The sequence below is a fragment of the Pyrus communis genome, chromosome 3 (genome assembly GCF_041283825.1).
Source record: "Pyrus communis isolate YQ-2024b chromosome 3, ASM4128382v1, whole genome shotgun sequence".
In the NCBI taxonomy this organism is placed as follows: Eukaryota; Viridiplantae; Streptophyta; class Magnoliopsida; order Rosales; family Rosaceae; genus Pyrus; species Pyrus communis.
In genome coordinates, this window is record NC_142567.1 from 16572542 (window position 1) to 16644630 (window position 72089).

Consider the following 72089-nt stretch of genomic DNA (forward strand, 5'->3'; position numbering starts at 1 on the left):
TGGAGCTATTTGGAGTAGTTTTGGGCATGGAATGGATAGCTTGTATATGGAGCAAGGTGGATGGACGAATTTGAAGTCAAAAGAGGCTAGGAACATACTACAAATCTGGAAAAACAAGTTCAAGACAAAGAAGATAAGGAAAGAGCAAGAAACATGGAACATTATCCAAACAACCTTATCTTATCCAAACCTTATCCTAAGCTAATCTTGTTCTACCTTATTTCTAGCTGCAAGGGGACCTAAATACCTGATTTCTAGAAGTCTTATATGCTCCTAAAAAGGTGCCGCACCTTTCCCCTTTATCCCTTCTAGAAGTCCCAATTTCTACCACAAAACACATTGTTTCTAGAATCCCTAGAAAGGTGGCACCTCTCCCTCTTCTAAATCTCTAGAACCTATAATTCTTTTCCTTAGAGAATTAGGCAATCCTTTTCCCTTCAGATTTTGGTGCACCCTAGTCCTTTTCCAACCTAATTTCTACCAAACCCTAATCTGATTTCCCTAGGACTTGTGTCGTGCATCATACATATATATACATGTTTATGCCGCAGAAAACCACCCTCTACCATCATTCACCACAATTCACACCACCCTCTACCATCAGATCACCACACCTCAAGAGCCTAAATTCAGAAAATCCCTATTGTGCCGCAGCAAGGAAGGAATGAGGAGCCACCTGGAGCTGTGCTTGCCATTCAAGACGTTGGATTGTTGGAGCGTTTCTAGGTGTATTCTATTCTTTGTTTTCAATGTTTAAATTTAATTATCTTCGTTTTGTGAACATGAGGAACTAAATTCGTTTTGGCTAGAAGAGACTTTGAAACCATGATTATATTTGCAATATGAATTGATTACCTCCAGTTGTGATTTCATAAATCATGAATGCAATTTACTTAATTGTTTGATTGATAACTTATTCTTATATGTTGATTAAGGATGCATACTTAGTTTGCATGCATGAATTTGATGCTAGAATATAAGGGAGTTTCACCTAATCGTTATGAACTTATATTCATAAGTAGTGGAGGTTACTAGTCATAATCGTGTTAAGTAGATTCCTGGCAGGAGTATCATGATGTTCATAGTTACGAATGTTTTGTCAATGCTTATGATTTTCACAAAGCTTAATGATCTTTGATTGTATCTCTATTATGCTGTTCATATAGGGAACTATTGAAGAATAATTTGGCTGCCGATGCGTATTTCATCCAATTCAATGACTTAAGGAAAATTTGAGGGTTAATTAGTGTTGTTCACGGTTAATTTGGGGTGTTGAGGTTCATGGTTTATTGGAAAAGCAACTGCAAAATCGATTTGTATGCAAGTGTGTCATGTGCGGAGAAGGACCCTCTAGCTAGCTTATCACCCATCCATTCACCCCAATTTCATGCAACTTTGTTTAGAGTCTTTAAAATCTATTTGTTTTTACTTCAATTTTGTCAAAACCAATCCCCCCCCCCTTTAATATTTCGTGTTTACTTAGTTAGAACCTGTTTTAATTTGTTTCTTTTAGTGTTTTGAGTCAACGTTAAGTTAGAATTCGTCCAAATTACTCCTTAAGTTCTGTTTTGAATCAATTTAACTTAGTTTGTGTGTTTTGAGTCTATTTAGCTTGTTTTGAGTTGTTAGAATCTAGTTTTCTGTTTTTGAGTCTAGTTTAGTGTTTTAGAGTTTAAATTGTGTAGATTAGCATCCCTTCTAATCCCCAGCCTAGAACGATCCCTACTTACACATACTACAATTATAGGGTTTTAATTTGAGTGTTAGAATATTTCACATCATTTAGTAGCAGAGCTTTCGTGTTGACAAGGACTTTTTGGCTAAACATTGTTATGGGAATACTCACTTATTCTCTGACATTACGTGTGAAATGGGTTCATTCCCGCTCATTAACACACTCTTACATTTAAGCACTTTTAGGTTTAGATTTACTCATATTTTGCACTTCACTACACTTTTATGGCTTCGTCACCTTCCGAGTGTTGGCCAACACAGCTTGATTCGAAGTCCAGGTGGACATTCTGTGTCGGGTTGTGTCATCCACCCCCAACGACACACCGGAACACCCAGCGACCAGCACCGTCGCCGTCATGCCCACAAAACCCTAATTTTAAGGTTAGACTTTATGATTTTTAATTTATATATATATATATATAATGTATTGTGCAATATATACGTGTGCGTTTGTGGATAATGGAACCGGATCCAATAAAACTGAGCCTGCTGAGCAGGAGATCCGGGCCGTTGAAATTTGATACAACGGTTACAAATAGAGGTGGCCCTATAGAGTTATAATAATTGTAGCCGTTGGATCAAATTTCAACGGTTCAGATCACCTGCTCAGCAGGCTCAGTATATATGGATCCGAAGGGGGTCCTGATTCAGTGGATAATGAATATATATGTGTGCATGTCATCGTGTCAGCGTGTATCACTATACATGTGTGCATGTGTGAATATAATTATATAAAATTTGATAAATTGTAATGCATGATCAATTATATGTTGTGGCTGATGAAGTATATATATAATTGTAATGCTTGGTCAATTTGATTGATTGTTTAGGCAAACGATATTGAAGTTGAAGAATGACTTCTACTAAAACAGATTTTGCTTGGCAATAGACAAAAAATATTGACCCGATTACCAAACATTATGATTGTGTATTTTGTAATCATAACTGCATGGGCTTAATTTCTTAATTCAAACATCACTTGGGTGGTGTAAGTTAAGGAATCATGTTTAGTTGTAAAAAGGTCTCGTCAATGTGAAGGCACAATGGGTTGCTAATGTCCAAGAAACTAAAAAGAATAGGAAAGCTAGACATGAGTGGTCTCGTGGTGTTGAAGACGAAAGTGAGAGTGGACATGGAAGTGGACCCAAGGCTATATGGAATTACCACACAAGAGTTTGATAGTGGGAGTACAAGTGTTGCACCTCGACAACAATACGGTTCTTCTCGACCACCTTGCAAAGTCGACTTTTGAAGTAATTTTTTAACATATCAATTCCATTTGGTCAGGTTCTTTGCATGTTTGATAGCATATTTTATGAGTAATGTGATGTGATTAAATGAGAGAATGTGTATATCTACTTTTTTGCAGGGATCGATGATGGTTTGTTTTATTGAAAATTTGACTTTAGCTCCTAGAATTTAATTTTACCTTTAAAAAAAAAAAAAAAATTTTAACAAACGATATTATTTACATTATAAAGGAGGGAACCCAACCAGTTTTATAAAAAAAAACAATAACTAAGATCCACATAAGCGAACTCAACATTTTACATTTTTTGGATGCCGAAAATACCCCTATTGCATGTTTGACTTATAAAATTAATTACATGAAAATTACAAGGGGAGAATTAATAAATTTGAGAAATTAAAAAACAACAAAAAAAAAACGACATTAATGTACGAAATTATGGAGACGAATGCACATAAGAGGCTAAATTAATGCACATATAAATATAGCTGAATCAATGATGCATTTTAAACTAATTACATATTAATATGAAATATGAGAATTAATATCCTGAAAAGCTATACGAAGTAGAATTGTTTTATATATGGGTTGGAGTCATGAGTTGATGCTACGGAGCTTGCTCTTTGACGCGGAGAAGACGGAGTGGAATAAGTGATCCATAGCATTTTCTTTGAAGAGGAAGTAGCTTTAATTTTGAGTATTCCGATTAAGTTTATTTCACCCACGTCATGCTTTGATTTGGATTGCAAAAAAGAATGAAGTGCTCACAACCATGAGTGCCTATCATGCAACGATGTATGTAGGGATACACCTAGTGGCTCTAACTTGAGTGCTAGCGTTAACTTCCTGTGGAAAGCTTTGTGGCGAGCCCAAGTGCCTGGAAAAATCAAGATTGGCATATGGTGTTGTTGAATGGAGTGAATTTGGAATGTAAGAGTGCAGCGGTTTTAGGGCATTACTTCACCGCCGCTAACTGAGGGTATGGCTACTCGTGGAGCAGCTGAGTTTGTATAGAAATGGAAGGGGATGCTTTAATGGTGGTTGCGAGTATCCAAAAGGACGCTAGTGCTAATTTTAGTCAGTTTGGACGTATCATTGATGATACCCGGGCGTTTATGGATGATTATTTCTCAGGGGAGGTCGGTTTCTGCAAACGGGAGGCTAACAAATTGGCTAACCGCCTCGCAAGATTTAGCCTTTCTTCCGTTCCTACTGCTACCTGGTTTGAAGAACCTCCAGATATCATTTGAGATATTCTTGTAGAAGATAAAAATTAAATTATGATTATGTTGGCGCGAGACGCTTTTTTTTTTCCATAGACCGAGTTGAAATCCTCGGCAAGGTTTTTATCGAGGCCATGTTATGCACTTTTCTTTCAGCTTTGTTTGTTTTCTTTTGCTATCAATCAATATCGTACTTCAATTTAAAAATAAAAAATAAATGATTATAATAAATCTTGAATATTGATGCATATTTTTCTCAATTTAAATAATAAAGATAAATAATCAGGTATATACACGTTACTGAATGCCTTGTCTATGTTTTAAATTTGCATAAAATCAGGATCAGTGGATGGAAAAGTCTCAGTGACAGGGAGGAGAAGAAAGAAATCAGTTGGGTTTCGGGGTGGCTTATCTGTGTGTTCTGAGGTTGTGTCCAGCAAGTCAAGGTTTCTTCTTCGTCTCAGGCTGGGCGAGTGGGGCAGCGCTGTTCCTTTGTGATGGTGAAAAGCGGAGTGGATGAACTGGTGGTTCAACTGAACCAAACACTGGATTTATCAACCATGGAGCAGGGAGTTAAATTGGTTGGGAAAGTCCTTACGCCAAAACCATTGAACAAGTGGGGAGTGAGGAATATTCTCAGAGCGGCTTGGAAAGAATTGGGTGAGGTGGAAATAAAATGGGTAAGGGAGAATGTCTTTATTATTTCGGTCAAAGATGAAAATGTAGCCTCAAAAATCCTTGAGCAGGTTCCCTGGGCAGTGATGAAAAAGGTGTTCTCTGTCGTGAAATGGCCTCCGGAGCTCGCTTTGGAGGAGCTGGAGCTGGATGCTGTTCCATTTTGGGTTCAAATAAGGGGAATTCCGCTGGGCTTAGCCTCTATCGAGAACGTGCAGCGTGTAACCAAAGAGGCTGGGAAATTTATAGCCATGGAGGATCCCGGACACGCTCGTGGATTTGTGAGAATCAGAATTTTAGTTGATACGGAGAAGCCATTATTTAAGGGATGCTGGATTCGAAGGGATTCAAATAAGGAAACCTGGGTGGAATTCCGGTATGAACGGCTTCAAGATTTTTGCTACAGGTGTGGACGGATTGGGCATATCAATACAGAATGTTCCGTTGAGATGTCTGGAGATGGGGAGGTGGCGTATGGAGAGTGGATGAAGGCACCGCCGGCAAGGGAGGTGGCGATATTGATAGGAGCATATTTATGCGACTTAAATGGCTTGTTCTCGTACATTTACGTTATGTTTCTTTAGTTATTTTAGTACTTTAAGCTATTTTCGTGTGTTTGTAGGTCCAAAGGGCTAAAGGAGCAAAAAGATGCATTTTGGAGACTTTTGGAGCACTTTTGGGCTAAGGACGGATAGCTTATGCTTGAAGCCAAAGTGTTGGACGAAATTGAAGACCTAATTGGAGCCTAAGTGTTGGAACCTTGTTCTCTTTAGTTTTAGGACATTTAAACCTTTCCTAATCCCAATCATGCCATGCATAACACACATCCATTCTAACACATTGTCATTGCACATGCATTTCCTTCATTAGTTAACCCACATGCACTTATCACTTATCATCACCACATATCATATCACTTAATCACTTATCACTTATCATCACCACTTAACCACTTATCATATCATAACCACATATCATATCACTTATCACTTATCACTTAACATATCATCCACCTACTTCACCTACAACATCCACCTACTTCACCTACAACATCCACTTCACCTACAACATCCACCTACTTCACCTACAACATCCACCTACTTCACCTACAACATCCACTTCACCTACAACATCCACCTACTTCACCTACAACATCCACTTCACCTACAACATCCACCTACTTCACCTACAAATGACATAGCCATATGTTCCCTCCACTACTCCTATAAATACCCTTGCATTCATTCATTCATGGACATCTCATTTCATACACAACACATTACAAACACATTCTCCCTTCCCTAGCCGTGAGCTTCCCATCTCTCCCCTTATAATCCAAACACCATTTTTCCATTCCCCTTCCACTTCTCCACCACTCCTCTTCCATTCCACACTTCCATCCCCCAAACCAATTATCCCTAGACCTTATGCTACAATAAAGAGGAAGAGAAGAGAGCCTAAACGTTCATACAATTCAAGTTTGAGTTGTTGGAATGTTTAGGCGTTTCTTTGATTTCAATGTTTAATTTCAATTCTCTTTGTTTTGTATGAGGAACTAAACCCCCCTTTAGCTAGGGGTGATTCGAAATATATGTTTATGCTTGCATTTTGATTTGATTACTTCTAATTACGTTTCATAAGTTGTGAATTCAATTTGTTTAACTGTTTTATTGATAACCTATTTATGTATGTTTATTGAGAGTGCACACTTAATTTTCATGCATGAATTTGACGCTAGAATATAAGTGAATTTCACCTAATCGTTATGAACTTATATTCACAAGTAGTGGAGGTTGCTTATAAACAATCGCGTTAAACGAATTCTTGGCATAAGTTTCATGCAATCATAGTAACGAATGCCTCGTCAACACTTATAGTTTTCAAAGAACTTAATGATTCTTGCTTGTATCTCTATTATGCAATTCATGTAGGGAACTTGTGAGGAATGCTTTGGGTTGTCGTATGCAATCATCCAATTCATTAACTTAAGGAAAACTTGACGGTTAATTTAAGCGGACCTAATTAACTTGGAGTGTTGAGAATTAATGATTTATTGAAATGCAATTGGAAATCGTTTTATTATGCAAGTATAACATGTATGGAGATGAACCCCTTAGCTAGCATTCATCCATTCAATTCCATCACATTCATAATTACATTCTGTCTAGTTTATTAACTTGTTTCGTTATTTCAATTTTCGTAAAACCTAAACCCCCCTTTACTTTCTTGTTCTTTAATGCTTAGAATCTGTTTAGTTTATGTTTTAAAGTATTTTTGAATTCTTTGAGTCTAGTTTAGTGTTTTATATTGTGTTTTTATGTTTTTGAGTCAAATCCAAGTGATTAACAATCCCTCCTAATCCCCGGTCCAGAACGATCCCTACTTGCACCTATACTACAATTGATAAAAAGAGGGTTTAATTTGTGTGCGTATAAATCTCGCACCAAATTTTGGCGCCGTTGCCGGGGATTAGAAAATTTGCTAATCCCTTGGATTGTTTGTTTCTGTATTGTCTTTTAGATTTAGTGTTTTTTTATTTGTGTTTTGTTTGTTAAGAACAACATGGCACTTGATAACGCTTCTCTTTTGTCACAGCTCATGGAAAGGTCCCAAATGCAAAGAGTTGATATATTTAATCTTCAATCAAGGAATAACGTGTTTTCCAATACTTACAATTCGGATTGGAGTGATCATTCAAACTCTATGTGGTGGGAACCTCAAAATGCTCAACAAGGAGGATATTGGCAGCCACCACAACCTCATATTCAATATGCCCAACCAAATTTAAGTTGGTCAATAGATTATAATCAAAAGCTTAACGAATTAATTTGTTTGGTGCAGGGCTCACAAAATCAAGACAATGAGGCTCGACAAGAAGACAAAAGGTTGGATCACTTGGAAAAGCAAATTGGGCAGATAGCGGAGTTCGTAGGACAATTTTGCGACCAAGGCAAACTCCCTAGTTCAACCATTGTAAATCCGAAGGGAGGATTTGAAGCACCTTTGCCGGAAGCACTTATTGCTCCTACGCCATCTAATTCAAGTAAGGTTGTTCCAATTAGTTCTAACCCCATTCCACCTAATATCCCTATTCCTTGCAGGTTCATGAATTCCAAGGAAGAAGAAAGTGAAAAAGACATCTTGGAAGACCTTCCAAAGGTGCAAAGTAGGGAATTTCATGAATTCATCAAAGGGGATATACTTGAGACAACAATGCCCAAAGAAGTTGAATTTGATGACATTGGACAAGTCATAACCATCACATGCAATCTGGCCAAGTCCAATATCCCTGAAACATTCAAAGGAGTGGTGTTTGTCATTGAGTTCTTGTCAGACAAAACAAGTAAGTCATTTTTTTCAAATTCCATTACATTTTATACTAACTTGTTGTTTTTTATGAATCAGGCACCTACATTAGAATTCAAACCAATGCCGGTTCACTTCAAGTATCACCTTCCATTCAAGGACCAATTCCATGCCGTTTGATTTTATTTATGTTAAAAAAAAAAAAAAAAAAAAAGATACTAAACATGGAGAAAGATGGAGCCTTCACAGAGGATGTTTACGTGAAGCCCCACTACGAGGCGTCGAAGCAGAAGGAATAGAAGCGGAAGGCATAGGAGCAGAAGGCATAGAAGCAGGAGGCATAGAAGCGGAAGGCATCGGAGCTGGAGGCATCGAAGATAGAGCATTCGAGGCCTCAATACTTGGCCAAACGCTGGATGATCCAGGAAAAAGGTGCCTCTGGAGGAAAGACGAAAACCTTTGACGGTCACTTTGAATCCGACCTTCAGACTCTTGCAGTTCATCAAGCTTCCTCTTCATGCCCGTCGAATAGTTCTTGGCAAGCACGTGCAAACTTCTATTCTCATGCTTAAGCAGTTTGATCTCCTGCTTAAGACTTTCCACCTCTGCCATCAATGATTCCACCTGACGGGAGCGGGCAAGCAGGCGTTGGCCCATGTTGGACACAGAACTCGCACACTGAACACTAAGTGCGAGGGACTCTTGAACGGCCAACTCATCGGACCGTCCTGACAGCAGCCTACTATCTTTTGGAGTGAGGAGGTTCCTAGCTACTATTGTAGCTGTTGTGGCGTCCTGCATCACGGAGTCTTCACCTGTGAGAGGACCGTTAGAAGATAAGAAAGAAGGGCGCCATACGTTACCTTGACGCGGCGCGCCCGTATCACTGCTAAGGCTCAATTCCAAGCTAAGGTTCGATGGGTTTGCCATTTTTCAAAAGTGTTCAAAGAGAGGGGCGGATGGAGTTAATTCTCAAAAGGCCGGAGTCGATTTTCAAGAATGGGAATTCTTCAGAGTGTGTTTGTTGTGGTGATCGATAGCTCTATAAAAGCCAAGGCGACGCGTCCACCGATTCAAGAAGCCGGAATTTCCGGCGTAATTTAGGCGACGCGTTCTCGGCTTTTCAGAAGACGCGTTCAACTTTGTCAAAAGATTTCTGACAAAGCTGAAAACACGTGGAGGCCATCATCGCAACTACACATCTTTAGTCGACAAGCGCAAAGTTCGGCGACGCTTTCTCTGCTTTTCAGAAGACGTGTGCAGCTTTGTCAAAAGGAGCCGCATCTGCACTACCACGTGTCGTTCAGAAAGCGAAGGGGCGTCGTTCAGAAATCGAAGGGGCGCCTGCTCAGAAATCGAAGAGGCGTATTCAAAGATCGAAGAGGCGCCACTATTTCAAAAAGCCGGATTTGCGGGATCAAAACGTTTGTCGACAAGGGTAAAAAGTACCACCACTTGATATTATCTCTATATATGTCGACCTTCGTCTTTTATGGCAGGGCAAACCTGAAGAAAATGCCCAACTCTCCCTCACCTCTGAGGGCGCACTCCCAGCAAAGCCTTTCGAAATACTCAATTCTTTCTTCTTCCCCAAAGATGATACCAGATGCCTGGAGTACATATGACCCAGGAGAAAACGGCGGATTGAAGCATGTGCTGATTCATTCACCGCTTCTTCAAAGCAAAGGTATCTCATATCATCAAGGTCAAAAGCAAAAATATCTCATATCATGCTCTTTCCCTGTCTTTTTCTTTGTTCTTGTTCTTACTTGCATGGCAAAGTAAAAGAAGCAATCAGCCGGCACTTGGAGTCAGTCTACCGATCTGGAGCCAACTGCCTGGAATCTATTCCTGATTGCTTACCTAGCGTTGCTCTCGAGTAGTCATCTTCAACGGTTGATACACTTCCAGAGAAGGGACCACTCCTGCAAAGATTGAACAAAGAAACAGATAGCAGGAGGAAGCTCAGACCTTCGGGGGAGACACTAAAGGGAATCCTGCTGCCCAGTTCAAGAGTAACACAAAGGAAAATCAATGATGGGCGGAAACCAGTTCAAGAGTAAGCCTGTGGAATCACCAAGATCATGCCTCAATACAATCACCAAGGAGAAGAGGGAATTTACACTCCATAACCAGATTTGCGTCCCTAAACTCTTCTCTTTGTTAATTACATTCTGCCATGTTTAGTATGTTTAGTTGCTTTTTGTGTGTTTACTTATGTTTTGTGTGAACCATATGCTTAAAACATTGAGGACAATGTTTGATTTAAGTATGGGGGGGTAACTAAGTATATTTAATGCAAATTCGTGGGATTTTATCACCCATAACTTCAAATGTTGTTCCTTGCTGTTTTAAGGTGTTTTTAAGTTGTTTTAGAGTGTTTTAGTGTGTTTTGTTTTATAATTCGAAAATCCCATAAAAATTTGAAAAATTGTTTTGAAAAACCCAAAAAGAGTTGTTTTAAGAGTCGTTTTTGTGTGTTTGTGTCTTAGGGTACCTTCCAACACAATGATAAGGATTTGGTTTATAATTGCATGACGGTTAGAAAGAGTTATAAACATAGAGAAAAGTTTGATTTACTCTTGGTATATGCTTGGTTATGGTTATAATGTATGACTTCACATGCAATCATAAAAGAAAAAAATTCGTTTTTGTAACATGCTTGAAGGAAGGAACTCAAACAAACGCTACAACCCTGAGAGACTTGAGCCTATAACGTTCTTTGGAGAGTATAATCTGTGATTTCTTGTTTTCTAAAGTCGTTGCATAATCTCATTATTCTTTGCTTGGTTACTACTTAGAAGGCGTTTCATCATATAGTTCCAAATGCTAGAACTCATGCCCATTTCATTCAAAGCATGTTATTGATTTGCATAACACATATTCAAGAAGAAGTTGTGTAGTGACCACCACCATAGCCAAATAGCCTTACTTCCCATACTTCGTATATGTTGTAAGTTTTAACCCCGTTGAGCCTCGTTTTGCCTTTATTCCTTGTTTACCCACATCACCCCTTACCTAGCTTAGAGTAGGACTTTCCTATACCCTTGTTCTTAAAGTTTAGTGAGCATGACTGAAATGAATTCCTTTTGAGTTACATTATGCAAGAAAATGAGTGTGGGGGAGTAAAAGTTTGTTCTTACGTTTATATGTATGTTTTGAGATTCAAAAGAAAAAGAAGAAAAGAAAAAAAAAAAAAAAAAAAAAAAAAAAAAAAAAAGGAGTGAAAATAAGTAAGAATGAACTCACGAGCGTTGATGGTTGAAGAAAGGGTCCAAAAAGTTGAATATGGCCCTAAGTTTTGTGTGATTTTCCCTTGGGTGTTCAAAGTTGACTTCTGCGTTCTTAAGGGAATTCTAAGTGCCTAATTCAATACTTTGCTCACTATTGCTTTAAGAATGTTTGTTTATCCTTCACCTTTCATTGTTAGCCAATACCCTAGCCCCGTTACTACCCTTTGACTTCTATATTGAGTGTTATGTATTTCAATTGTGGAGTTTGAACTTGGTATGAGCTTATGGTGTCACTGGTTCTCGCGTCTAAGTAGTAGCATTCCATTCATGAGATCATATCTAAACATGCTTATTAACTCCAGAAAATGCTTTCCTTATTATAACATATGTGAGTGTTCGTCTACATGTTTACATCAATCTTCTCACATATACCTAGTGTAGGGTGTGTAGTCAGAAAATCTGTGTGAAAAACGAGAGTACATCTAGTAAGAAATTGAGGGAATTCTCTAAAGGCATGTTACTACATTTGAAATGTGTTTTAATTGCTTAATTGTGAACTAGTATGTGGTGACTATGATTAAGAATGTACTTAAGTGTAAAGATGGCTCAAATCTGTGAGAATAATGATTTTTAACTTGTCATGTGCATTGGAAGTCCCTGATACGATTGTTGGAAGGTGTAGGTTGTGTTTTGTTCTTTTTGTTTTGTTTTTCTGTTTTGCTCGAGGACTAGCAAAAGCTAAGTGTGGGGGTATTTGATAGGAGCATATTTATGCGACTTAAATGGCTTGTTCTCGTACATTTACGTTATGTTTCTTTAGTTATTTTAGTACTTTAAGCTATTTTCGTGTGTTTGTAGGTCCAAAGGGCTAAAGGAGCAAAAAGATGCATTTTGGAGACTTTTGGAGCACTTTTGGGCTAAGGACGGATAGCTTATGCTTGAAGCCAAAGTGTTGGACGAAATTGAAGACCTAATTGGAGCCTAAGTGTTGGAACCTTGTTCTCTTTAGTTTTAGGACATTTAAACCTTTCCTAATCCCAATCATGCCATGCATAACACACATCCATTCTAACACATTGTCATTGCACATGCATTTCCTTCATTAGTTAACCCACATGCACTTATCACTTATCATCACCACATATCATATCACTTAATCACTTATCACTTATCATCACCACTTAACCACTTATCATATCATAACCACATATCATATCACTTATCACTTATCACTTAACATATCATCCACCTACTTCACCTACAACATCCACCTACTTCACCTACAACATCCACTTCACCTACAACATCCACCTACTTCACCTACAACATCCACCTACTTCACCTACAACATCCACTTCACCTACAACATCCACCTACTTCACCTACAACATCCACCTACTTCACCTACAACATCCACCTACTTCACCTACAACATCCACTTCACCTACAACATCCACCTACTTCACCTACAAATGACATAGCCATATGTTCCCTCCACTACTCCTATAAATACCCTTGCATTCATTCATTCATGGACATCTCATTTCATACACAACACATTACAAACACATTCTCCCTTCCCTAGCCGTGAGCTTCCCATCTCTCCCCTTATAATCCAAACACCATTTTTCCATTCCCCTTCCACTTCTCCACCACTCCTCTTCCATTCCACACTTCCATCCCCCAAACCAATTATCCCTAGACCTTATGCTACAATAAAGAGGAAGAGAAGAGAGCCTAAACGTTCATACAATTCAAGTTTGAGTTGTTGGAATGTTTAGGCGTTTCTTTGATTTCAATGTTTAATTTCAATTCTCTTTGTTTTGTATGAGGAACTAAACCCCCCTTTAGCTAGGGGTGATTCGAAATATATGTTTATGCTTGCATTTTGATTTGATTACTTCTAATTACGTTTCATAAGTTGTGAATTCAATTTGTTTAACTGTTTTATTGATAACCTATTTATGTATGTTTATTGAGAGTGCACACTTAATTTTCATGCATGAATTTGACGCTAGAATATAAGTGAATTTCACCTAATCGTTATGAACTTATATTCACAAGTAGTGGAGGTTGCTTATAAACAATCGCGTTAAACGAATTCTTGGCATAAGTTTCATGCAATCATAGTAACGAATGCCTCGTCAACACTTATAGTTTTCAAAGAACTTAATGATTCTTGCTTGTATCTCTATTATGCAATTCATGTAGGGAACTTGTGAGGAATGCTTTGGGTTGTCGTATGCAATCATCCAATTCATTAACTTAAGGAAAACTTGACGGTTAATTTAAGCGGACCTAATTAACTTGGAGTGTTGAGAATTAATGATTTATTGAAATGCAATTGGAAATCGTTTTATTATGCAAGTATAACATGTATGGAGATGAACCCCTTAGCTAGCATTCATCCATTCAATTCCATCACATTCATAATTACATTCTGTCTAGTTTATTAACTTGTTTCGTTATTTCAATTTTCGTAAAACCTAAACCCCCCCTTTACTTTCTTGTTCTTTAATGCTTAGAATCTGTTTAGTTTATGTTTTAAAGTATTTTTGAATTCTTTGAGTCTAGTTTAGTGTTTTATATTGTGTTTTTATGTTTTTGAGTCAAATCCAAGTGATTAACAATCCCTCCTAATCCCCGGTCCAGAACGATCCCTACTTGCACCTATACTACAATTGATAAAAAGAGGGTTTAATTTGTGTGCGTATAAATCTCGCACCAGATATCGAAGAGAGTGGAGTATGTGGGCAGGGGGGAACGCCGGCAGGCCGGGGCGGTGCGCGGACCGGGCATCACGGCTGCACAGAATCAAGGTAGTTTACGGATTTCGAAGGCTCAAGGCATGGAGCCCAATCAAACCATGGAGCCAGGGGGAGCATCAAAGAGTCGTGGCACAGGTCAAAAAAAATGGCGTAGAAGAATGCGGGGGGAGGCAGAGGATACGTCTTCCTGCTCTGAAATGGAAAGCATTAAAAGAGTGGGTGAAGGAAGGTCGGGCGAGGGCCAGGAGGGCAATAACTTTCTGTCCGCCCAGGATGATGAACCATTATGGGGTAGTAAAAGAAGTGGGGAGGCACAGGATATGATGCTAACTCAAGCTCCACATAAGAAATTCAAGGGCCCGGATACGGAAGAGAATTACCAAGGAAGGGTGGCAGAGACAGGGAGGAGGTTAAATTGCAAGGAATGAGACCTATCGGTGGAACGAGTAGTCCATACGACGGGTGAAGATAAGGAAGAAATAAGTGAGGATATTGGAGGACATGAAGTAATGGAAGGGGAGTCGGATATTGTTAAAGGAAGGATGGTGACAAGGAAGGCGGGCAAGTTGGCTCGGGGCGGTGGCGGCTGGCCTTCAACAGCCGCAGGCCAGCCATGAGTTATATATTCTGGAACTGTCGTGGGCTAGGGTCGGCAACGACAGTCAGGGCTCTCCATGGGCTTATTTGCAAAAAGAGACCCTCTATGATCTTTTTATCAGAGACTAAGATGAAAGATCATAGAATTCTAGGTGTGAGGAGGCGATTGGGTTACTTACATGGTTTTGATGTTTCGCCAATTGGAATGGCTGGAGGATTGAGTTTATGGTGGGAGGACAATCTGGAGGTCAATATTATCTTTTCATCCAAGCATATTATTGATGCTGTGATGAGAATTAAAGGGCAAACGCAATGGAGTCGGATTACGGGTGTGTACGGAACGTCGTATAGAGTTGAGAAAAATCTGTTTTGGGAATGGATGGTTAACCAATTTATTCCCACAGATATACCTTGGATTTGTGGCGGGGATTTCAACGAATTCCTGTGGGATTATGAGAAGTCTGGAGGAGTTGAGGTCTTGTACAACAGACCAAGATTCTTAGAAGAGTTTTTGTCTTCCTCTCAGTTGATGGACTTGGGTTTCAATGGACCAACATTCACGTGGAGAGGGCTGAGAAAAGGGGATTGGGTGGAGGAGCGATTAGACAGGGTCTTGGCGAATGAAAAGAGGCAGCAACTCTGGCCGAACTCCCATGTTATGCATGAAACGGTTTTAGCCTCGGATCACTGCCCAATTGTTCTTAGTTCTATATCTGATGAGCAGAAAGGAAGGAAGATGTTCAGGTTTGAGGCGTTTTGGGTCTCGGAGGAAGAGTGCAAGAATTTGGTGGAAATGTGATGGGACCAGCGGCATCATGGTAGCCCTGTGAATAGGTGGGTGAGATCTTTAAACGAATGTCGTTATCGTTTGAGCAGGTGGAATTGTACCAAATTTAAGGGGAGGGGTAGCAGGATCCATGATCTTCTTTCCCAGTTAGATTCACTCCAGCGAGACTGGGGTCCAAACTATGATGAGATAAGGGAGATATCTCGGCAGATTGATGAGTTAAGACTCCAAGAGGAGAGTTATTGGTGCCAGCGATCGAGGGTAAAATGGTTGAGGGAGGGGGATGCGAACACTCAGTTTTTTCACTCTTCAACCCTTCAGAGGCGTAGGAGAAATAAGATTGTGAAGCTTAGGGCTGAAAATGGAAACTGGGTGGAAAATCCGTCTCAGGTGCGCCATTTAGTGGATAATCATTTCTCTTCAGTTTTTAGCTCGGCAGGGGATCGTAACTGGGGGTCGCTGCTAGATTGCATTAATCCCTCGGTCTCGACAGAAATGAATGAGGCGCTAACTGCACCGGTTACGGAGGAGGAGATAAAGGAGGCTGCTGGGAATATGGGAGGTCTTAAGGCTCCCGGCCCCGATGGTTTCCAGGGGATCTTCTATCAGACATACTGGGAGATTGTGAAGGAAGATGTTTCGGCTTTGGTCAGAGAGTTGCTTCAGGACGTCGCGGGTTCGAGATTGATAAATCAGACTAATATAGTACTGATTCCCAAAGTCCCTAATCCGGAATTTGTGTCGCAGTTCAGGCCTATCAGCCTGTGTAACTACTCGTACAAAATACTGTCAAAGATTCTTGCTAACCGGTTGAAGGTATTATTGCCTAAAATCATATCTCCATCTCAAAATGCTTTTGTGGTGGGTAGACAAATTCAGGATTGCATTGGCATTGCCCATGAGATGTTTCATTATCTGAAGGGAAGGAAAGTCAGGAACAGATTTGAAATGGGGATTAAACTGGATATGCAGAAGGTGTATGATAGGGTTGAATGGGACTTTTTGGATGCGGTAATGGAAAGAATGGGGTTCAGCAGTAGTTGGAGATCGCTAATTAATGGATGTATTTCGTCTGTGAGTTTCGCTGTTCTTCTAAATGGGCAGGCTGGAGAGTCTTTTGCTCCCTCGCGGGGTCTCCGTCAGGGGGATCCTCTTTCTCCTTATTTATTTATTTTGGTGGGGGAAGTTCTTTCCAAACTGATTCAGGGTGCGGTGGACCAAGGTAGGTTGGAGGGTGTTAAGATTGGTGGATCCGGACCCGTGATTTCTCACCTCTTCTTTGCGGATGATACCCTTCTGTTTCTGCGGGCAGATGTGAAAAACTGCAGGAATTTGAAACATATGCTGGACAAATTTTGTGTGGCGTTTGGGCAGAAGGTTAATTTGGAGAAATCCAGTGTTTTCTTTGGGGCAAATGTTCCGAAAGTGAACGCGGATCAGATGGGGAATGCCCTTGGTATGACGGTGGTTAGCAATCCGGGGACTTATTTGGGGGTCCCTGCTATTTGGGGCCGGTCGAAAAAGCGTGGTCTTGCTTATGTGAAAGGAAGAGTAATGGAAAAGCTTCAAGGGTGGAAACAAAGTACTCTATCCCATGCCGGTAAAGAGGTTTTAATTAAGGCTGTTATCCAATCTATTCCGGCGTACCCAATGTGCATTTTCAAATTCCCCGCCGTCGTTTGTCAGGAATTGGATGCGTTAGTGGCTGGATTTTGGTGGGGTTGCAAGGAGGGAGCCCAAAAGATTCATTGGGTCTCAAATGAGGTTTTGGGTTTGCCAAAAGACTTGGGTGGTTTAGGCTTCAAAAACTTTATGGAATTTAATGATGCTCTGCTTGCTAAACAATGTTGGCGTTTAATCACGGAACCGGACTCGCTGTGGGCTAGGGTGATGAAAGCCCGGTATTTTCCCCATTGCTCGATATGGGATGCGAAGAAAGGTGGTCGGGCTTCTTGGGCATGGAGCAGCCTCATCTGTGGCAGGGACGTGATCAAGGAGGGTTCCCATTGGCAGATTTTGGGCGGTCAGGAGGTGAGGGTGTGGCAGGATAGGTGGCTTCCATCCTTGCCCCTTGGACATCCGGTGCCGGTTGGCCAGGTTGCGGTTACTCCCAGTTTAAGGGTCAGTGCGCTTATCTGTCCGGAGTCGGGGCGGTGGAATCTTAGCTTTTTACAGCCTTTCATATCGGGGGAGGCTTTGCAGGCTATTGAGGAGACGCCTTTGGGGGATCTAAGTCGTAATGATAGGCTTATCTGGGATTTGAGTAAGAACGGTACTTATTCGGTCAAGTCGGGTTATAGATGGCTGCAAGGTAGATCACTGGCTAGGAGGGACAAGCGTCGGCCTTCTGTTCTTGGTGTTCCCAAGGCGTTTTGGAAGGGGATTTGGAAGCTGGAGGTGCCCCCCAAGTTGCGACATTTCTTGTGGCTTACGGTACATAATTGTCTTCCTACTCGGGAAGCCTTGTACCGACGACGGTCCTCTCTGAACTCTACTTATCCTATTTGCTGCTGCCATGATGAAACCATTGAGCACATTTTCCTTTCTTGCTCTTGGGTTGAGCCAATTTGGTTTGGTGGGGCTTTGGGGTATAAATTGGATCGTCTTTCTCTCCCGTCTTGGCTGGACTGGATTCAGAAGGTATTCTCTCCGTCTTTATGCAACTTTGGAGATACAATGTGGAGACAATCTTATATTGTTTTTACCTGTTGGTGTATTTGGAAAGCTCGTTGTGATTTTGTTTTCAAAGGGATGTCTGTTAACCTTTTAAAAGTCTTGGCTGATGTTTCTGCGGCTATGAGCTCGTTTTTTGGTGCTAAGGCAATGGCTGGGGTTAAGGGAGGGGGTGACGGGAGGAGGGGTACCCAGGTGGAGCGGTGGTGTGCTCCGGCCTCTCCTTTTGTGAAGATTAATGTGGATGCTAGTTGGTCCAAGGCCTCAAAGATGGGATTTGTTGGATTGATTGCGCGGGACATGGAGAGAAAATTCGTGGCTGCAGCGCGGTATGCTATATCTGCTCCTTCTGCTGCTGCAGCGGAGGCTTATGCGTTGCTGTACGGGTGCCAACTTGGTGACGAGTTGGGAGTAAGGTATGTAATTCTTGAGTCGGACTCCCTTGAAGCGATTAATTGTTTATCTAGTTCGCTGTCTAGGGGTAGTTATGAGGCATTTCCGGTGCTGGCTCGGGTTAAACAACTGGGGGGGGAAGTTCTTTGATTGCCAATGGTCTTGGGTGCCCCGTTCTGCTAATGGCGTGGCTCACAAGATTGCATCGGGTGGTTTTACGAAGATGAGTGATGTCGTTTGGGTCGTTAGGCCCCTATCTTCGTTGGTCTTTGTATTGAATAATGACGGACTACCTTGTCCTCATTAATTTGATTTGGTGGTGCTAGGGGTGACACCTCTACTTGGTGGAGGGGTCTTTGTGTTTTACCCATTGTCACTGCTTGTTTATTGTATGTATGTTTGCCTCTATGTAGGCCTTTTATGATATGGTATCTGGTGTTCAAAAAAACAAAAAAAAAAATTAGGCATTTTATTTCAATTTTTTATCTTCTTACCAAATTTGAAATATGAAAAGGCACTAATTTTGGTTTTTTTTTCTTTTAGTGCATTTGTTTCTATAAGAAGTTTATCAATATTGTCTCACATTGGATTGTTTCCACATTGTTTTCATTCATACCTGAGTCCAGTGCGTTTTTTCAGTGGTTGTGTTATGAAAATACACATCATAAAGAAAAAAAAAAAACAAGGTATTTGTACATGTTTGTTTTTTTATCTATGTTCATTTTGTTGTTTCTACATATTGTTTGTTAATTAACCTACCAGGATTCCTTAAACCAGTGTTCTAAAAATCGGCCTAGGCGGCCGCCTAAGCGCTAGGCAGCGGAGCTCCGACCTGATTTAGACCAAAACGTTCAGTTAGATGGGGAGGACTTAGGCGGGCTAGGCGGTTCTAAGCGGCAGTCTAGGCGGTTTGAATCTTGCTGCAATTTTTGCAACCGATCTACGACTTCCGATAGCAGCAGAGCTCCGGCAAATTTCTGCAACTCGTCTTTGTGAAAATGAGGGAAGAGAGAGAGTATTAAACATTTCAATCTGTGGTGGCGCAAGTTGGATTTGAGATCCAATTTTGAGGTTTTGAAAGTGAAAGGGCGAAGAAGAAGAACGAAGATGAGGGAAGAGAGAGAGAGAGAGAGAGAGGGAGAGACTAAAAGCTTCAGGCGAAGAAGAAGAACGAAGATGAGGGAAGAGAGAGTGCTGAGAGAGAGAGAGAGACTAAAAGCTTCAGGCGAAGAAGAAGAACGAAGATGAGGGAAGAGAGAGTGTTGAGAGAGAGAGAGAGAGAGAGAGCAGGAGATGAAGAAGAAGAAACGAAATTTTCTAAGGTCAAAAGCAGGAGAGAGAGAGAGAGAGAGAGAGAGAGAGAGAGACTAAAAGCTTCAGGCAAAGAAGAAGAAACGAAATTTTCTAAGGTCAAAAGCAGGTGATGGGTCCATCTTTGGTGATGTGAAAGATATAAGGTGGATAGGTATAGGTCATCAGATGGATGGTTTTAATTATGAAAAGCAGCCACTTGCTGGGGCTTTTTATATTTTTAAAAGTTTGGGATGTATATTATATGTATATAAATGTTATATAAATTATAAATTATTTAGATAATATTTTTTTTTCCTAGGCAAGCATATGAGATATTAGATATGTCCATAAAACATTCATATATGTATGTTCTTCTATAAGAAATAACATATTATTCAATAATTATTTACATCTAATATAGTAAATTTAATTAATTCATATAATAGATAAGAAATTTATCTAAATCCGCCTAGGCCGCCTAGGCGCCCGCCTAGATCCCACGTAGCCGCCTAGGCGTTAGGCGCTAGCCCACCGTCCGACTAGCACCTAGCATTTTTTAGAACCTTGCCTTAAACATCTGTTGTCACCAATTTAGCCAACTCATCATAATTCCTTTACGTATTCTTTGTCACTAACTGAAATATATTTCACTGTTGGTTTTACTATTAGGTGTCAAATGGAGAGTGCAATCATTGGAAGATGCGTTTTTTAAAACAAATCAACGACAATTCCAATTTATGCCAACATTTCTTTCATGGGATTGTGCCCTGAAGTGTGTTCGAGGTTCGATGAACTCATAGGGCTTTCCAGTTGACTTATGTCGTGCCTGACCATCCTCTATGCTTGTTAAAATTTGATTTGGACGTGCGTGTTTTACATTTGTCATTGGTCAATGATAAGCAAAATTTTGTGACTATTAATGTTAACAAATGTCAATCACCATGTGAAGGTGATAGTGGTGTTAATGGGAATAGGTCTTGTGGTGGTGATTGGAATGTTACTACACCTAGTAGCACCTATTTACACGATTGTGATGATGTTAATGGAAAATATACTGCACCACTGCCACAAACTTATCTATCTTCTCACCCGTGGAAAATCTTTATTAATTGGGTTGGTCAAAGGTTTATTAGGGGGAGGGGGTCTCTGAATTTAGAGACAAACTCCGTAAGTCTTCCATTGAGAAAGGGTTTATCATTGTTTTTCTTTTAAATGAAAAGGAAAGAGCAACAGTTAGAGTGTTCTAAAAGGATGCAGCAAGTAAACAAAAGGACAAACTGGAATGACACACCCGGGCCCGGAATGTCCACTTGGATTCCGAATTGAGTTGTGCTGGCTTCGTCACCCTCCACATGTCGGCCAGCACAACTCAATTTGGAGTCTAAGTGGACATTCCAAGTCAGAGTGTGTCATGGAAAGACTAGGATGGTTAGCTATCATAAGCTAACATTAAGAAAAATAGTTGCCATCTCTATTTTCGTTTCACGTGAAAAGGACAACAAAAAAATGAAACATTGACTGTCCGCCATACAAAACCTCCTAAAATCTAAAAATACTGGATCCGACCAATGTGTATATTAATTTGTCTATCTTATATGTCTTACATATAAGGCAAGTAAATTAGGCAAATAATTTTCTCAAACTTATTGGTTAATTATTCTGAATTTCATCCACAACAATTTACCAACAAGGCATATAACTTTGATTCAAGACTTCCTCAAACACGTTATGAGCGCACAATATAGAATTATACCAAAATACAATGTAAACAACACAATTGACTCATTCCAAAAAAAATATGGTATACTTACGACGGAAATTCTGGTCAAATTTGATCTTCCACCAATTTTTTATCATTGTTCAACGGTATATAATGTACCTACGAAGACGACGAGATTAAATACTATAGAATACATACAAACTTTCATAAATAAATATGAAAAAAAAAAGGTATTGTAATCACCAATTTAAATGCCCTGATTATGATCAAATTCATTGAAGGCGCAATATACGACATGTTTTTTTTCAAATTATCTCTGTTGCAATTGAATGATGCAATTCAAAACAAAAAGACGGTTGGATTTTTTATTTTTTTATTTTGACTCAGTCCCCAGAAGCATGGATAACTATATCAATGATGGAATCTAGAATCAATATCGTAATGCCTGGATTAAAACGTTTGAAAAGATGTTCAGGGTTAGGGATTGTTTTCTGGAAATGACTGATAATTCTGAATTAAAACGTCTGGGGTTAAGGATGATCTTCTGAAAACGACTGATAAACATGAGTGGCATAGGCGTAATACTATTTATTGTATTAATAGGTCAATTGTTTTCCAATGTGGCTACACATTTTAAATTTGGGCTTTTATTGGATGTTTATATACACATGAGTTTTTGACTAAGGATTGTGAATTGTAAGTGCTAAAATCTAATGGTTTTTATATTTCTAATTTTATTGACATGCTTTATTGCTTTGAAATAATTATGAATAATTGTTTTGTTTTTAGTTTTTGTAGGTTCGTATATGTTCCATCTCCGCATGAAGTTGATACATTAAGTATTGTTTTGTTTGATTGCTTGTTCAATTAGAACATTGTTAGTAAGAGATCTACCTTGGTTGTTGACTATCTTACAACCAATGATGCGATGATAGATATGATAAAACACATGTGGTGTGTACACATTTTAAATTTGATAGTGAAAGATGGTTTATATGTCATCAAGAGTAGTATTAAGATAATTAGATCTAGTGTTTCATATTGCACACGCACACCAAAAAGAGAGGAAAGTTTGTGGAGATATGTCATTAATTGAAAGTTGATGCACTAAGAATATAACAGTAGATTGTGAAACAAGATGGAACTCAACATATACAATGCTCAAAACTGCTTTGATATATAAAGATGTTTTTGCAAGGTTGAAAAACCGTGACTACAAGGATACGCCTAGGAAAGAGGATTGGATTATAAAAAAGTTGTTAGCTGAAAAATTACAATTTTTATAAGAGGCCACCTAGTTGTTTTTTGGGACCAAGTAACCCTCATCCAATATTTTCTTTCTTAATATTTATGATATTAACTTGGCCATTCGTGAGTGGTTAGAGTCTGATGTAGATAAAGTGAAACAAATGGTTACTTTAAGACTCACAAATCATTGCAGTAAGTCTTAAAATTTGACTTTTATCCCCTTCCCCCACCCAAAACACTTCAACCTTTAGGCCAAAATGAGGTTATGAGTTAAAACTAAAATATGGGGCAAATTCTAGCCAAGGTTTGAGTTTGGGTTAGTGGGCACTTGTGTGAGTGGAGGAGAGGCAGTTGAGTCACAAGCGTGCAAAATGATGATGCGCGCCACTCACCCAATGCGCTAGAGGCTACAGACTGGTGACAACACCCATGTGGGTGTGTCGGCCATTTACCAGCCAGAAAAAAAGGGGTTCAACTGCTCTTTTGTTTGACCAATGATCCATATTTAAGTCAGTTAATGTTTATTTTATATTTATAAATTTATTGAATCTAACGGCTGAGGGTCAAATATGTTCAAATCTAATGGTAAAAAAAAGATCTAATAGCCCAAATTTAAATCCAACAATTAAAATAATTAAAAATATATATATTTAACTCAAAATTCACCCTAAAACTCTATAAATACACATCCACACAAAACTCACTTTTCTCCTACAATTCTTCCAATTTTTCTTTCTACTATCTTCCAAAACCTTTTCTTCCCATTTCCATTTTTTTCAAGATGACAAAAGATCATATTAGAGGTCATAATTGGTCGTATGAGGAAGATGTTGTTTTGTGCTTGGCATGGGTTTGTATTAGTGAAGATGTTGCCATTGGCATGAATCAAAATAAAAAGGTTTTGTGGGCTGAAATCGTTGATAAGTTCAATGAAAACGCCAACGCCAACCAAAGGGAAGTTGGTAGTGTTTACAATCGGTGGAAGGTTATCAATAAAACGTGTACTTTATTGAAGGGAAGCTTGGAGAAAGCCTCGGTTGACATGGTTAGTGGAATGAGCGTCATAGAAGTGGTGAGTGTCTTTGTTGATATTTTATTTGTCATGTACATAATTTTATTTTGCAACCAATAGTATTTATGTATTCCTTACATAGGGTGATACATGGCAATTTACAAGACAAGAACTACACCCGAAAATCAAGCTTTTAAGTTGCATCATATTTGGGACGTTCTCAAGTATTGTCCAAGGTGAGGAACCAATGTGGACCAACAATGGAGAAAATTATTTGGTAGTGAAGCCGCAAGCACAAATGTTAGAATGTGTCGGTTAGGTGACCCCAACTTCTTTTGCAAGGCCCCCGAAAGAGATAAACAAAAGGAAGTAAAGAGAAAAAGGAAGATCCAAGATCCGCTTAGTGCAATGATTTCTTCCGGATTTGCAAAATTGACCTAAAGCCATAGCTCTAGGGAGGAAGAAGTGATTCAAATGCGCTTGGCCTTTGAGAAGCAAGCAGAAATGGAGCAAGAAAGCTTCGATTGTGAAATAATGATAGAGGACCTCATTCCACATAGGAAGTTCTTCCATGATAAGCAAGCAGAAATTATGCGAAAATATGCCACAAGGAGTATCTTTCAAGATGATGATTCATCTCAAGCCTATATCCCAAGTCCACCACAAAATCCACCCCCAAGTCTAGGTGGTCAATGATGCATTACGAATGTGAATTACAAATTAAACCCTATTTGTGACAATTGTAGTAATGATGTAAGTAGGGATCGTTCTAACCGGGGATTAACTAGGGGTGCTAATCTAATATAAATTGACTTAAAAACACAAAAACTAAACTTAAAACACTAAACTAGACTCAAAGAATGCAAAACTAAACACTTAAAACACTAAAACAAACCAAAAGACTCAAACAGCACCTAAAACACTCAAAACTGCCTTAAAAACACTTTCTGGGCAGTTTTGAGCACCTTGGTGAATTTGGACGAATTTGTGTAACAAATTGAATCAAAACACTTATAAACACAAACTAAGACACTTTCTAACTGAATTGGACACTAAAGCAAAGGGGGATTGAGGTTTTGACGAAGTTAAACTAAATGCATAGATTGTAATTTAAAGGCAGAATGTAAATATGAATGTGATGAAAATATGGACGAATGCTAGCTAGAAGGTTCTTCTCCACACATGTTACACTTGCATACAAGATGATTTTTAGTTGGTCTTTCGATTCATTATGAATTCTCAACGCCCCAAATTAACCGTGAATTGCACTAATTAACCCTCAGATTTTCCTAACGTTATTGAATTAGATGATTGCATACGACAACCCAAAACATTCCCCACAAGTCCCCTACATGATTGCATAATAGAGATACAAGCAAGAATCATTAAGTTCTGTGAAAACCATAAGCATTGACGAAGCACTTGTTACTATGATTGCATGAAACTTATGCCAAGAATTTACTTAACGCGATTGAGATCATCAACCTTTACTACTTGTGAATATAAGTTCATAACTATTAGGTGAAACTCACTTATATTCTAGCGTCATATTCATGCATGAAAATTAAGCGTGCACTCTCAATAAACATACATAAATAAGTTATCAATCAAACAGTTAAACAAATTGAATCCACAACTCATGAAATTCCAACCAAAGGTAATCAATTCATATTGCAAGCATAAACATGGTTTCGAATCACCCCCTAGCTAAAGGGGGTTTAGTTCCTCATACGTACAAGACAAAGATAAGTAAATTTAACCATTGAAATCAAGGAAAGGAAACACCTAAAAATTCCAACAACTCAAACTTGAATTGTATGAACGTTTAGGCCCTCTTCTCTTCCTCTTTGTTGCGGCACAAGGTCTAAGGATAGGTTTTGGGGTGGTATTTGTATGGAGGAATGGATGTGTGATGGTAGGGTAGTGTTTTGGAGGGATGAGGAGTGGTTGGAGTAGCTGCAATGAAGGAGAAAAGGTGGAGTGGTGCTAGCGGCTGAATGGTTGTGTGATGGTGTGAAGTGTGTATGAATTTCTGGAATGGTGGAGGAAGGCACGGCACCAAGGATTCTCCTCCCTTGTTGGTGAGGGAATGCATGGTTTTATAGGGAGAATGGGAGAATATGTGGCTGAATGATTAAGATTGTGATGCGAGATTTATACGCGCATAAATTAAACCCTCTTTTTGACAATTGTAGTATAGATATAAGTAGGGATCGTTCTGGACCGGGGATTAGGAGGGATTGTTAACCACTTGGATTTGACTCAAAAACGTAAAATAACAATATGAAACACTATACTAGACTCAAAGAATGCAAAACTAAACTTTAAAACACTAAGACAAACCAAAAGACTCAAAACAACACTAACACACTCAAATCTACCTAAAAACCACTTTCTGGGCAGATTTGAGCACAAACACAAATTTGGACGAAATTAAGTAATAACTTGACTCAAGAATGTAAAAACACAATATAAAACACTAAACTAACTCAAAGAATGTAAAACTAAACACTTAAAACATTAAAACAAACCAAAAGACTCAAACATCACCCAAAACACTCAAAACTGCCTTAAAATCACTTTCTGGGCAGTTTTGAGCACTTTGGTGAATTTGGACGAAATTGGGAAATAAAATGAATCAAAACACTTAAAAGCACAAACTAAATTGATTTCTAACTAAATTGGACATTAAAGTAAAGGGGGATTTAGATTTATACGAAAATTGAAATAACAAAACAAGTTAATAAACGAAACAGATTGTAAAACGAATTTGATGGAATGGAATGAATGGATGATAGAATGGCTAAGGGGTTCATCTCCATACATGTTATACTTGCATAATAAAATGATTTCCAATTGCATTTCAATAAACCATGAAACTCAACACCCCGGGTTAACCGTGATGCACTAATTAACCTTCAAATCTTCCTAACGTTATTGAATTGGATGGGTTAGCGCATACAACAATTCAAAACATTCCCCACAAGTCCTCAACATGAATGCATAGAAGAGATACAAGCAAGAATCATTACGCTTTATGAAAATTATAAGTGTTGACGAGGCATTCGTTACTATGGATTGCATGAAACTTATGCCAAGAATTCGTTTAACGCGATTGTTTATAAGCAACCTCCACTACTTGTGAATATAAGTTCGTAACGGTTAGGTGAAACTCACTTATATTCTAGCGTCATATTCATGCATGAAAATTAAGTGTGCACTCTCAATGAACATACATAAATAAGTTATCAATCAAACAGTTAAACGAATTGAATCCACAACTTATGAAACGCAATTAGAAGTATTCAAATCAAAATGCAAGCATAAACATATATTCGAATCACCCCCTAACCAAGGGGGGTTTAGTTCCTCATGGTACAAAACAAAGAGAATCAAAGAAACACCTAAACATTCCAACAACTCAAACTTGAATTGTATGAACGTTTAGGCCCTCTTATCTTCCATTCCTCATTCGTACAAAACAAAGAGTATTGAAATTAAACGTTGAAATCAAAGAAACACCTAAACATTCCAACAACTCAAACTTGAATTGTATGAACGTTTAGGCACTCTTCTCTTCCTCTTCGTTGTAGCACAAGGTCTAGGGATAGTTTGATGGTGTGAGTGGTTTGGGGAGTGGTGGAAATGGAAGGATGGTGTTTGGATTTGTAGGGGAAGACTCACGGCACAAAGGTGGTTTATGGTCTACATTTCTGCAATGGATGAAGTGTATGAATGGAATGGATGGGCTTTGTGAAGGGCACGGCCCCAAGGGACCAATTTCTATTGTGAAATGAATTGTGAATGAATGAGAATGAATGAATGAGTATTTATAGGTGAAATGGGGGGAACATGACAGCTAGGTTGCATGTGCTAATGCTTGTGTGTGCATGTGAAATCTGCCAAGATGCATGTGAAAGTGTTTGAATGTGCACGGCATGGGATGTTTGTGGAGTGGATTGTGCATGTGGGTTGCTGGAACAAAGATGGAATGCATGTGATTAAAGGGTGGAATGAATGGAATGCAATCTGAAATGCATGTGAATTAAAACTAGAGTGATGATGATGAATGCATGTGCAAAGGAAGTGGATTTTCTGCAAATGCAAGGTGAATGTGCATGGCTGAAAATGCATGTGAAAGCATGTGAATTAAATGGATGTGAGTGGAAATGTGGCTGCAATGATGAAGTGAATGCATGTGGAATGGATGCAAAGGGAATTAGGCTCGGCAATGATGGTGTTTTTCTGTGGTGAATGGTAATGCAATGTGTTTGCATGTGAATTAAAGTTATGTGAATGATTAGGGTGAGTGTACATGTGCTTTGACAGCTAGGATGAATTAATTAAAGGAAGTGCATGTGATTGCAAAATGTGAATGATTATGAGTGTGTGTGAGTGAATTAAAGGATGGAACTCATGTGAAATGAATGAAATGCAATCTGAAATGGGATAGGAGTGCACGGCAAGGTTGTAGAAATGATTATGGATGCATGTGTTGAATGATTAAAGTGCATGTGCAATGTTTTAAAGGATGGAATGTTGGAGGAACAAGTGCATGTGAATGCATGGTGATAGCATGTGCACGGTTTGGTTGGAATGATGGCAGATTGTGAAAACATGTGAATGCATGTGTTTGATGAATGATAAGTGGTGAATGATATGATAAGTGATAAGTGGTGAATGATATGATAAGTGATAAGTGGTGAATGATAAGTGATGAATGATAAGTGGTGAATGATAAGTGATATGATATGTGATTATGATAAGTAATGGGAGCATGTGTATGGTTATTTTACCCTCTTTTACGTTATGTGCAAGTAGGGATCGGCGCCAAATTAACCCTCTTTTTATCATTTGTAGTATAGGTGCAAGTAGGGATCGTTCTGGACCGGGGATTATGAAGGATTGTTAATCACTTGGATTTGACTCAAAAACATAAAAACAAAGTTAAAAACGTTCACAAAGACTCAAAGGACTCAAAACAAGTTCAAAAGACTCAAAACTGCCTAAAAACACTAACTAGGCAGTTTCTGACCTTAAACCCAATGTTGGACGAATTTAAGTAATAACTTGACTCAAGAACGTAAAAACACAATATAAAACACTAAACTAACTCAAAGAATGTAAAACTAAATGCTTGAAACACTAAAACAAACCAAAAGACTCAAACATCACCCAAAACACTCAAAACTGCCTTAAAATCACTTTCTGGGCAGTTTTGAGCACTTTGGTGAATTTGGACGAAATTGGGTAATAAATTGATTCAAAATACTTAGAAACACAAAATAAGATACTTTCTAACTAAAATGGACAATAAAGTAAAGGGGGATTTGGTTTTTGATGAAATTAAATAAAATGTACAGATTCTAAGTTAAACAGATAGTAAAGACGAATTTGATGAAAATGAATGGATGGGAACCTAGCTAAGGGGTTCATCTCCATACATGTTATACTTGCATAATAAAATGATTTCCAATTGCGTTTCAATAAATCATGATACTCAACACCCCAAGTTAACCGTGATGCACTAATTAACCTTCAAATCTTCCTAACGTTATTGAATTGGATGATGCATGCGACAATTCAAAACATTCCCCACAAGTCCTCAACATGAATGCATAGAAGAGGTACAAGCAAGAATCATTACGCTCTATGAAAATTATAAGTGTTGACGAGGCATTCGTTACTATGATTGCATGAAACTTATGCCAAGAATTTGTTTAACACGATTGTTTATAAGCAACCTCCACTACTTGCGAATATAAGTTCGTAACTATTAGGTGAAACTCACTTATATTCTAGCGTCATATTCATGCATGAAAATTAAGCGCGCATTCTCAATAAACATACATAAATAAGTTATCAATCAAACGGTTAAACAAATTGAATCCACAACTTATGAAACGCAATTAGAAGTAATCAAATCAAAATGCAAGCATAAACATATATTTCGAATCCCCCCCCCTAGCCAAGGGGGGTTTAGTTCTTCATAATATTAAAATCAAAGAAACACCTAAACATTCCAACAACTCAAACTTGAATTGTATGAACGTTTAGGCACTCTTCTCTTCCATTCCTCATACGTACAAAACAAAGAGTATTGAAATTAAACATTGAAATCAAAGAAACACCTAAACATTCCAACAACTCAAACTTGAATTGTATGAACGTTTAGGCACTCTTCTCTTCCTCTTCGTTGTAGCACAAGGTCTAAGGATAGTTTGATGGTGTGAATGGTTTGGGGAGTGATGGAAATGGAAGAGGAGTGGTGTTTGGATTTGTAGGGAATTGGTGGATTTGCACGGCAAAGGGGGAGGGGTTTTGGTGAATTTCTGAATATGGAAGAATGAATGAAGTGTGTATGGTTTTTATAGGGAGATGGATGGATGGGAGAGGGAACATGACAGCTAGGTTGCATGTGCAAATGCAAGAATTCTGAAATGGTGATGGGAGATGCATGTGGCTGCTTTATGCATGTGATTAAAGGGTGGGAGTGCATATGCTTTGACAGAAATGAAAGGGATAATGCACGGTTTTGAGAGGTTTTCTGGTGGTTGTGAGGTGGATGAATGATTAGGGTCTTGTAAGGGTGGAAATGCATGTGGAGTGCATGTGAAATCTGCCAAGATACATGTGAAAGGAATGCTGGAAATCTGGAGGAGGAGCCACGGCAATGATGATTTCTGGTGGTGTTTGGGTGTATGTTTGAATGATTAAAGGGACATGTGGGGGGTGGAAATGATGAATGAAATGCATGTGAATGACAGCTAGATATGTTGATGAATGCATGTGACTTGTTTGTGGTGAGTGAATGCATGTGCAAAGCTGGAAATGCAATGGGAACTCACGGCATGGATGTGTTTTGGATGCATGTGTGTGTTGAATGGTGTCCTTTAATTATGCACGGGTTAGGGCTGTTAAGGGGAGAGAAATGGGAGTGAATGTGGCTTAATGATGAAGGGGGAAAGGTGGATGAATGATTAAAGAGTGGGAAGTGCATGTGCATGGCAAAGGATGTATTTTCTGAATGAATGAATGTGCATGTGAATTAAAGCTAAAGTGGAATGACAATGGCATGTGGAATGTTTTAAAGGATGGAATGATGGAGGAACAAGTGCATGTGAATGCATGGTGATAGCATGTGCACGGTTTGGTTGGAATGCAAGGGAATGTGGTGAAATGATGGTTTCTTTGGTGATGAATGTGGTTGCAAGGTATAGATGATTATGGGTATGATAAGTGATAAGTGTATGGTTATGATAAGTGATATGATATGTGGTTATGATAAGTGATAAGTGGTGATGATAAGTAATGGGAGCATGTGAGGGAATGAATAATGAATGCATGTGTATGGTTTTGGGAGAAAGGTGGAGATGCACGGCATAAGGGAATTGAAAGGTTTAAATGTCCTAAAACTAAAGGGAACAAAGTTCCAACACTTTGGTCTTCAATTTCGTCCAACATTTTGGCGCCAAGCATAAGCTATCCATCCTTAGCCCAAAAGTGCTCCAAAAGTCTCCAAAATGCATCTTTTTGCTCCTTTAGCCCTTTGGACCTACAAACACACGAAAATAGCTTAAAGGACTAAAATAACTAAAGAAACATAACGTAAATGCACGAGAACAAGCCATTTAAGTCGCATGAATATGCTCCTATCAAATACCCCCACACTTATCTTTTGCTAGTCCTCGAGCAAAACAAAACAACAAAAGAACACGAAACTAGACAAAACGAACAAAACACAACCTACACCTTCCAACAATCGTCTCACGGATTTCCAATGCACATGACAAGTTAAAAATCATTAGTCCCATAGATTTTAGTCATCTTCACACTTGAATACATTCTTAATCATAATCACCACATACTATTTCACAACTAAGCATTTAAAACCATGTTTTGAATGTAGTAACATGCTTTAGAGAATTTGCTCAAATCCTTACAAGATATGCACTCGTTTTTCACACAGATTTTCTGACTACACACCCTATACTAGTTATATGTGAGAAGATTGATGTAAATATGAATTCTAACACTCACATATGTTATATCAAAGAAAGCATTTTCTGGATTTATGATAATGACATGAATATGATCTCATGAATGGAATGCTACTACTTAGAATGAGAACCAGTGATTCAATAAGCTCATATCAATTCCAAACTCCACATTATTGAACACATAACGATCAAGATAGAAGCATAAGGGTTGAAACGGGGCTAAAGGTGTTTGGCTAACAAAGAAGGGATATGGAAAACAAGGGTTCTTAAAGAAATAGCAAAGCATTTGAATTAACTTAGAATTCACTTTTGAATGAAAACTCATCTTTTGAACAACAAGGGGGAACAAGCTCTTTTTTCTTTCTTTCTTTCTTTTCTTTTCTGTTTTTTTTTTTCTTCTTTTTCATATGTTTTTCAGAATGTTTTTCTTTTCTTTTGACTCTCAAAACATACATAAACGCTTAAGAACAAAACATTCTCTCCCCCACACTCATTTTCTTTCATAATGTACTCAAAAGGAATTCATTTAAGTCATGCTCACTATCTTTTAAGAACAAGGGTGTGGACAGTCCTAAACTAGGCTAGGTTAGGATAATGTGGGTTTACAATGAATAAAAGCTAAACAAAGCTCAACAGGGTTAAAACTTACAACAAATACGAAAAATGGGAAGTAAGGCTATTTGGCTATGGTGGCAACTACACAACTTCATCTTGACATATGTTATGCAATTCAATGTCATGCTTTGAATGAAACGGATATAAGTTCTAGCATTTAGTTCTATCATGATACAATTGCATTCTAAGTAGCAACCAAGCAAGGAATAATGAGATCATGCAACAACTTTAGAAAACAAAGAATCACAGAAAATAACTCTCCAAAGAAAGTAATGGCTCGAGTCTCACAGGGTTGTAGCGTTTGTTTGAGTTCCTTCCTTCAAGCATGTTACAAAAACGAATTTTTCTTTTATGATTGCATGTGAAGTCATACATTATAACCATATCCAAGCATATACCAAGAGTAAATCAAACTTTTCTCTATGTTTATAACTCTTTTTAACCGTCATGCAATTACAAACCAAATCCTTATCATTGTGTTGGAAGGTACCCTAAGACAAAAACGACTCAAAACACTCTTTTTAGGCTTTTCAAAACATGTTTTTCAAATTTTTTTATTGTGATTTTCGGAGTTATAAAAACAAAACATACTAAAACACTCTAAAACAACTTAAAAACACCTTAAAACAGCAAGGAACAACATTTGAAGTTATGGGTGATAAAATCCCACGAATTTGCATTAAATATACTTAGTTACCCAATACCCCCACACTTAAATCAAACATTGTCGTCAATGTTTTAAGCATATGGTTCACACAAAACATAAGTAAACACACAAACAGCAATTTAAACATATTAAACATGGCAGAATGTAATTAACAAAGAGAAGAGTTTAGGGACGCAAATCTGGTTATGGAGTGTAAATTCCCTCTTCTCCTTGGTAATTGCATTGAGGCTTTGATCATAGTGACTCCACAGGCATACTCTTGAACTGGGCTGCATGATTCTTTTGGTCTCCTCCACTTGTTGATTTTCCTTTGTGCTACTGGGCTGGAGGATTCTTTTGGTCTTCCCCGAAGGTCTGAGCTTACCCCTTTGGTCTGTTTCTTTGTTCAATCTTTCCAATTCGTATTGAAAAGGGTTGGAGGATAACTCAGCCTATGTTTGTCTCCACATGCTTCAATGTATCATTTTCACTTGCCTTACTCGCTCCCCTTTGCAGAAGTGGTCCCTTCTCCGGAAATGTATCAACCGTTGAAGATGACTACTCGAGAGCAACGCTAGGTAAGCAATCAGGAATAGATTCCAGGCAGTTGGCTCCAGATCGGAAGACTGACTCCAAGTGCCGGCTGATTGCTTCTTTTACTTTGCCATGTGAGTAAGAACAAGGACAAAGAAAAAGACAAGGAAAGAGCATGATATGAGATACTTTTGCTTTTGACCTTGATGATATGAGATACCTTTGCTTTTGAAGAAGCGGTGAATGAATCAGCACACTTCAATCCGCCGTTTCCTCCTGGGTCATCTGTACTCCAGGCATCTGGTATCATCTTTGGGGAAGAAGAAAGAATTGAGTATTTCGAAAGGCTTTGCTGGGAGTGCGCCCTCAGAGGTGAGGGAGAGTTGGGCATTTTCTTCAGGTTTGCCTTGCCATAAAAGACGAAGGTCGACATATATAGAGATAATATCAAGTGGTGGTACTGTTCTTTTACCCTTGTCGACAAATGTCTCTTCGATATCAGAACGACGCCTCTTCGATTTCTGAGCAGGCGCCCCTTCGATTTCTGAACGACGCCCCTTCTCTTTCTGAACGACACGTGGTAGTGCGGATGCGGCTCCTTTTGACAAAGCTGCACGCGTTTTCTGAAAAGCAGAGAAAGCGTCGCCGAACTTTGCGCTTGTCGGCTAAAGATGTGTAGTTGCGATGATGGCCTCCACGTGTTGTCTGAAAAGAAGAAATCTTTTGACAAAGTTGAACGCGTCTTCTGAAAAGCCGAGAAAACGTCGCCTAAATTACGCCGAAAATTCCGGCTTTTTGAATTGGTGGACGCGTCGCCTTGGCTTTTTATAGAGCTATCGATCATCACAACAAACACACTCTGAAGAATTCCCATTCTTGAAAATCGACTCCGGCCCTTTGAAATTTAACTCCATCCCTTCTCTTTGAACACTTTTGAAAAAAAATGGCAAACTTATCGAACCTTAGCTTGGAATTGAGCCTTAGCAGTGATACGGGCGCGCCGCGTCAAGGTAACGTATGGTGCCCTTCTTTCTTATCTTCTAACGGTCTTCTCACAGGTGAAGACTCCGTGATGCAGGACGCCACAACAGCTACAATAGTAGCTAGGAACCTCCTCACTCCAAAAGATAGTAGGCTGCTGTCAGGACGGTCCGATGAGTTGGCCGTTCAAGAGTCCCTCGCACTTAGTGTTCAGTGTGCGAGTTCTGTGTCCAACATGGGCCAACGCCTGCTTGCCCGCTCCCGTCAGGTGGAATCATTGATGGCAGAGGTGGAAAGTCTCAAGCAGGAGATCCAGCAGCTTAAGTACGAGAATAGAAGTTTGCACGTGCTTGCAAACAACTATTCGACGGGCATGAAGAGGAAGCTTGATGAGCTGCAAGAGTCTGAAGGTCGGATTCACAGTGACCGTCAAAGGTTTTCATCTTTTCTCCAGAGGCACCTTTTTCCTGGATCATCCAGCGTTTGGCCAAGTATTGAGGCCTGGAATGCTCCCGCTCCGATGCCTTCCGCTCCAGTGCCTTCCGCTCCGATGCCTTCCGCTCCAGTGCCTTCCGCTCCGATGCCTTCCGCTCCAGTGCCTTCCGCTCCAATGCCTTCCGCTCCGATGCCTTCTGCTTCAAAGCCTCGTAGTGGGGCTTCACGTAAACAACCTTTGTGAAGCTCCATCTTTAGTATTTTATTTAATAAATTTTTTTTTTTTTTTTTTTTTTTTTTTTTTTAAACATAAATAAAATCAAACGGCATGGAATTGGTCCTTGAATGGAAGGTGATACTTGAAGTGAACCGGCATTGGTTTGAATTCTAGTGTAGGTGCCTGATTCATAAAAAACAGCAAGTTAGTATAAAATGTAATGGAATTTGGAAAAAAAAACTTACTTGTTTTATCCGATAAGAACTCAATGACAAACACCACTCCTTTGAAAGTTTCAGGGATATTGGACTTGGCCAGATTGCAAGTGATGGTTATGACTTGTCCAATGTCATCAAATTTAACTTATTTGGATTTTGTGGTTTCAAGAACGTCCTCTTTGATGAATTCATGACATTCCCTACTTTGCACCTTTGGAAGGGCTTCCAAGATGTCTTTTTCACTTTCTTCTTCCTTGGAATTCATGAACCTGCAAGGAATAGGGATATTAGGTGGAATGGGGTTAGAATTAATTAAATTTGGAACAACCTTACTTGAATTAGATGGTGTAGGAGCAATAGGTGCCTCCGGCAAAGGTGTTTCCACCCTTGCCGTGGGTTGGGTGTATTCCTCTTTCTCAAATTGCAACTTCTCATCCACTTCTAGGCTATGTTTGGACATTTTTAGGTCAGCTCCAACCTCCATAGCACTTCCCAAGTTTGCATGTGCTTGCCAACAACTATTCGACGGGCATGAAGAGGAAGCTTGATGAGCTGCAAGAGTCTGAAGGTCGGATTCACAGTGACCGTCAAAGGTTTTCGTCTTTCCTCCAGAGGCACCTTTTTCCTGGCTCATCCAGCGCTTGGCCAAGTATTGAGGCCTGGAATGCTCTAGCTCCGATGCCTCCCGCTCCGATGCCTTCCGCTCTGATGCCTTCCGCTTCGATGCCTTCCGCTCCGATGCCTTCCGCTTCGATGCCTTCCGCTCCGATGCCTTCCGCTTTGATGCCTTCTGCTACTATGCCCTCCGCTCCTATGCCTTCTGCTCCGACGCCTCGTAGTGGGGCTTCACGTAAACAAACTTTGTGAAGCTCCATCTCTCTCCATGTTTAGTATCTTTTTTTTTTTTTTTTTTTTTTTATGAACATGCTTTGTTTTATTCAGTGCATTGGGTTGCCTCCCAAGTAGCGCTTTCTTTTACGTCTTGCAGCCGGACGAAGAACCCAATCACTCCAGGAAATGTTCACGAATCGGATGAGAACTTCGAGTCATAAACTAGTACCTAGAACAAGAAACAAAACAAGATTAAGAATCTGGAATAAAATAAAAACAAACGAAAATAAAACAATCCAAGGGATTAGCAAATTTTCTAATCCCCGGCAACGGCGCCAAAATTTGAAGCGAGATTTATACGCGCATAAATTAAACCCTCTTTTTGACAATTGTAGTATAGATATAAGTAGGGATCGTTCTGGAACGGGGATTAGGAGGGATTGTTAACCACTTGGATTTGACTCAAAAACGTAAAATAACAATATGAAACACTATACTAGACTCAAAGAATGCAAAACTAAACTTTAAAACACTAAGACAAACCAAAAGACTCAAAACAACACAAACACACTCAAATCTGCCTAAAAACCACTTTCTGGGCAGATTTGAGCACAAACACAAATTTGGACGAAATTAAGTAATAACTTGACTCAAGAATGTAAAAACACAATATAAAACACTAAACTAACTCAAAGAATGTAAAACTAAACACTTAAAACATTAAAACAAACCAAAAGACTCAAACATCACCCAAAACACTCAAAACTGCCTTAAAATTAGGGCTGGGCAAACGGGTCCTGGACCCGCGGGTAGGGGCGGGTACCCGTTGTTTGGGGCGGGTAAGGGCCGGGTCCAAAATTTCTAAACACAAAACGGGGCGGGGCGGTTCGGGTATACCATATTAACGGGGAGGGGCGGATCTTGAAATAGAAGTGGACGGGCCCCCAGCCCGGCCCGTTTCTAGAATGAATAATAGAAGAAATTGTTTCCTCTTCCTAGTCTTCTCGAACTCTCCTCCCGACTCCTCTCATTTCACTCAGACCTCTCTCCTCCTAACTCTCTCCGATCATCCTAGCTCCATACACCACCGCTACCATCATCACTCAGACCTCTCTCATCCTGATTTGCTTCTATCTTCCTCCCTCCGTCCGCTGCCATCATCATCAAGCTTCGATCTATTTTCCTAACTCACTCTCTGGAAATCAGTTTCTCTCCCTCTGACAAACTTAAAGGGACGAACAATGAAGTCGAACAACTCGTGTACCCAGCAAGGTAAATATTTTCTTCTGCTTCCTTTCATTTGCTGCGATTTTCACATGGATCTTGCTTGTTTTTTGGTTGTGATTTGATTGAAATGGTCATCTGGGTCTGTTTTTATTTGATTTTTGGAGCTGGGTTTTTGTTCTTTTGGGATTTAGTTTGGTTTCTCTGTTGAAATGTGTTGGGGGTGAGTTGGATTTGCGGTGAGTGAGTTCTCTGGGTTTACATTTTTATGTTCAAAATGAAATTAGGGTTTTCTAGATTTAGGGGTTTTGTTGAGTTCTTAAATTAAGGTGAAATTGTGTGTGTGATGTTCTTGTTTTTGGTGGGGTTTTAGTGGCGGCATTGATGTCGGTGAAGAGAGATATGAAGGATGAGTTGCTTGTGATGGCCGGTTGGGATATAAACTCCGTTGATCCTTGCACTTGGAACATGGTTGGTTGCTCCACTGAGGGCTTTGTAATCGGAGGAAAGGCTCGCAATTTTGGTGGTGTGATGGTGCCGGATTTGAAGGGGGTTGGGAAAAAGGGTTTGGAATGGGATTTGAATGATTTTAAATGGGATGGTGAAACATTTCCCCGATTTTCTTGAATTAACTTGAAATACAGAGTTTGGTTGTGTAAATTTTTTTGTCATGCGTTTGTTGTCCGTGGCTGTTCATCAATCTTCTTTTGGTATTGTTGAGTTCTGCAGAAGTTTTCTTTTGTTGAATTAAATGTAACGGGGTTAACACTCATGGACAGGTTTCATGCTCTTCAAGAGTTTGATGAAGGGAAGAGAAGTTGCCGTAGGCGTTTGGCTGGCCATAATAGGAGGAGAAGAAAAGCACATCCTGATACTGCAGTTAATGGAGGCTCTTTAAACAATGAAAGCGGAAGCAGTTATCTATTGATTAGCTTGCTGAGAATACTCTCAAATATGCACTGTAAGTACTTGCCTTATTCATTGTACACTTCTGTCTTAGTGAAGCATTCTATCTCAGACTTATTTGAATCCACATATTATGCCATATATAAATTGCAGCTAGTAGTTCTGATCAAACAAAGGATCAGGATGTCGTATCTCATTTGTTGAGGAGCTTAGCCAATGTTGCTGGTACGGCTGATGGAAGAAACATATCTACATTGCTGCAGGGATCTCAAGGTTTATTTGACAGTGGGACATCTGTCCAGACTGCACGAAAGGTTCTAGATATGAATGCTGGTGTTAATACTGAGGACCCTTTAAGGTCTAAAGGACATTGTCCGATACTACCTGCGTCAAGAGACAGTTCTGAATCCAAATCAGTTACACCGGAAGCTGCAAGTAGAAGGTTCCAGTTAAATGACATTGATTTAAACAATACATACGATGATTCACAGGATTATGTAGAGAACCTAGGGAATTCTCATGTTCCTGCAAGTCCAGGCACTGCATCTCTTGGTTTTCCTTCATGGATGCAGCGTGATTCTCATAAATCAAGCCCACCTCAGACAAGCGGGAATTCATACTTAACTTTGTATTTAGTTCTGTACAATTTTTTTTTTCTTTCAAACAACCAAAAAAAAAAAAAAAAAAAAAAAAGGGACCCGTGGACCCGGCCCGAACCGGCCCGTTCTAACCGGGCCGGGTAATGTCCGGTTCTTATATTAAAAAATGTAATCCCCGGCCCGGCCCGGCCCGTTCTCTTTGAACTTAGGTCCGGTCCGGTCCCTTCAAAATTGGGCCCGGCCCGGCCCGTGCCCAGCCCTACTTAAAATCACTTTCTGGGCAGTTTTGAGCACTTTGGTGAATTTGGACGAAATTGGGAAATAAAATGAATCAAAACACTTAAAAGCACAAACTAAATTGATTTCTAACTAAATTGGACATTAAAGTAAAGGGGGATTTAGATTTATACGAAAATTGAAATAACAAAACAAGTTAATAAACGAAACAGATTGTAAAACGAATTTGATGGAATGGAATGAATGGATGATAGAATGGCTAAGGGGTTCATCTCCATACATGTTATACTTGCATAATAAAATGATTTCCAATTGCATTTCAATAAACCATGAAACTCAACACCCCGGGTTAACCGTGATGCACTAATTAACCTTCAAATCTTCCTAATGTTATTGAATTGGATGGGTTAGCGCATACAACAATTCAAAACATTCCCCACAAGTCCTCAACATGAATGCATAGAAGAGATACAAGCAAGAATCATTACGCTTTATGAAAATTATAAGTGTTGACGAGGCATTCGTTACTATGGATTGAATGAAACTTATGCCAAGAATTCGTTTAACGCGATTGTTTATAAGCAACCTCCACTACTTGTGAATATAAGTTCGTAACGATTAGGTGAAACTCACTTATATTCTAGCGTCATATTCATGCATGAAAATTAAGTGTGCACTCTCAATGAACATACATAAATAAGTTATCAATCAAACAGTTAAACGAATTGAATCCACAACTTATGAAACGCAATTAGAAGTATTCAAATCAAAATGCAAGCATAAACATATATTCGAATCACCCCCTAACCAAGGGGGGTTTAGTTCCTCATGGTACAAAACAAAGAGAATCAAAGAAACACCTAAACATTCCAACAACTCAAACTTGAATTGTATGAACGTTTAGGCCCTCTTATCTTCCATTCCTCATTCGTACAAAACAAAGAGTATTGAAATTAAACGTTGAAATCAAAGAAACACCTAAACATTCCAACAACTCAAACTTGAATTGTATGAACGTTTAGGCACTCTTCTCTTCCTCTTCGTTGTAGCACAAGGTCTAGGGATAGTTTGATGGTGTGAGTGGTTTGGGGAGTGGTGGAAATGGAATGATGGTGTTTGGATTTGTAGGGGAAGACTCACGGCACAAAGGTGGTTTATGGTCTACATTTCTGCAATGGATGAAGTGTATGAATGGAATGGATGGGCTTTGTGAAGGGCACGGCCCCAAGGGAATAATTTCTGTTGTGAAATGAATTGTGAATGAATGAGAATGAATGAATGAGTATTTATAGGTGAAATGGGGGGAACATGACAGCTAGGTTGCATGTGCTAATGCTTGTGTGTGCATGTGAAATCTGCCAAGATGCATGTGAAAGTGTTTGAATGTGCACGGCATGGGATGTTTGTGGAGTGGATTGTGCATGTGGATTGCTGGAACAAAGATGGAATGCATGTGATTAAAGGGTGGAATGAATGGAATGCAATCTGAAATGCATGTGAATTAAAACTAGAGTGATGATGATGAATGCATGTGCAAAGGAAGTGGATTTTCTGCAAATGCAAGGTGAATGTGCATGGCTGAAAATGCATGTGAAAGCATGTGAATTAAATGGATGTGAGTGGAAATGTGGCTGCAATGATGAAGTGAATGCATGTGGAATGGATGCAAAGGGAATTAGGCTCGGCAATGATGGTGTTTTTCTGTGGTGAATGGTAATGCAATGTGTTTGCATGTGAATTAAAGTTATGTGAATGATTAGGGTGAGTGTACATGTGCTTTGACAGCTAGGATGAATTAATTAAAGGAAGTGCATGTGATTGCAAAATGTGAATGATTATGAGTGTGTGTGAGTGAATTAAAGGATGGAACTCATGTGAAATGAATGAAATGCAATCTGAAATGGGATAGGAGTGCACGGCAAGGTTGTAGAAATGATTATGGATGCATGTGTTGAATGATTAAAGTGCATATGCAATGTTTTAAAGGATGGAATGATGGAGGAACAAGTGCATGTGAATGCATGGTGATAGCATGTGCACGGTTTTGGTTGGAATGATGGCAGATTGTGAAAACATGTGAATGCATGTGTTTGATGAATGATAAGTGGTGAATGATATGATAAGTGATAAGTGGTGAATGATATGATAAGTGATAAGTGGTGAATGATATGATAAGTGATAAGTGGTGAATGATAAGTGATGAATGATAAGTGGTGAATGATATGATAAGTGGTGAATGATAAGTGATATGATATGTGATTATGATAAGTAATGGGAGCATGTGTATGGTTTTGGGAGAAAGGTGGAGATGCACGGCATAAGGGAATTGGAAAGGTTTAAATGTCCTAAAACTAAAGGGAACAAAGTTCCAACACTTTGGTCTTCAATTTCGTCCAACATTTTGGCGCCAAGCATAAGCTATCCATCCTTAGCCCAAAAGTGCTCCAAAAGTCTCCAAAATGCATCTTTTTGCTCCTTTAGCCCTTTGGACCTACAAACACACGAAAATAGCTTAAAGGACTAAAATAACTAAAGAAACATAACGTAAATGCACGAGAACAAGCCATTTAAGTCGCATGAATATGCTCCTATCAGATTGCATGTGGCTCTATGATTATGGGTGCATGTGGCTGAAATAATGAAGGGAATGCATGTGAAAAACAGCTAGGAAAAGTTGCTGAATGATGAATGCATGTCACGGCTAGGGGAGTGAATGATTATGGGTGCATGTGGCTGAAATAATGAAGGAAATGCATGTGAGTGACAGCTAGGGTGAATGATGATGAATGCATGTGGATTAAAGAGGGAATATGGAAGAGAATGTGTTGCAATGATGAAGTGGGAAAGCTGGAAAATGGATATGAAATGCACGGCTTAAGGATTCATGCTGGAATGGATGGTTTTGCACGGCAAGGGATTGTTATATGGCTTGGGTGATTAATCCATGGGAGAATATATATGGTTTAATGATGAAGAGTGCATGTGGTTGAAATGATAGAATGGGAAACAAGGCCCTTCCTTGCACGGCAAGGAAGGCAAACACAAAGGGGATACACGGCAAGGACTTTGATGATGCAAGAGACTTTGTTTTGTGACTTAGAATAGATAGGAGTCTTCAATGTTGCTCAAACATGAGGTCTTTTAGGATTTAACTTTCCTACTTCAAGTAGGAAACCTTGTTTAAGTAGGAATCATCATCTTCAAGTCTTCAATTTCGTCCATCCTCTTGGCTCCAAGCATATGATATCCATTCCAATCTCTAATTTGCTCCAAAAGGCTCCAAAATGCATCCTTTTGCATACTTTGCCCTTAAATCCTGAAAATACATAAAACTAGCTTAAAAGACTACTTTACTAAGGAAAAACACTTTAAATGCACAAGACAAGCTAAACTAAGGTGCATAAATATGCCCCTATCAGTCAATATTATTATGATTCACTAAAATGTTGTATTAATTTTTATGTGGTTTAATAATTATCGTTTGTATTAATTTTATGTAGTTTATTAGTTATCGTTTGTATTAGTTTTATGTAATTTATTAATGATCGTTTTTATTAATTATGGCTTATTAATTATTGTTTCTATTAATTATGGTTTATTCTTTCAAGATCCGATTTGTGCTAACTGATGTTGCGTTAATTGTTATTTTACTCATTATTGTTTTTATTAATTGTGCTAATTGCTAATGATGCATTTTTGTTTGGTTCTTGGCAGAAGACTTGGATCTTTCAAGATCCGACTTGATGCCTTCAATAATAATAATGATGCATTTTTGTATGATTTTTGGCAAAAGACTTGATGCCACATTGTTGTACACTAGACGTTTTGTGCACTCGACAAAAGACTTGATGCCACATTGTTGTACACATGTACTCACTTAAAATTATTACCAACATACTAGCACACTTAAATTTATTACAAGGAAATACCAACATGCTAGCACACTTAAATTTAATTCAAACATACTAGCACATTTAAAATTATCATTGTTCTCCTTCTTGGTGCCATATATGCTCAACCAAATCTTTTTGGAGTGTGTTATGTCCTTGAAGAGCTTGAATTCTATTAAGACGTCTCATGTACTCACCAAGTGTGATACTATCCTGTCTGGTCTCGCATGTGGTCATAACGAGATATTCAATGCAGCTTGCCATAGCTCTCGCATATGTTGGTAGGTCGTTATCCACTTCTTCATCCGAATCTTTATCAATTTTACACTCATTCTTCAACAATCATGTTATGCAAAATTAGCACGTCATCATAATTGAATGGAGGTCCTTGCAAAGTAGTGGTCATAGTGGACAACTATGTTCAAGATGCTTTCAAAAAGCTCTCTCCTCATCCGATACTGTCTCCGAAAACCATGAGGAGGATATCTTAAATGTTCGATGAAATAGTCTTTCATCATCCAATCATGACACTCTTCTCTATCACGCTGCACAAATGAATGGCTTGTGATAGAACCACGATAGCTAGACTCGGTATGGTGTCCATATTGCATAAGTGAGTTTGCAAATTCAACTTCTTCGTTGTTTATTTCTTCTTCCTTAGCTGCAACGTTTGCTAGGTATTGTGTCATTTGCATCGCTAAGATACATCTTCTCCTATCACCCATTAATGAGATATTGATGATTTTGAGGAAACAAAAACACTATGAAAGAATGATTTTGAGGAAACATAAACACTATGAAAGACGGATAATTGGTGAATATGTTGTGTGATGGTTAGATATTCAAACTATGCTTATATAGAGAATGATTGAAGGTTTTTGTTTCATGTGTGTAGGTTTGTGTTTCATGTGTTCCGTATGTATTTAGTATGTGTTTCGTGTTTATATATCTTAATCATGTGTTTCATATTCTTCCATAGCGTTTCATGAGTTTCATGGTGTCAGTTTAGTGAATTTTCAATATTTATCAAAATCTAAATATTTTTCGGTTAAAATATTCATAAAATTAAATTAGGATAGTTTACATAATTTTTTTTTTTAAAGTTACTTTAAAAAAAAATTAGCCTAAATTCATTCTTTAATATTTTCGGGCTAAAAATTTAACTCATAAGGGTTAGAGCCGAAAAACTGTTTCTGGGTTAAAAATTTTAGATTTTAACCCAAGGGTTGGACATGGTATAATGTCAATAAAGTTTGACACATATTGTGACACAATACGAAAGTTGTGTAAAATTACTAGACGAATCATGTATCTACAATTGCTTCAGAGGCAGCTTTCAATACCTGCAGAAGAATTGTGGCTCCACAGCATAGCAGTTTCCAATCAAATATTATAGAAACTTTGATGTGTACACGAGATTGGATTTGGAATATGCCACGAGATATTAAGAGAAATCATTGATTATATTTTCTTATTAGGTTTATTAACATTTTTTTTTTTTTTAATGTTGTCACATTTGACTTCCACAAAGAATTCGTCTTGCACATTTGATGACAATGTCGATGTCAATGTTGAGGATAAATTTGGTTACATGTTTGGACTTTTACTTTCTTTCGTTGAATGTTTTTTACATTGCGAGGAGTCAAGCACTGGATTGCAAATGTGAGTAGCAAAGGTGATGGAGAAACGAATGAAATTGAGGAAAACTAATAAAAATGGCTTGAAAACTTTGAGTTTTAATCAAAATGACAAAAAGATGTTGTAAGTGAATAGTACCAAAAGTGACTTTTTTAGAATAAAAATATTATTTTCGCTAAAAGTGAACAGCATTTTCGCTAAAAGTGAACAGCACCGGAAGTGTTTCATTAAAACTCCCATGAAATTGTCGTTTAGTTTATTTTGGAAAGACAATGAAAAGTTTGATTGAAATTTTTAAAAAATTTAATTTCATGAATTAAGTTTTGAGTTTTAGTTGATGATAAGAATTTAATTGCAACGAAGAAGATAAATTCATCTCAAAATTTTGAGAATGAATTAATCTTCAACAAAAGAAGAAAAAAAATGAACTTCAATCAAAGAAACAAGAAGTATCTATGAATTTCAAATTGGATTTTGACTCAACATGAATTAAGATTTGCCTTAACATGGATACCCATGACCCATCAGGCTAAAACCCATATTCATGTCCAATTTGTGAGTATGGATCAAGTTTCTTGACACAAAGTTAGTCCTTCGCAGAAATCAATAGAGGTGGGCACTGAAATGAAACACATACGAAAGTGAACCGCAACAAATGGTTCAATTTTTTTGCGATTTTGAAAAGGTTTCTATTTAAAATCGAATTGAAAGCTAAAAATAATAGTTTGGTTTCAGTTCCTAATATCTGGAATGGAATCAAACCAAGCTGAACCGCATAATATAAAAGATAATTAATTTAATTAGCCATAATGCATTTTGACGTTGAACTCAGTTCGAACTTTGAACTTAAATTTAGTTGGTAAACTTTAACTTTTTCAATGGGGTTGGACTAATGCCTAAGGCATTTTGATGTTGAACTTTGTTTTAAGTAATTTTAGTACAGAGATCTTCAATTTTTTTTCAATTGGGTTGTACTAATGCCATAAAGCATTTAGTTTGTAAATGACTAAGTTTTGAACTTTTGAATTTGTTTGAATGTTGAATACCTTGATTTGGATTTGGATACTTGAATTTACGAATGGTGGTTATTGCTTGCTGGGATTTGTTTTGTCCTTTTGAAACAAACCCAAAGTTACTTCTTTGAACTTTAGTATGGTGGTTGGTTTTCAATTTTGGTTTTACTTACTATAAAATGTTCTTCTCTCCTGTTTGAGGACCAAAACAAATTGAAAGAAACAATATAAAAAAATACATTTAGTTGAAGCATGCCAGGTATGCCAATTTTTTAACGTGCCTAAAACTAAATTAAAACTGTTGAATCAAACTAAAACCGAATTGTTCGGTTTCATTTCGGTGCACACTATTAAACCAGAATAGCTTTCGGTTCGATTTCAATTTTACCCCAAAACCGTACCGCACCGGACCATGCTCACCCCTAGTGAAAGTTTAAATTACTAACTAGATGCAGTCCATTTAATACTATGGAAAATGTATTAATAATAGCATGAGTAAGTAAAATAAAAATACAAAAATCACTAGTCTATTGGTCAAGGTCCAACTCCAAGGGCTTGAAGTATTTCCCATCAATGAGGTAAGTGCCAATTGAAAGCCGTACTGCCCACACATCCTTCGGCTTTCTTGACACAATTCTGCACCAAGAAATATCACACACACACATTCACACATTGATAATTTGATATTGCTTTAGCAAGTTAAACATCTAATTAATTGATTAATGCACATGATTAATCATACTTAATTACCTTCCGACGTCACCTGGTTTGACTAAGCCGGAGTTAACCCGGAGGCATGGAACGGATGCTGCAGTTTTTATCATTCTGGGAGCTTCGGTTACGATTATTGGAGAGCCTACAGCAAGGTTGGATTTCCTTGCCGGCAAGCCGGACTCTGGTGGTGGCTCCGCAATGGCACAGACGACATTCGAGCTTTGTTTATGGGCGTTTATGGTGTTGAATTGAAGGGTTGGATTGCGATGGAGCTTTGAGCATGTAACTGCAGTTGTGGAAGAGAAGAAGGATAATGCCATAACTGGATTGGAATAGCACGTACTAGTACTACTCTCTCGTCTAAATAGTAAACATATGGGATAATATTTATGCGGCTCTTAGGCGTCAGTATGTTATGTAGCCGTATACTAGTCGACCGTATGTACAACTTGTCAACTTGACTAAGACATAACACAAAGTTAGGAAGAAATAAGAGCGACCACCGATTAAAAATGGTTTGGTTTGGTTCGATTTCAATGTTGATATTTGGTCAAACCAAATCAAACCAAATCGAAGCATTAAATACTAGTTGGAGTATTTTTCGAAAAATAAAAGTAACAATTCTTTGGTTGTTAATAAACACATGAATGTGCATGAGTATGAATCACGCTCATTTTTTTCAAATCCTTGGTAATGAAATTCATTCCACCAAAGGCAATTACAACTCCATCAAACTGCCCCTTCTTTCATTTCAGTCCAACATTATATAGATAGAATTCAACTTTCTAACTACATTTCATAGTCTGTCCCAAAAACAAAAGTACATTATACAGAGATCAAAGTTGCATTGCATCATAGAGGACAACAAAAAATTTATCCCCGCCATTCGTACAAGATTACCAAAGCGAAGCTTCAAAATCCTTTCATGTAAACCCTACTCTTTACACTATTTTTCTTCCCAAAACGAGAGTGCCAACGCATGATCGAACAAAGAATAACTCAGAAGCATACCTAGGCTGCTGAATAACCAAATCTACAGCCTTCGCCCGTAGGGAAGTACACCACATCAACAATGAGTAATAAATCTTTACAAGCTGTACAAAATTCCTTGTTGGTATTGCAGGAAAACAAACAAAATCCTGTGGCGCCCAGCTCTCGGGTCTTCTTAGCTGTAAAGATTTACTTCTTTGAGTATGTGAGAAATGGATCTTGAGCAATCCCTATAACATCTGGCCTCTCTGCTTGATTATATGTTAGACAGCGGCGAATAAATTCCTGCAAGCAGAAACATGCAAAATGGTATCACCAAGTTGCTCAGAATTCACCTAAACACGTCCATCAATAAACGTGGAGAGTTAAGGGGATGAACCCTACAGTCTCTTGTTTATTGGCAACTAAATCATATCAGCCTCAACCCGTTCAAGGTAGGATGCCACTAGGTGGGTGCTGTGCTGACTATGGTTATGGTCTTCTAATATGATAGTATTTTCGTAATCAAATAACTATAGGAGAAAAGAAGTTTGAAGAACTGCTCAAAATGTTGCTATAGATGACGATGTTAAGGTACCAAGCCTTCAAGAAACCAAGTCCTTCAATAATATTTTTCATTCATCAAAATTTCTCTGCTTTAAAATACCCGTAGTCTCATAGATATACAATAGGCTCCTAAAGATAAAAACACCAACCAATACTAAAAAACTCTAAAAAGAAACCATCTTTCTAAAGCCCATATACATAAACAAAAACCTCTTGGATTGACTTTGACTTGTATATTATTTTTTTCTCAACTGGTCGACTATAGATTCCAGGAAGATGTTTGGTCTAGTGAGCAGCCCATGCATAATTTGTTTCCCAGGTTATATCATTTATCTTGAAGAACAAGATAGATTATTTCTAAGAACCAACTACTTCCATCAAAGAAAAACTAAGCATGATGTGCCAACTATGAGCACAACTCACCTTTGCTTCATTTGAGACGGCAGGTCTGGATGGAAATTCAACTTTTCGAGCTTTAATAATTGTGTCCTCCCGTAGTATTCGTTCCTGGGTCTGATCATGCCCAAAAGGGCGTCTTCCAAATAGCATTTGGTATAAAAGGATACCTGCTGACCAGACGTCAACCTGCTTTCCAAGAGAGACCGTGTTAAAAAAACCTTGGGACCCAAGTTGAGGAGAATAAAGGTCAGAGGAGAAACAGTTTGGCTTTCTGATAAGTTATTTTCCAAGTAAGAAGATTCTGGGGGCACCAATTCTATCTGTAGTCTAGTACGCGATGTAATTTACATGTCTAGACTAGGCTATAGCAAAATTGATATAAAACAGAAAATCTACCTATGAGATACAAACTTATTAAAGTCACGAACCTTCGATGATATAAGAGGTGTCTTGCTGAGCTCGAAGCATTCAGGAGGTAAATACCTGCAATAAGGAATTATTAAATATTCTGCTACTTAAACCAAATGTACAAAAATGTCAAGGAGAAGAAGACAGAGGAGAGCCACTGGAAGACACAGTAGCAGCCAAAAAGTCAACAGGACTACATAAATATATTAAGGTGAAGAATCTAATTTTCAAGTTCAAACATCGTTTCAAATTCCCAAGGGAAGCTGAACTTCTTTTCTTTAAGAAATTGTAATCCTGCATATGTACATAAGCTGAGTTGCATCACTTACCAATAAGTCCCAGCACCCTGGGATGTTAGTTCCATACCCTGGGATCCGACATCATCCTCCACTATCTTGCTAAGACCAAAGTCGGTCACTTTTGCAACCCCGAGTTCGTCAAATAGAACATTTCCAGGCTTCAAATCATAATGTATAATCTTCTGTGTTCTTTTGTTCAAGTATATAAGACCTTGAAATATCTGAAAGATAATGATCCTAGCTTCCCTCTCGGGTAACACAGGTGTTGCTTTAAGGACAGCATCAAGATCTTTCCCTGAGGGTACACAAGGAAATATCAATAAAACCAAAAAGAAGATGAAGAAAGAATGAGACAAGAATTTTTTAAGATTATTCAAAGGACAGAATGTTGATGGTATAAATACCACTGCAATACTCTAAGACAGTGCAGAATGTATTTTGATCAATCTCAAAAATGTCCCAAAGTCGAACAATGTGATGATGCACCAAAGTCTTGTGTATATTGTACTCCCGGATTGCATGTCGTATGTAACTTTGCTTCTTCTCTTCACTCCACTGAGCATTTAAACCATGAAGTTTACATGCAACGTATCTATGCCCTACCAAATCAAATGCCTGCTGGAAATTTCTCACTTCAAATCACTGCAAAAAGGTATTTCTTTACAATTGCCAACATTGGCAAATGAATTATCTAGACTTTTCTTCCAAAATATAACATTTACTATAACTTAGTGGAAATAATTTTAGATATTAAAATTCACAAAGTTCCGACCTTGTAAACTTCACTGAATCCCCCTTTGCCAAGGAGATTTAAGAGGGCATATCTGTGGTTGAGAATCTGAAAATTGTTAAAACGGGAACCATCCTCATCTCGTATGCGTTTCATTTCACGTATAAGCCTTCCCTTCTCCAGTTCATATCGGTCTCTTTCACGGAGGATAACTTCCTCCTCCTACAGAAGTCCATGGTTGAATGACAAACAAATGAGAAAACAAGGACTTCCTAATGAAAATAAAAGGAGAACGGAAAAATCCAAAACCGAAATTAAAGAAACTAGTAAGCTTACTCGTTTGATGCTGGCTAGACGGGATTTATAGATCTCATCCTGGACTAGAAGTTCTTCTTGCATTCCAGTTTCGGCATCAACTCCATCACCCTTATCTTCAGATATTGAAAATCCGTAAATCCAATGGATAGATAGATAGTGAGAGAGACAGAGAAAGCGAAATGGAGCTTAAATCCAGCAGACACCATATAATTAAATTGCCCCAAAAAATGATCAAATTCCTGGAACATGGTTTAAACCAAAGTAACCAAAATGAGAAAGGTAATTAGAACAGTCATGCATAAGAACTTTACCACTTTGCTTTTTCTTCAATGACTTTCGCTGCCGCTCAACAGCCTCCTTAGTTTCTAATAATTGTCTCTAGAAAATTAACATAACAATGTTAATAAATGCCGTATCTAAAAGAGAAGGTACAACGATCAATAATTTATTAAAAGACAGCATTTGTAGAGAGAAAAGAAAATGTGATCCTCTCCCTTAAGTAGTCTGGAATCCTAATGTGACCTTGCTGGGGAAACCATAATACTGTCATTGTTTTTGTCAACTGCTCTTTTCTTTTGTAGCCCTTTCTGGTTCAAGCATTATGAAATGCAATTCTATTTGCAAAAGGGTTCATATATTTGATAAGTGGACAAAAAGAACACCATCAAAGTAGAAAAGTTCACTGTCGCTAAACATAAACATAAACATAGCTGCATGAAAAAGAAAAATGTCTGATAAGAACATACAAGATGAGCATTGAGATCTTTCAAGGCTTGCCCATCTTCCCATGTCTCAGATATGACAGTTCCAGCTCTGCAATGGAAAAAGAAAATTATTTGCGAATATATAATGAAAAATGGAATCACTAGGATGAGAGGAGCCCATAAAAATTTTGAAACCAAAAGATAAGGAAATCCCTCAAGCATGAAGAACCCTTTCAAAGTACCAAATATAGAAGCTAAAATAAAATGATGCATTACCTGATGACACCCACATTGCCAAGCCTCAAAGAGTCCTGTCGTACTTTCAACCTTGCTTCCTGCCTTTCTGCTTTCGAAACAGATATCAGCAGATCAGAGATCACTTTTGTTCTCTGCATAAGTCGAAACCAGAACTTGTATCTGTCACAACTATGTTCCAACATACCAATGATAAACATAAAATTCACGCAGAATGAAATCATTCTGACCCACTGCTTATATACAGAAAAATGAATCTAACAGCTCATAATCATTACAAAAGAACTTCTGTCAAGGCTTCCAGCAATTACAACATTATATCATGATTCATGTGTAAATGAATCTAAGAGATGAACTATCTTGCACGAAACTAATGCACAAGTATCCTATTAAAATGACATTTGTGTATGCGAGTATGCACACACTAGTCTGTTAATTTAAACTAAAGGCTGTTTGAGAACTGGATGACCACTCCAATGCTGCCCTGCAATAAAGGGAAAGAACTAGAACCAGCCCACAAATTTTAAACTGACATGAATGGTATAATAAAAATTACTTCGAGCAAATGGACATAGTGTATCTTTATTTCTGCAAACATGGTCAACCAAACTAGCTTACTGAAATTATTAGTAATGAGATTAAAACAGAAAAGCGCAACTTAGTATAAAAGTTTACTATCTGTACTTTGTTTTCCCATGAAAATTGACAGTGAAAGATAAAGAACAAAATGCAACAATGTCAATAAAGAACAAAATGCAACAATGTCGCAGAAAAATTTTAAAAGTAACAATAATTCTATATAATGATTAATTGGAAATACTGATGAATATAAATTGTCCAGAAGAGCACACCTTTGGCTTCATTTTTTGTTCAAGCTCTTTTACATCATTCAATTCCTACACATCACAGATTCACAGGTAACAATGAAAGGCTATGAAAAATAGAAAGCAGAGATGAACAGATTTTCATTCTAGACAAGAGCCTAAGAAGAAAGTGACACTACATTAGCATATACATTGTTTTCATGACAACAGTGGCAATTACTTAATTACCTTCTCTGATTGACGGCAAAGATTCTGATAATCAGAGGCCTCTTGACGTGATTTTCGCAAGTCCTCCTCTAGCGCAGCAACTGTTGCACGTAAAGATGCAATCTCCTCCTAGTTTGACAAAGAATAGTAAAACTATGAATTATGTGCCTCTAGGGTAACCATTTTGAGTATAATGCTTGAACTGTAAAAAGATAGCCAGGGAAGAGACAATAGGCAGTTCTGTTACTCAACTCCCACGTCCACCCCCACCCCCACCCCCACCCAATAAGTACCTTCTAAAGAGTAACAAATAATTGCAAAACGACTTAAGAAATCCGCAAATCATACATCTAATGAAGAGCAGTTGTCATTCCGAAGCTGCTCTTTAGGCCTGCTATCCCTATCCTGCAAGTATGAATGTGTAAGACAGCAGTGTGTGCTCATGAATATTTCTGTTCTACATACAGCAACAAGAATAAACCCCAACGAGAAACGAAGTACAAGTCAGGACAGACAAGTTCTCCATCAATCATAAATGATGTACATACCAGAAAATTTGAAGAAAAACTTCAATCAGCTCATTACTCCCAACTAAATTAAGCTGATTTGAATTATCCCAGTGTTTTTGTGCTGACACCCCTATAGATGCTAAAAATCATAGTCTCTTCCATAGATACTCTAAATCTGACTGTAGTCTACTTGATAGAGGGATCAGATTAAACATGCATGGAATAGGATGCGGGGATGGTTCAAAATGGCAAATTGTAAATTTTATCAAAAGATTATACATGGTTTTTAAAGTTTCTGCTGAGCATTTTTTTCACGCCAATGGAAACATGATTTGCCATCACACCACAATAATCACCATATATTGCCTTTCAATGTGATTTGCAGATCCTTTCAGTCACTTCTTTACTAGTACAATTTTAATCACCTAGTAAAAAGGAAGACATGTAAGGTGTAAGTGACACAATGGGCAAATTCACAAACAAGCCTTCATTTTTTTTAACATCATAAAATATTTAGAACAAAATTAGCTGAAACTTCAATCAAAAGCATACACAGGGCCATGTGTGTAAACCAAGCAATAAGCAGTTCCAGTCAATGTCACCTCATTACCAGGTGACATTTATACATTGGCACTTCCTAGTCAATAATTCAATCAGAAAAATAGACAGATGGCAAGAAGAAGAAGATGCAGGTCCTGATAAAACTCCATTCGTGGCTAACAGACCCTCAATCAATTATCTAACAAATATGATCTTAAAAAAAAAAAATTAAAACAATGGCAAAGAAAAGAAATAGCGAGAATTTTTTTTTTTACAGAGAACAATAGATATAGGTGGCCCAGTCCATTAAAAGGAAAAAAACATGTTCTGGTAACAGAATACAGTAGATAACGTTTAGAAATAACATATGAAGCATAAGCGATAACAGCCTGATGATGGCATCGATGCAGAATAATGATGCACAGAAAACAACTGCTAACTTAAAAGAATAAGGATTAAACTGAAATAGCTCAAGTGTACGAGCGTACCTTATTGTATGGGTTCTCAGACTGACCATTGAGAGGTGAAACTGTCGAAGGAGTAACTAATAATCTTGTCTGATCACTGACTCTTGAACCACGAACCCTACCTGAAATTGAATTCCCCCTACCACGCCCATGCTTTTTTTTATTTACATCAGAAGTTGCTTTGGTATCAACAGTTTCTACAACCATCTGCCTCCCATCAACCACTGCCTGCATGTGATTTTTATTTCAGATTTTTTTTTCTTGATTTATATAAATTTATTTTATATGGGAAAGAAACAACAACAACAACAACAACAAAGCCTTTTCCCACTAAGTGGGGTTATATGGGGAAGAAAGTTAGACAGAAAACGATTTTTCAATGTAAAAAGTAAAAAATAAAAAATAAATAAAAGAAGTAATTGAAAACCATGATCCCAACTTTTCATCTAAATCGTATTTTGATGAGTTTTCTAAAATTGTGCTGCCTCAAACATGTTAGAACAGATTAGATATATCATTTGAAGCCAAGATACTATAGTGTGTATTATAAACTAAAATCAATGGCTACAATATTATCCTAAAGTTTCTAACCAAATTTAACTTGAACAAGAGCCTACCTCAACATGTTCAAGAACAGTTGAACTACCATCTTCTTGAAGTTTCTGGCGCTTCTGAGTGTTGGCTTGTATCAGAAACTCCCCTCCATTCTGTCATAAGAATATGAACTAGAACATAAATCATAGCAAATCGAAACGATCCAAGACCTGATAGTCAGTCAGTTTAATGAGAATTATGTACTTAAAACCGTTAAAAATATTTAAATTCTAAATGAAAATATAATGATACGTAACTGATTGTTTTCAAAGGATAAGATAGCTCCTTTTGGTATTTTCTTGTTTTGAACATGGACTTTTCGTTCACTGGTGAATAATACTATTATCTCGACTTTATTAACAACTTCGTTTCTTATAAACCAAAAATTCTTAGGAAAAAAAAATTCCAAAAATGGTGACGGGGGGATGCAATCCCAACCCGGTAAGGAAACCATAATAGTGAATGCAAATTTCACAAACGTAAATGGTTATATAAATGGTATGAAGAAAAGAAAATTTCCCATACTAGTTGCATAATTTAGTCCAACAGTTCAGTATTTACTAGTCCAAATATTGTTTTGATTCGTCCGACATATCCAGTCTCATTATTTTGGCATTTAATTATCAAGCATGGAAAGACCTGAGCAATTTCGATCACCTAGAACACTGTATCGTTTGATTTTAGTGAATCACTTAAGTAAGGTAGATAAAGACCGTTTTAATAAGCAATAATACACTCTTAGAACAACAGTTCAACCTAATAACAAAGAATCGCTTTCTGATTAATGAGACAATTTGAATCCTAAGATCGCAGACATCAAAGTGCATTCCATTTATAATTAGCTTATACCGGCAACAACGAAACTTCATTGATTGAAATAGTATTGAGTAGACATAAGAAATGTAAATAAACTTATCCCCATTTGATCAATTCGCTAAACTACTTACGAATTGCCATTAGAATCAATCCCAACTGGTAAATTAAAATTGAAAGCACAAACTCACTGAATTACACGCATTGGGTACAGAATTGAGAGAGAAAGAGCTTACATCGTCGTCGGAATCACTCGAAGTTGAAGGCTCGGCCAAGTCAGCCGTGGTGAATCTCGGCTGCTGCTGCTGCTGTTGCTGCTGGAGAGCAGGAAGGGCGGAGGAGGCGGAGGCGGAGGAGACCTTGCCGACCATTCGGGCTTCGAGCTTGGCAATCTTGGTGGGCAGAGAGTGGTCCGACTGGTTGAAGGAGTTGGAGGAGAAATGGATGAGCATGTCATCCGACATTGCTACTAATAAGCCAATCACGAGAGTCAACAATTTTGGGTAAAAAATAAAAATGTGAACTTTAAAAAAAAAAAAAAATTCAGATCATTTGACGAAAAGGGGTTTTGACTTTAAGCCATGGGAGAGGAGAGAGTGTTGTGCCTTCTGCTTTTCTTTACTATTTTCTTCTATGTTGGCTCTCAATGTTGGGGAGAGAGAGAGAGAGAATTAGGGTTTTGAATTTCGGAGAAGGGGAGGAGGGTAGGGGGAAATTGAGGAGGGAGAGATGGATGGTGTTTTGGTTCAAAACTATTTGGGCAGAAGAAGGAAAGGGAAGGGACTCACTTGGACTGTGGATTGTAGAAGAAGCTTTTGTCAGGTGGGCAAAGCAAAAAGTAGCAAACCGGTGGAAAAAGGACGAGTGACTGACTGAATGACTCGTTTGGGACCTTTTCGCATTCGGTTTTGGGGTGGGCGACATGAAGTTTTGGGTTATTTTTAGCCATGCCCGGAACCCAATTTTGAGGTGTAATTTTAGTTTACTATCCTACAAAAATTTTGATTTTCAACGTTTGGTATATGAAATTTTTTTTTATTTCAAAGTTGTACATGAAGTTATAATTTGGGACACTTTCATACATTCGTTAAGGTTGCTGTTAAATTAGCCGTAACTGGTGACGTGGTGCCGACATGGACAATGACTGGACTTCAATGAAAAACTCCTAGTACTGTTCACTTTAACGAAAAACCATATTTTTACACTAAAAAATCAATCTTGGTACTATTCACTTTACTCTTTATTTTGTCCTTATCGTTAAAACTCAAAATTTTCAAGCTCTTTTCATTAGTTTTCCTTAAAAAAAATAAAAAACTAAAAAAAAAGGCTTTTTTTTTTTTGTTGTCTTCTACCTCTCCGACCCTCCCTCCCTCCCTTATCCCCTCCCTTAGGGTTTTACCAAGGTTTTATTGTGACATCCCACATCGCCCAGGGGAGTGATCCTTAAATGTATATTCCCATCCTTACATAGCACGAAGCCTTTTGGGAGCTCATTGGCTTCAGGTTCCGTAGGAACTCCGAAGTTAAGCGAGAAGGGGGTTAGAGCAATCCCATGATGGGTGACCCACTGGGAAGTTGCTCGTGAGTTCCCAAAAACAAAACCGTGAGGGAATGGTAAGCCCAAAGCGGACAATATCGTGCTACGGTGGTGGAGCGGGCCTGGGAAGTGGTGCGCCCCGGGCCGGGATGTGACAAATTGGTATCAGAGCCTAACCCTGGTCGCGTGTGTGCCGACGAGGACGTCGGGCCCCTAAGGGGGGTGGATTGTGACATCCCACATCGCTCAGGGGAGTGATCCTTAAATGTATATTCTCATCCTTACCTAGCACGAGGCCTTTTGGGAGCTCACTGGCTTCGGGTTCCGTAGGAACTCCGAAGTTAAGCGAGAAGGGGGCTAAAGCAATCCCATGATGGGTGACCCACTGGGAAGTTGCTCGTGAGTTCCCAAAAACAAAAACGTGAGGGAATGGTAAGCCCAAAGCGGACAATATCGTGCTACGGTGGTGGAGCGGGCCGGGGAAGTGGTGCGCCCCGGGCCGGGATGTGACAAATTGGTATCAGAGCCTAACCCTGGTCGCGTGTGTGCCGACGAGGACGTCGGGCCCCTAAGGGGGGTGGATTGTGACATCCCACATCGCTCAGGGGAGTGATCCTTAAATGTATATTCTCATCCTTACCTAGCACGAGGCCTTTTGGGAGCTCACTGGCTTCGGGTTCCGTAGGAACTCCGAAGTTAAGCGAGAAGGGGGCTAGAGCAATCCCATGATGGGTGACCCACTGGGAAGTTGCTCGTGAGTTCCCAAAAACAAAACCGTGAGGGAATGGTAAGCCCAAAGCGGACAATATCGTGCTACGGTGGTGGAGCGGGCCGGGGAAGTGGTGCGCCCCGGGCCGGGATGTGACAAATTGGTATCAGAGCCTAACCCTGGTCGCGTGTGTGCCGACGAGGACGTCGGGCCCCTAAGGGGGGTGGATTGTGACATCCCACATCGCTCAGGGGAGTGATCCTTAAATGTATATTCTCATCCTTACCTAGCATGAGGCCTTTTGGGAGCTCACTGGCTTCGGGTTCCGTAGGAACTCCGAAGTTAAGCGAGAAGGGGGCTAGAGCAATCCCATGATGGGTGACCCACTGGGAAGTTGCTCGTGAGTTCCCAAAAACAAAACCGTGAGGGAATGGTAAGCCCAAAGCGGACAATATCGTGCTACGGTGGTGGAGCGGGCCCGGGAAGTGGTGCGCCCCGGGCCGGGATGTGACATTTATGGAGAAATATTCTCAAGTTATTAAATAGGAAATAATATCTTGAGATAATTGAGTAATTATCCCTAATTGATTTAAATAGGGATTACTTACTTGAATGAAGTCGATCTTCAATTAGGGATGTATTAAATATAGGAGTTGGGTAATTAATCGTTATCTTTAATGATTTGACTTTTCTTTACCAAGGCCAGGTGAGATTGGTTCTGATGTGGCCTCTGATTTGGACCATGATGCCAATGCTTCGTCAACGATCTCTTTGACTGCCGCATCTTAAAGCAGCAGCCCAAGACAGACTACGTCATCGACTGAATCTGGTAGGAAGGTTTGGTGGGTTCGTGCAATGGAGATAACAAAGGGAGAAGGGAGGGACGGACAAACGGGGGAGGTAGAAAACGATCGGAAAAAAAATGATTTTTTTTAATTTTTTAATTTTTAATTTTTTAATATCCATATGGGCCCATTTTGACTCGTAGCTCTTCGTTATTGTCCATTCGCGCGGCCACGTGACTAGTTAACGGCTGATTGAACAACAATCTTAACATAAGTATAAAAGTGTCCCAAAACTATGACTTCAGTTACCACTCTGTGATGAAAAAAACTTTATGTACCAAATGTTGAAAATCAAGAAACTTTAGGATAGTAAATTGAGATTAATCCTAATTTTAATCTTACTTTGCTCCCTGTAACTCAAACGTCATCACTTTACTCTTTAAAACTCTAAGTTTGCTCTACTTTGCCCCATCGAACTCAATTTTTTATCCTAGTTTGCCTCATAAAACTTGAAAGTCTTATCTATAAAACTCAAACTTGGCTCCACATTGCCTTAGATATGTTAATTTCTTATGTGGATTAAATTTGGGTAAGGCAGACTAATCAATTTCCTTTTTTTATCTTTTTCATCTCATCAATTTCTTTTGAACTTAATATTATATGATAGTTGAATACTAACGCATAATGGAGGTTTATAATCAAATTTGTTGTACATGTGGCATAGTCTTATTATATGTTAGGCCCCACATATGTTCAGGAGACGACCTATAAGTTTTAGGGAGAAGAAAAAGTCAACATGTCAAGTGGTACGAATTTTGAGTTTTAGGAAGTAAAGTGGTGATTTTGGAGTTGCAAATTGTAAAGTGAGACCAAAATGTAGTTCCAGGGGGCATAAATAAAAATAAGCCTGAATTTTTTTGTGGGAGTCATGTATGTATGTCGGTGCCCTTATTTAAATGTCTTCTTTTATTGTCCAACGTTTGGAAATTGGAATCCAATGTTTTAACTTTAGGATATTCACAACAACATCCCATCAAATGCAATTCGGGCTTCACTTAACTCCTCAAATTCAAGTTTTGTCACTTAATCTTCTGAAACTCAAATTGTGTCTCACTTTGCTTCATACCGACAAATTCTGTTAACAAATCCATTCAAATTGTATGTGGGCACTGAATATGACCCTTTGTAGCTCTAACACGAGTTGAATTTCAAAGAGTTAAGTGACAAAATTTTAATTTCAGAGATTAGTAAGACTCAAGTTAAGTTTCTTAGGATGTATATAATAAAGTCTTCAACTTTAAACATCAAGTGCAAGTGATGAATTACTATAGGAATTATGTCCTAATTTTTCGACTTGCTAGGTCATGAATTCATATCTCCCCTTCCATTTGTCTAATTTAGAGTAGTTATATAGCTTGTAATAAATTAAACACCAAAAAATTTATTGTGGTTATAAGTAGAGAGACTGCATTTGGAATCCAAAATTTGTAAGAGAAAAAAAAATTGAATTTCCGGATATATAATTGAAATTAATTTAATATTAGCACAATGGAAAAATAAATGATAAATATGATATGTAAGCTCAATTACACATCCAGTTGTTTGTAAATCAATTATGCAACAAAGAACGAAGGTTAACTGGATTACTTACAAGATTCCTTAGCCACATACCCACCATGACACACTCCGAACCCAATGTCTAGTGAACACCAAACCGATGTGTGCAGGCTATCACCTAGATGGGTGACGAAGCCTTAATATGCATGAAATCATAACTAAAATTATCAACTAATAAAATCTACTTAAAGTTCGGCTTAACTTCCTCTAAAATATGGATAAACCCAAATCAAAACACCTACAGATAATCACATTTATTTCAACACATCCTCAAAGGGCCACACTTAATGGGTTTATGACCCTCTAGTACGTGGATGACAGTAGGTTCAGAGAATAGATGTCTAAATACATTACGAATAAAGCGAAGTAGGTAACCTACTCGATAAGGATATGTTAAAGCTTGAGAAGATGCCTTGATGTCAAATATGCTCACATCAACTGCTACTGATTTCTTAGGGGGCGCAAAACATAAAAATGTGAGTGGATGCAAAATAAGGTTTTGTAAAACTTTTATTTTTATTTTTTTTAACATACTAGCCCTGTATTTTGAAAACAATATAATACTACATATAATTTTTGAAAACAAAAGCATGCCCTAAAAACTAAAATCTGATATATATCTGTACACATTAAGAACTTTACACTTTTGAAACCATACGTCAAAAAAATCCAATCACTTTGCTCAAGCAGGTTGTGAAAAGGTCATTGTGGCTGGTGCTCTTTTCACAACAATATATTAACTAGTTCTGTGTACATTTGTAACCTTTATTGCTGACCTTTAACTTGGATAACAGCAAAACTTGAGAAAGAGCACCAACCACAAATTACAAGTTCAGCCAAAGTGTATGGGGAATTCTCTAAGATAATCGTTCCTAAGATAGAGCCTTCAAACAAACTTCCTATTGGTGCACTAAGAAGCAGGTCACAAATAAACAAAAATAAAAATAAAAATAAAAATAAATCAAAGAAAAGTATAATTACAATGCATTGTTTAGCCGGTTACCCAAATACTATACGTGTCTCCACCCGTTATTGAGATCTGCTCTCCTATTTCCATTTCAGTGCTAGAGATGTTCATTCTCATAAGAAGTGAGCTCTTAAGGATTTGATGATGGCTTCGTGCAGGTAACAAGATAAGTGTAAATTTTTTGGGCATCCCACTTCCAAATTTACGTGTTGTAGACGACCTAAGAAAGCTTTTTTAAAATCATTTTGCAATCACTACATCGATATCATAGCTTGCAGGACATGTATTTCATCGCGTTGCATGCACATACAAAATATATGTGAACTGCATGCCACTTGCCTTCATTATGTAAACCTATATCTTTTATGGTTGCATATGTTGTTGCCTCAAACTTCAAAATCCGCCCTTTGGATGTTACATGGGGTTTTGATGTAAAGTAAATTCAATTTAAATGCAAGTCAAATACTTATTCTGTCATATCGGTTATGTCACATCCCGGCCCGGGGACGGATCACTTCCCGGGCCCGCTCCACCACCGTAGCACGATATTGTCCGCTTTGGGCTTACCATTCCCTCATGGTTTTGTTTTTGGGAACTCACGAGCGACTTCCCAATGGGTCACCCATCATGGGATTGCTCTAGCCCCCTACTCACTTAACTTCGGAGTTCCTACGGAACCCGAAGCCAGTGAGCTCCCAAAAGGCCTCGTGCTAGGTAGAGATGGAAATATACATATAAGGATCACACCCCTGGGTGATGTGGGATGTCACAGTCCACCCCCCTTAGGGGCCCGACGTCCTCGTCGGCACACACATGGTCAGGGTTAGTCTCTAATACCATATTGTCACATCCCAGCCCGGGGCGGGACCACTTCTCGGGCCCGCTCCACCACCGTAGCACGATATTGTTCGCTTTGGGTTTACCATTCCCTCACAATTTTATTTTTGGGAACTCACGAGCAACTTCCCAATGGGTCACCCATCATAGGATTGCTCTAACCCCCTACTCGCTTAACTTCGGAGTTCCTACGGAACCCGAAGCCAATGAGCTCCCAAAAGGCCTCGTGCTAGGTAAAGATGGAAATATACATATAAGGATCACACCCTTGGGCGATGTGGGATGTCACAGGTTAACCTTGGTCTTCAGTTTTCAAATTATGTTAAATTATCTGTGTTTGCCTCTATGCGTGTGTGTGTGTGTGTGTTTTTTTTTTTTAAATTGGTTGAACTAAGATGCACATTTTCTAAATTAATCTAATTGAAAATGCATTACAGAATAAGAACTTGCAGAAGCGCGGGGCAATTTTCTAGTGTTAACAATATCGAATCAAATTTAGATTCAAATAAAATCTTATCTATTGAAAGACTGATTCATAAATGGAATATTATTTACTATTTGGTGACAATTGACAAACTAATTCAGGCCTCAATATTGTTTTAAAACAAAATTAATTATATACAGATATATTTCTTTTGTATTGGTTGTCTTAGAAGTTAATTAATATTTTTATGCAAAGATGTATTTGTATCAAGACGTGATGGAATATAATTTTTTATCGAATTACTTATTCACGAGATTTAAATTTAAGATACATCACTTACAAAGTGAGAACAAATATAATTAAACCATAATTTGATAAAAAAGAACCACCTATTCTCCTTTAAATCTGAAAGACAATGGATTGAAAAGAAACACTATATCTACTAACTAATAAGCAAAGATATGCATAATGAACATTTTTTTAGAAAGAAAAGGGGGACAACGGGTGGAAAGCCATGATTGTTCATCATTTTTGGAGGTCGGAAAGATTCACAGAGACATTTTAGCCTCCCTTGGCCACAGTCAAGTAGACTCACCAGCTTGGAGTCTCGAACTCGGGACCTCCCAGTTTTTTGTATTTTGAAAGCCAAAATACGTGCCCTTTGATAACTCATATATTTCATGCATTTATACCATCCATTTCTAGCCTCTTTGTGATGTTTTTGAGTTAAATTGATTGTCTTTTACCTTATTTTGTGAACTACATATACTTTAGGATCAATTTGAAGGCAAAAGAAGTGAAAACGTGTCATTTTTTCGGTTGACCTTTATTCAAACATGGAAGAAGTTTAGTGGCCTATTTTGAAGCCCAAATAAAGAATCCAAGATGAATTTGGCTTGTTAGAAGATCAGGAGCAGAATGGGAAAGGAATTGGAATATCTAGCCTGATTTGGAGGAGCCAAATAAGGAAAAACGTTCAAAACTTTGGCTTAATGGTTGAGATCACCTTACAATCAGCTACAACCCCATTTAGCAGATAAATACTAGGTTTTTTTTTCTCACAAGCCCCCTTGGGGGTCGCCTAAAGCTCTCTCTCTTCTCTTTCTTTGGCCTTTCTTCCAGAATAAAACCCTATTTCCCTTCACCATCTGCTGCCACCAAAGAAACCACGCAGTCATTATGTTCTTGAAGGATTTCCACATCAGAATTGCTTCAAGGGGGTTTCTTCTATGAACTTTAATTTCATTCATGTTGTTCTTTATATTTATATATTTTGTAATCATGTTGTGTAATTAAGTTCATAGTTGGGGGAATTCGATGTAGCCTTGCAAACCTACTCTATGTTATTAAGTTAACGTATTCAAATTACCAATTTGTGTTCTTGTTTTATTCACTGATTTTATAGTATAATTTGTTTATTAATCTTAATGTTTGATTATCATTAGGGTTGCTTATGAATTATTTGATCAAGGTTATAGTACACATCATGCTTATGAAGAAACTGTTATGCATACATCATTCCATGTGATTTCTTTGGTTCTTGGAAGTTTTCTTGTTCTTAATGGATTCTTATTCGGTAATCTAAGTTGAACATCACAACTAGGTTGCAGATTAGGAGTACTTGATCACAACCACACATCAAATGGATGATCATAAATGAGTAAAACGAACCCTAGTTGTAGATTGGAAAGTTGAATGCGTTTTGACCTAAGTTTCATGGAATTGGCTTGTAATGGTGAAATCAGTATCCCTAGTTCCATTCCCCTCATTTCTGAATCATTCTATTATTCATATTAACATTCTCTTGCATTTTATGTTACTTTATTTTTCAAATCAAAATCCAAACTCAATTTGTTAGTTTTATTGTTTAGTTATGGTTCTCTCATAAAGCTAGTAATTTGTAGAGGTCTAATCAGTCTCTGTGGTTCGACACCCTTACTTGTGCCACTATAATATCCTTATATTTGCACTTGAAAGGAACACAACACCCTTCCCACTGGGCAACTGGTTGTCAGTCTCTGTGGTTCGACACCCTTACTTGTGCCACTATAATATCCTTATTATATTTGCACTTGAAAGGAACACAACACCCTTCCCACTGGGCCACTGGTTGTGGTTCATTTTCTGAGCATATTAATGAACGGAAAATTCTGCCACTTAGTACTACGGTTAAGTAGTATTCCTGTTCACTTATAAGTGAAAGGTTTTAGGTTTGAATCTAGCCAAAGGCGAATTTGAATTATATTATTGCTAGACTGTTGGAAGAATCCTATTCCATTGTAGATAATATCGTTTGTTCAAAAAAAAAAAATTTGAAAATTCCATTAGAAAAATATAATATTGCAATTCACTCTTGCAGTGCAAATGCATTCTCTGTTTAAGAAAAGAAAAAAAAAAGAGCTTTAATGAAAAGAGCTTATTTAAACTTTTTATTAACAAAAAACCATCCACTAACTTTATTTAATAAAAAGGGGCTTAAATTTTAATAAAAATGACAAAAGTTTAACATAATAATTAAAAAAACAAAATATGATGCGCGCGTTACATTTCTCAGTTACACTTACTTTCCCTCCCTCTCTCTTTCTCCCTTCACCGTTATTAGCTCCTTTCTCTCTCTCCCCTCTTTCACATATTCCTATCAAATTTCTCTCTTCTCTCATCTCACCCAATCACATCAACTTTTTTTTTTTTTCTCTCATCTCTCATATCACTCTAGTCTCACTTCATAAATATTACAATTTACTTTTTATTTTATTGTATGTTTATTTAACCATTGTCTCATATTTTTGTTGGAACAAAATAAGTAATAATATTACAACACAAAAAATAAAGAAATTTTTTCATTTTTTCAGTTTGACAAACAATGCTTATTTTAATTTCGAAATAGTGATTTTACCTTTAGTTTGGACAATTTTTTAAGTTTGTGTCATGTCATGTTAACACTAGTTATTTTTACAACTAAACATTGATTATTTCTAAAATCGAACACTGATTATATTTAGAACTTAACACTAACTGTTTCTCAAACCAAATAATGACTAACTCTTAAACCGAACACTAGTACTATCACTATTTCTTAAACTGAACACTGATTATTTCGTAAACTGAATACTGACTATTTCTTAAACTAAACAATAATACTATCACTATTTCATAGACTAACCATTGACTATTTCTTCAACCAAACACTATTACTATCACTAATTCATAAACTAGTACTATCACCATTTCGTAAATTAAACACTAACTATTTCTTAAACCAAACACTTATACTATCACTATTTCGTAAACAAAACACTAACTATTTCTTAAACCGAACACTAGTATTATCACTTTTTCTTAAAACTGAACACTAATATTATCACTATTTCGTAAACTGAACATTGACTATTTCTTAAATTAAACACTAATATTATCACTATTTCGTAAACTAAACACTGACTATTTCTTAAACTGAACACTAGTACTATCACTATTTCATTAACCATGGTAGAGAAAACAATGGACAACAGACGAAGCTCAACTGGAAAATGCACACTAACATCTATGGTTTTGGGGGCCAAGAAATTAGTGGCCAATTGTTTGAAAAATAAACTTGGAAAATGCATGTCATCAACATTAATTAGATACAAATGATTGGTTGTGTTTTTTGATTAATTGTTATACTGATTAATGGATGAGTCATGAACATTCTAACAATGAATAGCAAACCCAAATAATTATTCTATACACGAGAATGTCGTCAAAAGTATTAAAATGGTCGAATCTCTTCAGGAAGTGTCATCCAAAACAATTAGTTATTTAAGTCTGAAGAGAGCAGATCTTTCTCTAATTTTAGGAAAGATGAGAGCCTATTCCATTCTCACAAGAAGTTCAAATAGGAAATCATCAGTTAAGATTATTATGAGAGATAGTTTATTCTATTTTCGTTGAAAACGACGAGAACGAGAATATGAGGGGAGCATTGAAAGTACTAACTATCATCATTAAAGCTCCTAAACATGAAATAAAGAAAGAGGAAGGAGGCACGTGGGGCTATGAGGCTAGGATTTGAAGCTACTAAAGAAAATAATAATAAAAGATGTGGGCTGCTGCAATATATATTGTTAGGTTTTTTTTTTTTTTTTGTTTTTTTTTTTTATCATTAAACAAAATTATACGGTGATTTTTGGTTAAAATGGAAACTTTTAAAGCGCTAAAAGAAAGGAAAGCGCCTCTTGTTTTAGAAGTCGCGTCATCATCGGAGTGTCCAAGTCCAATCACAACCGTCCATTAGAAACTTCAGAATCTCCACCGAGAGCTGCAATCCAGCGGGAAACCCTAGCTTCCCAGTTGAATCAAAATTCAAAAACACGCCCACCTATTTAGCTTTGACAGTCACGAGTCCTCAGAAATTAGGGTTAGGGCTTCAGATTTAGGAAGAAGAACATAGGCAAAAGGGAGAGGCAAAAGGCCAAGCTTGATCGAGACGAAGTGAGCGAAGAAGAACGAGAATTAACTAATCAAAACCCTTCGAAATCTGCTGCCGAACAGAGCAGCAGCGACGACGATGAGGCCAACAAAGATATCAACCTCAAAATCGTCGAGAAAGCTTTGTTAATGCGGGCGGCGAAGTTCGCACTCGATAACAACGCCGCCGTGTCGGGCGAGCCGAGTGGCGGTTTGGTTGAACTCCCATCTTCGTCTTCTTCGCAGGAAGTTGAAGTTGCGGCTGCAGATTTGGAGACTAAGAAGGTAAGGAGGAAGGAGAGGAAGACGAATATTAAGAAGATGAAGATTGAAGATCAAGCTGTGAGTGACTTTCGTCTTTTTCTCTGTTTGTTTCTAGGAAAACTTGATTGTTTGAGGTATTCCATAATATTCTTGATCGGCATTATTCTTAATTATTTTCACTATACAATTTTGTTAATTGTGATTAGAGAAATAATTGGATTGAATTGGAGAGTTTGATTTTAAACCTGAGAAGGTGCTTTTAGACTTTATTGCTTAATTTTGTTTTCGGTTTCGTCTCATTTTCTGGCGTAAACAGATTAATCTTTGCTTGAGAAGAGGATGAAAGAGCTGTTTACGTATGACTGTTTTGCATCCCGTTATTTGTTTAGGTTGTTGCAAAAGAGGAAGAGAAGATAGAGGAAGCTAATGCTGTAGATTTGGCTGAGGCAAAGCAACTGGAAAATGTTGAGTTTACCGACAATGTTGTGCTGTGGAAACTTCTTGTGAGTTCAAATGTTTGCTTTGAAATGCCCTTTTGAAAATGAAAATCTATATGAAGACCTTAGAATGGTGCCTATCTTATTTCTATTATATCAGCGGCGACCAAGGTATTTTGATCCTCCAGATAGTAGCTGGGGAGCATACTTTAACTGTGGAGAAGAAGGTCATGCGGCAGTGAATTGTACTGTAGCTAAGTGAAAGAAGCCGTGCTTTGTTTGTGGTAGTTTGGAGCACAATGCAAAACACTGCAGAAAAGTTAGTTGGAAGAGAAACACAATTTTAAGTTGACTTTTTACTTTCTGAAAATAATCGTCAAAATAATATGGAGAATTAGTTGAATTGACCCCATTTTCTAAGTCTAAATTACTACATGTTAAGTAGTCCAGAGGGTGGTGGGGCTTCGGCCACTTGTATTATGTTGACATGCAAGATTTAAATTGATTCCTTCTTTTACTTGTTTTTCGCTTTTCTGGAAGGATTGAGAACTTTCTTTTGGCAATCAATAGGATTTCTTCCCTTGATTTCTGAGAAGGATTAAGTGATTGTTATTTTAAAAGCAGGTTGTTGGTGCACATACTCTCTGCTGTTTCCAGGTCATGTTTGATTAGAAAGATCCATAAATAATAAAATAGGGTTTTCCTGTTTTCTTAATGCTAGATAATTTTGAGATAGTGCCAGTCCAAATCTCATGAGTTGTTCACCAGTTTCTGCATGCCAAGTTCTTTTGTGTCATTTTATAAAGATTGTTCAATATTTCACCTGTTTTCCTTCTTAGTTTGCCCTGTTCTCATTCAGTGCTCTATCAGAGGGTTCTTATGCATCCTTTATTTTTATGGGGCTTCTTATGGTACCTGATTTAAATCTCGATAGGGACAAGATTGCTTTATCTGCAAAAAAAGGTGGACATCGCGCTAAAGACTGTCCAGAAAAGAAGAATGGTGGCTTATTGAAATCCCAAATATGTCTAAAATGTGGAGATTCTGGACATGATATGTTCTCATGCAGGAATGATTATTCAACTGATGATCTTAAGGTATCGTGAGATTTCTAAGAGTATGTTCATATGATTTATGATATGATATTGATAATAATTATATTGTTAAGCATTATGTTCAAGGGTGGTTTCTATATTTCTTTTCATGAATCAGGAAATCCAATGCTACGTCTGCAAGAGATTTGGTCATTTATGTTGTGTCAAGTATGTTGACACTAGTCCATGGGAAGTTTCCTGTTACAAATGTGGTTCAATGGGACATACTGGTATGGTAAGTCTTGTTAAATGTTTCAAATGTTCTTTAAACTGTTTTTGCGTTTTATCTTAGTGGTTGGATGGAGAGGTGCATTAGAGGCTGCATAGATGTAAACAAGGCCCATTGTCTTGGAAGCTGCATATATATGCAAGCAAGGTTTATCGTTTTGCAATAGGGATATATTGTCGAACTCATAAACATAGTACTAAATTGTTCCCTTGACTTATCTAATGAATGAGAAGTACATGCTCATGTAAGGACCTTTTTCAAAGAAAATTTTTAGATGAATGCACTTGATTTGTGCTGTGAATTGGTTTCACTGATTTTCTTAAATATGAAAAACATCATATCATAATTTTTATTTGTTTGGGCAGTGATGTGATTTCAACAGTATGCTTTAGAAGACGATGCTTGTTGTTTTAAAAGCCTTTTGTTTATTGATGTATTCTAGAAGAAACTAAGTTTTGTTCCTGGTCTTTAAAATTTTTTGTTTTTCATCTTCTTTTTTCTATCCATTTTTACTTCTTTGATTTGTCTTTCTGTTGTTAAAACTGGATATGCAATGCCTGTGCATCAAATATGCTCTTTAGTTTCATACGTATATCTCAGTGTGATGTTTAGTTTTTTTATTACTCATGCTTGAAATGTTGGTGAATCTAAATTCTATCTACAGTAGGAATTATAATGTATTCTTATGGTTATTTTATTTCATGCTAATTGCTTCAAGAATAGATTAAATCAGATCATGTATTAGTTTGTGTTTTTTCATTTGACAATTCTTTACATGCACCAATCTCATTGAACATATTTGTCAATTATATTTGGTAATTTCTTGGGAGATGTTATGTTACACAATCATATTCTGTTATTAAAAATTGTAGTTTCCTGCCTATGTCCAGAAGAGGGTTCACATTCTATTTTTCTGCTTCCATTTCATCGAAACGCCCTTCCTTTTTTTACTTTTGTCTAAGAAAGGGGATTCTGTACACGCAGGCATGTGTAAGCTTACGTGATGGGGAAACCACTGGTTTTGGAACACCTCGGTTATGCTACAAGTGTGGTGAAGGTGGTCATATTGCTCGTGAATGTGCAAGTTTGGTCAATGTAATTCTCAGTGTACACCTCCCAGAATTAGTTTTTAGTGCAATTTTCTTCACCATCGATTGGTAGTGTTAGTTTACTCGTGAAAAAACTAACTGGTGTGTTTTGTGAAACTTGTAGGTTCACAAAAAATTTGGGGAATTACCTAATTTTTCTACTCCAGTTTTGAAACGTCATAAGGAAATGAGAGACTACACGGGATTCAAGTCTGCTCCTCATGACCTAAATAAGGCCCATGAAAGTAAACAGACCCAATTTGAAGAAAGAGTTTTTACAACACCACAAAAGGCAAAACATAGAGGTGGTTGGATAATGGATGATCCAGGGGACTTCTCCCCTAGAAAAGGCAAAAAGAACAATTGGAAGTCTCCGGCAACACCATCTAGTTGGGGTCGTAGGGTTCCTAGTTTGACTGCAGGTGGTCATGCTTCAAGTTCTAGATCCTCCAAAAAGATTTGGAATGACTCCGGAAGCCCAATCTCACAAGGGTCGTCAAAGTCTTTTCAGCAGAGATATTCTGCATCGAGGTTTAACAACTCTAACGGTGGTCGATTTAGAAGAAATTATGATTGGTCAGGCGATGAATATAATGGGCTTTACTAAACCCAATGGAAGGAAGCGGCCACAAAAGGGTTCAAGTTCCATTTGTGAGTCCATAAGCCCTTTCCTGTTGTTGTAAGTACTTTCTTTTTCCTTTCCAGCGATAATGATTATTCTTCATTTCCCTAGATGTTGAGAAGTATTGTATGCTTTGGTCAAATTTTAAAATTTTTTCTAAGTTTTTTTTAATGCTCTTTAAAAAATTTTGAGTTTTTTTTTTTTTTTTAATGCTCTTTAAAATGTACTGACCACATACCTCTTTATACATGTTTATTTATTTTTCATAGTTTATTTTATCAAGAAACCTTTTGTATTCTTTTATTAGTCCTTGATTTCTTTTTCTAATATGTTAATTATGCTACACTGTTACCAGTTTATTCCCGAAATTGTCACACTAGGCTTATGGTTAGGGAGAGTGTGGGTTAGGATATGGGAATGTGTCGTGTTAACATGGATAGACTGAAAATGTCAAAATATAAACAGAAGGATGTGCTATAGCAATCTATGATGTGATGTTTTATATGCCATACTAATGCAAGTTTATTTTGGTTTACCAGATGCTTGCACAGAACCACAATGGTAGATGAAAAGTAAAACAGGATGATCACATAATGTGACAAGAATCCATGGAACTGGAAAATTCTTTTGCTAAACATTAGTTTTTGTCGAAAGTAAGTTCTGTTGGTTTTGAATGAAATGCATTAGACCCTTTCTGTGAGTTTTTGGGAGACCAAGTTTTGAATGAATTAAGTTTAAGCAGATGTTTAACAGCATAGTGTATTAGAACTGTTAATGCTCATGAAGGGCACTTCTAATCCTGTTTATCTAACGTGTTGTGGTCCAATGGTTACTAATTGGCCTCAATCCCTTGGGACTTGGAAATCCCTCACCCAAACATACATCTAATGACAATTTTATATGCATGATTCGTTGGTAAACTGAATAAAGTTGTCTCACTTTGTTTTTGTTTTTGTTCCTCTTCAAGTGTTGTTTATATGATGCTTGTGAAACTTAACCCCACCTTAAGTTCTTCAATTTTCATTAGAATGTTCAAGCCAAATGATATATCTGTCTTTGCTGCCCTAAAAAGTTTGAAATTTAATTTAGTAAGAGTATGAAATAGTACGTTTTTATGCTATAATTTTCCAACTGTTGTCATTAATCTAATTAGATGAGGACCAGCCTTGCTGCCTTCCCCTACCTACTGGTTAATTCACCCTTCTTTACATGGTAGATGAAAAAAAAAATCACCGGAGGTGCTGGCAGGCAAGGGCGGCACTGCAACCATTACGCCCCTTGTCAAGGGGCTTCTCGGTTAAGACTCGTAGATGTTTCATTGTAACAATCGTTTCTTGAAAAAGCAATATGTCCCTTAGGCTGAGAGTAGCAAATTTTTTGTTTGTTAGATGAACATTATAGCTTTGATCCAATTGCCTTCACTAGATCAGAGCTCTATGGATTTGGATCCCATCTGGATCCTCATGTCCTATCCGTTCATCATATATCGTGCGGTTAGAAATCATTTTTAATTTAAAATTAAGCACAAACAGTACCTAACGAAAGTTGGCTGCACGATGTACGATGAATGGATAGCATGTGAGGATCATAGGATCTGGATTCGAGCTATTTATCTTTTTCCCCTAGATTTGCAAGCTTCCACCAGATAGAATGAATTTGAACACACCAATAAATTTTAACTCGTAAAATGAATTTTAACTTCTTGTTTTGCTGAAGAATGAATTTGAACACACCAACTTCTTTCAACCAATTTAAAAGATGGAGGAGGGTGCATAAATGCATGTCATACATTTACTTTGTTTTACTTTCACCTTTTAT

At 38.0% G+C, this 72089-nt stretch overlaps 4 protein-coding genes and 1 pseudogene across 7 annotated transcripts; 3 read left to right on the forward strand and 2 right to left on the reverse strand.

Moving 5' to 3' along the window:
* Positions 1-14915: 14915 nt before the first annotated feature.
* On the forward strand, positions 14916-18788 carry LOC148698023 (uncharacterized). Its single transcript, XM_088690358.1, has 2 exons — positions 14916-15529; positions 15662-18788. Exons 1-2 carry the CDS (start codon positions 14916-14918, stop codon positions 18786-18788), a joined length of 3741 nt encoding a protein of 1246 aa, XP_088546484.1.
* A 19595-nt stretch (positions 18789-38383) lies between these two features.
* On the forward strand, positions 38384-43153 carry LOC137746030 (squamosa promoter-binding-like protein 12). The gene is made up of 3 exons (XM_088690360.1): positions 38384-38573; positions 38672-39146; positions 43069-43153. Exons 1-3 carry the CDS (start codon positions 38384-38386, stop codon positions 43151-43153), a joined length of 750 nt encoding a protein of 249 aa, XP_088546486.1.
* Positions 43154-46354: 3201 nt separating this feature from the next.
* CRR42 (DUF3148 family protein) lies at positions 46355-46986 on the reverse strand. The gene is made up of 2 exons (XM_088690249.1): positions 46646-46986; positions 46355-46531 (listed from the first exon to the last, which is right to left on the reverse strand). The coding sequence occupies exons 1-2, from the start codon at positions 46927-46929 to the stop codon at positions 46423-46425; spliced, it is 393 nt and encodes a 130-aa protein (XP_088546375.1). The 5' UTR covers positions 46930-46986; the 3' UTR covers positions 46355-46422.
* Positions 46987-47434: 448 nt separating this feature from the next.
* On the reverse strand, positions 47435-55998 carry TSL (Protein kinase superfamily protein). 3 transcript variants are annotated; one of them, XM_088691126.1, is made up of 17 exons: positions 55786-55916; positions 55449-55681; positions 54423-54512; positions 53827-54033; positions 52638-52694; positions 52311-52418; positions 52110-52154; positions 51280-51392; positions 51046-51112; positions 50611-50677; positions 50318-50412; positions 50024-50203; positions 49656-49866; positions 49282-49546; positions 48973-49027; positions 48569-48730; positions 47435-47884 (listed from the first exon to the last, which is right to left on the reverse strand). In XM_088691126.1, the coding sequence occupies exons 2-17, from the start codon at positions 55674-55676 to the stop codon at positions 47789-47791; spliced, it is 2046 nt and encodes a 681-aa protein (XP_088547252.1). In that variant the 5' UTR covers positions 55677-55681; positions 55786-55916; the 3' UTR covers positions 47435-47788. The 3 variants fall into 3 exon arrangements, with proteins under 3 accessions (XP_088547252.1, XP_088547251.1, XP_088547253.1); XM_088691125.1 differs by having other exon boundaries at positions 55449-55998; XM_088691127.1 differs by lacking the exon at positions 52638-52694 and having other exon boundaries at positions 55449-55821.
* Positions 55999-66311: 10313 nt separating this feature from the next.
* LOC148698026 (uncharacterized) lies at positions 66312-70806 on the forward strand (annotated as a pseudogene). The gene is made up of 7 exons (XR_015960778.1): positions 66312-66879; positions 67191-67304; positions 67399-67557; positions 68173-68335; positions 68451-68567; positions 69546-69656; positions 69774-70806. The product of XR_015960778.1 is annotated as an uncharacterized LOC148698026 (transcript).
* Positions 70807-72089: the final 1283 nt, after the last annotated feature.

Coding starts and splice junctions, on each gene's coding strand:
- LOC148698023 (XM_088690358.1), top strand. CDS start 14,916: ATGAAAGATCATAGAATTCTAGGTGTGAGGAGGCGATTGGGTTACTTA. Junction 15,530..15,661: donor AAAGGAAGGAAGATGTTCAG/GTTTGAGGCGTT, acceptor TCGTTTGAGCAG/GTGGAATTGTACCAAATTTA.
- CRR42 (XM_088690249.1), bottom strand. CDS start 46,929: ATGGCATTATCCTTCTTCTCTTCCACAACTGCAGTTACATGCTCAAAG. Junction 46,532..46,645: donor AAACCAGGTGACGTCGGAAG/GTAATTAAGTAT, acceptor TTCTTGGTGCAG/AATTGTGTCAAGAAAGCCGA.
- TSL (XM_088691125.1), bottom strand. CDS start 55,676: ATGTCGGATGACATGCTCATCCATTTCTCCTCCAACTCCTTCAACCAG. Junction 52,695..53,826: donor CTGAGAACCCATACAATAAG/GTACGCTCGTAC, acceptor TCATACTTGCAG/GATAGGGATAGCAGGCCTAA. Junction 50,678..51,045: donor AAGATCTCAATGCTCATCTT/GTATGTTCTTAT, acceptor TTAATTTTCTAG/AGACAATTATTAGAAACTAA.
- LOC137746030 (XM_088690360.1), top strand. CDS start 38,384: ATGGACAGGTTTCATGCTCTTCAAGAGTTTGATGAAGGGAAGAGAAGT. Junction 38,574..38,671: donor AATACTCTCAAATATGCACT/GTAAGTACTTGC, acceptor TATAAATTGCAG/CTAGTAGTTCTGATCAAACA. Junction 39,147..43,068: donor GGGAATTCATACTTAACTTT/GTATTTAGTTCT, acceptor GGTTCTTGGCAG/AAGACTTGGATCTTTCAAGA.